Consider the following 72,089-nt stretch of genomic DNA (forward strand, 5'->3'; position numbering starts at 1 on the left):
CTGATTCACTTTGTTATAAAGCAGAAACTAACACACCATTGTAAAGCAATTATACTCCAATAAAGATGTTAAAAAAAAATTATATGAGAAAGTAAATAAAAAACAACATGTAAAAAATAATAATAATACTTAACTCGCAACTCTCACGTTGTGCATTTTTTTTTTGTCAACAGCATAATGTATTAAATCTCACTAAATATTTACCTCTCTTTTCTAGCATAGTTAATTGCGCTTTCCTTAAATATTTTAAACTACAAATTTAATATATCTACAAATTTAGTATGTGATTTTTTTTCAAACATTTCAAAAACCTGCCAGGGTGGATTAAAAAAATCTAAGGAGCAAAATATTTCTAAACACCTAAGTCATGCCTGTAACTCCAGAGAAAGCAAATAAAAAATGTAGTAAATCAGGCTCTGAAAATGCAAACGCAATCAAATTTTCTGTCCTTCAAATTAAAATCAGAAGCCTAATATCAATTGCACATTTCAAATTGGAATTACAAAGTTAATATGTCAAATTCTTTAATGTTTCAGTTTCTTTAATTGTTTCAGGCACATTAAATAACAAAGACAGATCACCAGGAGACTCTCAAAACTTATTTCTAAGCTAAACACAAAAGTGTTAAAGCTATGGGTTTCATTTACATCATCAGCTCTATGCTTTTTTTTTTTTTTTCCTTTAAATACTTTCATGGTGTTATCAAGCCACTTAACCCAGGGGCACAGATCACAGATGAACCATCTCAGTTGGCTCCTAGGTCAGAGATTCTGACCCTGAGGTTCCTGCGTCAAAGATTTAGCAACTTGATTTGGGCTATTGGCTTGAGAATCTGAGACAGGGTTAGTGACCTCTTGGATAACTCTTGACGCAAACCACAGGGTAACACCCTTAGTCAACCCTTAGTGTTGGATGCAGGCTGCTGAGTCAGAGGGAAGCCTTCAGACCGGGCTTTTAAGCTGTGAGTTGATGTCACAACTAAGTCCCATGGACGTCTTTCAAATGGCACCCTCACGCAATTTTTATCTTAACCGCTTTCAACCTTTCCCTACCTGTTGTAGATAGATAGAATCTTGCCTATTGTCTGGATTGTAGTTAATATCTCTCATTGTTTTATCAGACTCAGCTAGTTTCTTTACTACCTGATTTTTTCCCTAATGTTCACTGATGACTGCAACTCTGTACTCATTGTATTGATTAACAGGTGCTTTAAAATCTCAGCATTCTTATGCCTGCAATGGAATAAATTCTTATGCATTTATTGCCTGTGATGGCCACTGCTCGCAGCTGTCGTGTAATAATGAATAAGGGGGAGATGCCTTTCAGACTCTTCTGGAAGCCAGTAGGACCTTAAAGGGGTTGATGGTAAAGCACAGTAGCATTTAGAGTTTGGCAGAAGATGACAGTGGCTGGGGCAGCTCAGCCTGTTTGACCTGAGAAGCAGTGAGAATGGCCCTGCTCAGGAGAGGAGAACGCAGGCTGGGCAGGATTAACAACCTCAAGGACCTGGACAGCTAACATCACCGAGCATTCTGAGCTGTCTCACTCAGAAGATGGGAGCAGTCAGGAAAGAGCTGCCTCGTGTTTCTATCCCAGCAATTACTGACCTACTTGCATCTGTTCCCATGCACATCACTGCCCAGCATTACCTCCCCTACGGGATACCCAAGGCTTTGGCTCTTCTGACCCTCTTTCTCTCTCCCTCCTACTGACTATATCTAACTATAACCACTATATATATATATAACTATAACAACTCTCATCTTGAACATAAAAAATCCACTTTTGATCCCACAGTCCCCTCCAGCTACCGTGGCATTTCTCTGTCCCCCTCGCTCCCACTTTTATTTTACTGCAAAATGACTCAAAGGAGCCTTGTCTACTCACTGGCCCCACTTGCTCGCCTTTCACTGGAACCCATCGCAATCACACGTTTGTCCTCAGCTTTGTCCTCGCTTTTGTTATGGCCACATACCACCTCTTTCTCACCAAATCCAGTGGCCAGGTCCTCATGTACGCGACCTCTCAGCATCATTGGACCTGGTGGACCTCCTTCTCCTCTACTTGTTTTTTTCCCGCCATCCTCCCCCCATCCTGATTTTTCTCTTCCCTCGTTACTCACCCTCAGTCTCCTTTGACTGTTCCATTTCTTCCTTCCAACCTCTCTCCGTAGTGCCCCAGGCTCATTCTTTGACCATTCTCTCTTTTCTAGCTACACACTCTTGGTAGGTATTCTCATGTGATCCATGGTATTCTATGCCTTCTACTTGCCAGTTACTCCTGAATCTGAATCTTAAGGGAGATTCCAATTTTATATTCTCATGGATGTCTAATATATATCTCAAATGATACTTGGCCAAAACAGGACTTTTGGAGCATCTCCTCCCCCCAATAGGACACTTGTTCCTTCCCAAGTCTTCCCCATTTCTGTTAAATACCCCCATTTGCCCAGTTAATCAGCTCTCAACCTGTGAGTGCCCCTTGATGACTCTCTTTCCTTTACCTCCCACATTTACTCTGTCAGCCAGTTCTGCTGTCACAATGCCCAGAACACCTCCCTTCTCACCTTCTCTGCTATTACCCTAGTCCAAGGTACCATTGTCTCCTGTGTAGCTCATTGCCACAGCCTCCTAACTGGTCTTTCTGCTTTCGTTCTTGACACCCTCTCCTCCTGCCCCCAGGGTCCATTCTTCACACAACAGCAAGAGTGATAAAACTTCTATGAGGTCATCCTTTCCGTGTGTACGATGCTTTGCATAACACAATAAGTCCAAACTCCTTACACAGAGACCTGGCCCTTGCCTGCCCCACCCCGCATCCTCCTCTCCAGCCCTCTCTCCTTCGCTCACTCTGCTTCCACCACATCGGCCTACTTACTCTGCAACTGATGGGGTTCAAAGCAGGCTGCCTCCAAATATGCCACTTTGGTATATTGACTATTTTGAAATAAAGTTACTTTGGAAACAGCCGGTGCAAGAAGAAGGCTCTGACCCTCTTTTGTCCCCCCAAAAACAGGAAATAAATCTCCCATGGGAAGATATCCTACCTACAGCAGAAGGATAGGAGGCATCTTTATGGCCAGAAATAGGGAATTCAAGGCCAAGAAAGATGTAGAAACAAACAAATTTTATTATGTCAGTAATCTGCTGCCCCAAGCAAAAACCCCTCTGTTTTGTCAAATTTTCACACATTTTCTTTGTCTAAAAGGTATAAAAGCTGCCTACTTTGGTCACTTCTTTGAGCCTCATATCTTTGGAGTTCCTGTATGTGTGAAATTAAATTCAGTTGTTTTTCTCCAGTTGATGTTTTATGTCAATTTCATTGTTAGACCAGCCAAAAAGAACCTGGAAGGGTAGAGGAAAAATTTTTCCCTCTCCTATACCTCATACACACCAAGTCCATTTACAGCTGTATGCTCCCTCCCCTTGGCATGCTGTCTCCCCAGATCTTTGCAAGATCTGCACCCTCTCTACATCTCTGCTCAAGCCACCTTCCCTGACCATCTCACATAAAACAACACCTCTCATTGCACCCACCCTTTATTAGCTATCCTAAGAAAGCTAAGCTACTTTCCTACCACTGATGATGAACTAAACCACAGATGCTAGATCTCCCTGCACCCCCATCATTTTTTTTTAATATGGCCATAGACCACCCCCATCATTACAGATGAAGAAAAGAAGCCAGAGGTCAGAGTGGTCCCAGGCCTCCACTTCAGCCTTCTCCCCCTCACTGTGCAGCAGAACTTGATTAGGTGTTGTCACTGCCATCACCTGACACCCTGACATGAGGCTGTCACTCTTGGCATCGTTCAACCAGTCCAGTGAACACAGCACCAGGGCAGCAGCCCCATGAGAAGTAGAAAGGAGGCTGGAGTGACCTACAATGCCCTTCGTAGATTTTTTTAAATCGAAGTATAGTTGATTTACAATGTTGTGTTAGTTTCAGGTGTACAGCAGAGTGATTCAGTTATGTATATGTGTGTATATATGTATGTATACATATATATATTCTTTTATCAGATTCTTTTCCCTTATAGGTTATTACAAGATATTGAATATAGTTTCCTGTGATATACAGTAGATCCTTGTCGTTTATCTATTTTATATATAGTAGTGTGTTTGCCCATCTCCTGGGCTCCAAAAGATGAGAACAGCAGGCTTCCTGTAAATTTCTTTTTCTTTTTTTAAATTTTGTGCACCCCCCTACCTTTTTAGGTTTTGATTTTCTCTCTCTTTTTTTAAAAAAAATATTTATTTATTTGGTTGCACCGGGCCTTAGTTGCAGCAGGCAGGCTCCTTAGTTGCTACTCGCCATCTCCTTAGTCACGGCAGGCGGGTTCCTTAGTTGTAGCATGCAAACTCTGAGTTGTGGCATGCATGTGGGATCTAGTCCCTTGACCAGGGATCGAACCTGGGCCCCCTGCATTGGGAGCATGGAGTCTTAACCACTGTGCCACCAAAGAAGTCCCTTCCTGCTAATTTCTTATCTTAGGAAGTTGCATTGCTCTGGGGTATCAGAGCCCCTGAAGCACCAAACAAAGGGAAGCTCTCTCTCAGTGTCCAGTGAAGGACCCTAAGGACTCCTGCAGCTCTGGTGGTTTCTATTTCTCTATTTCCTACAAAACTGAAAAAGCACCTAAATAAGTTGTTGGTTAATAAATCATTAAACATAGTTTTTGATGATAGATGACTATGTGACTTTGGCAAGTAACTTAGAAGGATTTCAAAGAATTGAGTGGCATAAGGTCAATGTTGAGCCTTCATTCTAATTATGAGTAATATATAAATATATGAAATAACTTTAAAAAGCTTTATCTCATCAAGATATATTGCTAATAAAAATCAACATTTGTAGTATGTTTATATATTTATGTTATTTTCATCAATTGTGTACTAACAATAATTGTAATGATGACTCAATCTAGACCAATTTTTAAAAAATTTAGCATCCTGTGGTTACTAAAAATATAAGAAAAAGTTTTGATCAATATATATTTTTGTTGATGCAAAGCAGTATCATAGGGTGATGAGAAAAATGCTTTTAAGTGTAACATATATTACATTAGTATAAAATTTCATTGAGGATATGATTGGAAATATCCAGTTCAAGGAGAAAAAAGAATATTCTAAATTTTTAGAATTTGTTGAAGAATTTGAAGAATTTTTGAAGAATTTGAAGACTGTTGAAGAATTTGTTAGTGTAATTTTTAGATGGATGATAGTAGGAAAGAGTCATTCTGGTATTGGGATTTTATTGGATATATTTACAAAATGATGTCATATTTAAAAATGTCTAATTTACAATATTCCAGAAATGAGAACATCTGCAATTAACTATTTAAAATTATGATGAAAAATGTTAGATTTTGACATAAAACATGTAAGTTGGCAGAGGGTGAGGTCACAATTTTTCAAAATTCTTTTAGGTGTCATTGATCCTGAAAACTTGGCCTCTGTGCACTGGTGCCAAATTGGATCTTGGAAACAGAGTTTTGGGTGAAAAAGAAAAGAATAATTTTATTGCTTTGCCAGGCAAAGGGGGACACAGCAGGCTTGTTTCCCTCAAAACTGTGTATCGCTACCCAGGGGAATTTGTTGAGGAGTTTTATAGCAATGGTTCAAGGCTGGGGTTGCTGATAAGATTAGGGTGTGTGCAGGGCCTGCACTCCTTTAATCTGGTCTCAGGTAATCTCTTGATGAGCTTCTCTGGTTCCTTTAATCTGGCCTCAGGTGGTCTTCTCTGGAATGAAGAATGCTGACATCTTCCATTTGTTGGGAGTTTTAGTTCTGTAACGACCTCAAAGATATTGTTATGTGTATCCCTTGAGGTGATCTGGGACCCTGCCCTAAGGCTGCACTCTTATTTCTTGACTGTTCCTCCCTTGTCTCTGCATCCCCTCCCTTCCCTGATTAGCAAGAGTTTGAATCTGCCCTTTGGAACTCAGGGAAGGTCATGGAGGCTGGAGCCCCTACATAAAAGAAATGGGGGACATGGAAAGGCTTTGTGACCTGGAGCCCCAAAAGGTTCTGCTTGGTTTCAGCATGTAAGCTAAAATATTAGAAGACTAACATTCCACAAGGATTACGGCCCTGGAAGGCCCTTTGGGAAGGGAACTGGACTTGCTGCTCTGGCAGTGAGGCTCACAGTGGACAGTGCAGCAGGAGGACATTACCTACTTGGGACAAAGGTCTCACCCCCAAGGGTGGGAGGACAGTGAGACTCACCTTCCAAGTTTGACATCTCTTCCAGGTGTTCCTGATATATTTTACTTTAAAGCCAAACCATAGCATGTGTAGATGCTCCTGGATTCCACACATCCTTCTGGTCCAAGGACTGATCCAAACCCAACCTTCACACGTAAGCACTGTGACCCCTTCTGGCCAGTGCTTCTTCAGGTTGACTTACAGCCTCAGGAACCTCAGGCAGTGGCTGGGACTCCCTCGGCCCACCTGATCCCTGGCCGATGAAGGATTTCATACCTTTTGTCTCCGAGGGCTGGTGGGATTGGGGTGCAAGTACTGGAGGTGAGGGGCTGGAGAGAAAGAGAAGCGTTGGCCCTTTCAAACAGCCTGTGGGGGAACTCAAGACTTGGAAGGGAGTGGCCGAATAACTGTCACAACTCACACCTTAGTTCCCAGAGGGTCCCACCTGCCCAGGACAACCTGGACCTCTCTGTCTCTAGCTGCCCCATCTGCCAGAAGGGAAAATATTCTCAGAGATGGTGATGTCCCTGATTACAGAAGGTGGCCCAGGTCCCTGGCACCCTCCTTGCCCCTTCCAGCCCTACTTTTCCTGATACACTTGCTGCATTTCATGGTTTTATGACCTGCTTTCAGAGAGGGATGTGAATTTTCATGATTCTTGTGTAAGCAAACAGTCATGCTTATACAAATAAGCAAAGCAGTGCTTCTGGACTTCCCAGGTAGAAAATTGAATCACTTGGCTTGCTTCCAAACTGCCAAATTAGGAGGCAAGATGTGGGTGAGATGTGATAGGAACCGGGAAGAGGCTCCAACTGTGGTCCCACCACACCCTTGGGCGGGCATCTTACCAGTTTTTTAGGTCATCCTCACCCCGGCGTCCAGTTGAATCAGATGGTTGCAGGTGGTTCAGCAAGGCTGTACTGGGGAGTGAGGAATGGGGTGGGGAGGAGGTCTGCACAGAAGGCACACAGCCTTACCCTTGACCCTCTCACCAGGACGCTGTAGCAGCCAGCGACTCCTAACCTGTCCTTCAGACAAGGTATGCTCCCACCCACCACTGCATCACTTACCTTCCCCCACCTGCTTACTGCAGTCCGAGCTTATGGGATGAGCCACACCCTAATCCTACTGTCTGCCTGACACAGAATCCAAGACATCAAGTCAAATTCAAAAGCGCTGACCTCTTCCTCTCCAAGTACGTGGATGGGATCTCCTTGAAAGCTGGTCAGAGCTGTGCTGGTGTGGTGCAGACGAACTGACTTCCCAGCCCACTGGAGAGACTTCATACTTCTGGTTGTGTTTCCTGGGCTGGGTCAAGTGTGGGCATGAGGAGGGCACTGCCTCTCCTCACTTCAACCATCTGACCCCTTCCATTTAGAAACAGGCCATTTTTCTTTTCCAGGATAAGGCTACCCAGTGCAGAGAAAGGAGAGCTGTTCCCAGGGAAATAATCTGGCCCCAAACCAGGAATAGAACAGCCCTTGGAGGATCTATTTTAGTCTTTGGCTCAGGTCCAGGAATTGAAACACATTTCAAATTGAATATTTTAATGCAAAAGCTTAAAATGTATATATATGTAATTCACGAATATAGTCCTCTCGTAAAAAAATTCAAACTTTATAAATAAAGCTAAAGTTCCTCTTGACGATCCCCTCCCAGCCCCATCCCACCTCAAGTAACCACTGTTTTCAGTCCAGTCCATACTCTTCCAGAGCTCTCTGCTTTCCATGCTCTTAGAAGCACGTGGCTATGCATTTTGGATGGGCAGTGTTTTTTTCTTTTATGTAAATGGTATCATTTCGTACTTATTGTTCTGCAACTTGACTTTTTCTCACAGTGATTTGCCTGGATCTCTTTCCATTTCAGAGCTCTCTTTTTCTTTTTAATTTGCCGTTTTATTTAAACTTTTTCCTACCAAAGGACATTTAGGCTGTTTCCAGTTTATTTTGTTAAACTTTTCCTAAACAATTCTAAAGTAAACCTCCTGAAATTTGTTTCTTTAGGGAAGACACCAAATAGTGGAACAGTAAGTCATGTTAGAAATAAATTAGACACTGTCAATTTTTTCTCCAAAATGGAGATACGAATTTTCTCTTACATGGATGATTCGGAATCTGGCTTCCTCATGAGGTGAGATGCCTTCACAGTTTGTCATTTTGGCTGGTGTGTCTTCCTTTTTGGGCCTGGGAGAGGTGGGTGGAATTGTATCACTGAACCAAGGAAAGGGGATAGTATCACTGCTGGCGCTCCCAGGGGCACCTCTGCTTTCTCCCCAAAGCAGCTCCCTGCCTCCCAGGAATCTTATTACATGTGAAGGATGGGTACCACTTGGATGCTTGCTCCTAACAGCCATTCCATCCTTTTGTACTGCAGTTAGGAAGCAGACCGAGCTGGGGGAGCGGCCCTGCTGGCTTTAAAAAAAATTAGTACTATTTTATTTGAATACGTAATATAGTCACATGATTCAAGAATCAAACAATATAAAAAGTATTAAGAGAAATGTCTTGCTCCCACCCTTATCCCCTTGTATCTTATTCCCCAACCCCTCACGGCTACTTTTTAAATTTCTTAGGTATCTTCCAGAATTTTCGAAATCAGATAAAAGACATTGGAAAGGACTGCCTTATTTTCTTCTGCTGTTTGTTACATAAAAGCTAGCACCCTATAAACACTGCCTCTTGTTCTTATTTATTTATTCATTTATTTGTTTGGCTGCACCGTGCAGCATGTGAGATCTTAGTTCCCCGACCAGGGATTGAACCCATACCCCCTGCAGTGGAAGGGCGAGTCTTAACCACTGGACCACCAGGGAAGGCCCTCCTGTTCTTTTTGAGTTATCACAATACCTTGGAGAGGATTCCACTGCATGGATTTCCCATAATTCATTTAGCCGGTCTCCCGTTGATAGACATTTGGGTTTTTCCCCATCTTTTGCTATTACAAGTGATACACAATGAATAATTTTGATCATGTGTCATTATTTCATATGGGTGTATGTCCACTTGTAGGATAAATCCCCAGAAGTGAAATTGCTGGGCCTTAGGAGATATGCATTTGTAATTTTCATAGTTATTATCAAATTTTCCTCTATAGGAGTTGTATCCATTTATACTCCTGCCTGTAATGTTCAAGAGTGGGCATTTCCATAATTCAAAAAGAGTCATGTACCACAGTGTTCATTGCAGCTCTATTTACAATAGCCAGGACATGGAAGCAACCTAAGTGTCCATCGACACATGAATGGATAAAGAAGATGCGGCGCATATATACAGTGAAATATTACTCAACCATAAAAAGAAATGAAATTGAGTTATTTGTAGTGAGGTGGATGGACCTAGAGTCTGTCATACAGGGTGAAGTAAGTCAGAAAGGGAAAAACAAATACCGCATGCTAACACATATATATGGAATCTAAAAAAAAAAAAAGTTTCTGAAGAACCTAGGGGCAGGACAGAAATAAAGTCGCAGACGTAGAGAATGGACTTGAGGACACGGGGAGGGGGAAGGGTAAGCTGGGACGAAGTGAGAGAGTAGCATGGACATATATACACTACCAAACGTAAAATCGATAGCTAGTGGGAAGCAGCCGCATAGCACAGGGAGATCAGCTCCTTGCTTTGTGACCACCTAGAGGGGTGGGATAGGGAGAGTGGGAGGGAGACTCAAGAGGGAGGAGATATGGGGTTATATGTATAGCTGATTCACTTTGTTATAAAGCAGAAACTAACACACCATTGTAAAGCAATTATACTCCAATAAAGATGTTAAAAAAAAATAAAAGAGTGGAGGCTTCCCCACAGTCTTCCCAACAGGGCCTGATATTAAACTTTTGATTTTTGCTAATTTGATAGGAGAACGTTGGTATCTCAAGGTGCTGGTAATTCAACTTTCTTATTATAAGTAATATCGAACATATTGTACGCTGTCCAAGATCAGATAGTATTTCCTTTTTCTGTGGACAGCCTGTTAATACACTGTTTTGTTAAATTTCTGCCTGTTGTTTTGGTGGATTTTTGTTCTTGTTTTTCTCTAATGTTTTGAGGGAACTCTTTATATAGTAAGCAAATTATCTCTTTGTCTGAGAACACAATTCTTTTTTTCCCTGGCTTGTTTTTGTGTTTTGACTTGGCTTCTGGTGACTTCTGCAATCCTGAGAATTTACTCCTGGCCTCATTCCTTCTACACCCTCCATGCCTGTGTTCATACTGGTCCCTCTACCTAGAGTACCCTTTCCTTTCCTTTGTGTGGGGAACTCCTGCTCATCCTTTTAGGCCTGATTGAAACGTCACCTTACTTGGCCCTCCATCCCCCAGAGCAGATCTTGCCACCCCTCTTAGCTGCTCCTTTCATACTTTGTCTTGTCTACTTGTTATGTTGCCTTTTTTTTTGTTTGTATATGTCTGCCTCTCCTATCTAACTAGGAACGCCTTACCTTTCCGGTTTCTGTACTCCCAGCCCCTAATACATAGCATTTGCTTACTACATGTTTGTTGGATAAATGAATAGAGAAATACTTGGCAGCTGTTACCACCAATGCTTACTCCCCATAACGTTTTAGCTGATCCTGTTTATCAGAGGAAGCTTGTGCACCAGATATACTTTTGATGAACAATAGAAACGAAGGGGAGAGGTATCAAGGCTGGTCTTTTCTGGCCAGTGATGTTCCTAAGTATTTTGCATTCAGTGATGAGGAATGGGCTTCTAACTCCCCAAGGAGAACGCTCATGGCCCCATTTACCTTGACCCTTCTATGTCAGATCCAAGACAAGTCAATGACCACGTGGCAAAAAATTTGTTTTCAGTGAAATTTATTTCAAAATCATTGAACAATCTGATCATCCTTCCTCATTCATAAATATTCCTGTTTAAATGATCTGAGCTTAAATGTTTTCAGGCTTAGTGAAAGGACTTGATATAAAGATGGCACACTAGCCCAAATGAAATTGGTTCCATAGATATCGAAGACTAGGATTTGTCACAGACTCTGCTGCTTCTTGGCCCCCTTGAATTAAATTAAATAGATTAACCCATCAATAAATAAATAAATAAATAGTTAAATGGTCGCTCATCAGAAGCTGTGTGCAAAGGACAGAGGATTTCTTTGAATCTAGTGTGCCATGGTTTCCGGCAGGCTGGCTTTGAGTGAGTGGAAGAGGTGAGAGAGGGCTGGCTCGGTGGATGGGGTCTGAGGACGGGCAGGGGGAAGAGTGGGGTTATTCCTGCTGGCTGGTGGGCAGGAGATCTCCTAGCATGAATACGGAGGGCAGTTGGGCATTGATTAGACAACAGTGAAGTTCGGGCTGCAGCCATGTTCTTCGATTCCCCTTCTGCCAGCCCTCGGGGTCATTCAGCCCATATGGACTCTGGGTACAGCTTCCTTTAGGGAGAGATGATTTCCATGGTGAAGTCAGTTATATCATGGCCGCCTTTGGAACGTCCTAGGAAGATGGGCTTTTCTTCTGCTTGAGAGGTGCTGATGTACCAGTTGGGGTACAGGGCAGACTCAAATTCAACTGTATTCTTGACTTCTGTCTTGTTGAAGACAAATCGCTTTTCCATATTCCACTTTGGGTAAGTTTTGGGGTCTACCTCCTGCAGCAAAACAGAAATACACATTTTCATGAGGGCAGGGACCAAGACGCTCTACTCTGATCTGGACAAAGATGTTCTCTGGGTCGGCTAGAGAGAAAATGGATACGCAGGTCACAGGCCCGGGAGCCAGACTCCTGAGTTATCTTTGAGACCCCAGGTTTCTGTGTGGTGACTGAAGGTGCCCCTTATCCTTTTCTGAAACTTAGCATCAAATGCTAGAGAGCATAACATAGGCGGGAATGTTTTCCAAAAGTGAAAATTAGGTTAAAGCTCCTAGGCGTATCTGTTTCCAGGGACTTCGCTGTATATTTCCTCATGGCCCTGGCTAGAATGACTTCAGCTTGGAAATGAAGTTTTTGCTGGGAAAGCGGGTGAGGGGAGGTGTGATTTTGGGAGAGGGTTGGAAATGATGACAGGTGACAGGTCCCCTGAACAGATTAAGTTCCCAAAGCATCATCTATCAAGTGGAGCAACCCTAACAATGTATAATCTCTTGGGTGGTAACAATGGCAAGACACAAGAACGTCTACATAATGATTTAATTTTCTGTGGTGGGAGTGAAAGTTGCATGCATTTAACACTTACATTAAACTTATTTACATCTATGCAAAATTATCAAGTAGCTCTGCTCCCAGAGTTTCTAAGGGGAAGAGATAGTTGTCTTGGAAGAAAGTGATGGCTAGGGGTCCTTCAGAGGAGACTGAGAAGGGCCTTCAGCCCCTGGTACCCACTCACCTCCAGCTGCAGGGTGGGCCTATCGCCTTTCATCACACAAGACAGGTATAGATTCTTTTCCTTGAGGCCTAAGGCCACAGGTATCTTGTCGTCACTTTCATCTCCTTGCACGAAGCTCATGCAGAAAACCACTGGGGAGAGGAAAGGGGTCTTATGGTTAGGGACACACAGCACTGCAGAGAGTCTTACAATTTAGCATCCTCTGTGGAAACCCACACTGAGGTTCCTATGGCTTAACAGACAGGGTAATCTGGCTTCTCACAGATCATAGCAGGTTCAGTTGGTTGAATCAGGTTTTTCCCCAAAGAAGGTCTAGGGGCTTCTCAGAGCCTCACCACAGTGGCAATGAAGAATCAGGGGGTCTGATTTTTAGAAACTGCAGAAAGTCATCTTGTCCCTGACGGGTGATGTGTCCATCCACAAGAGCAGAACCATTTGATCAATGTGAGAAAGCGAGAAAAGAGAGAAAGCTGGGTCCCGGAAAAACATCGGGTGCGGATCTGTTTCAGGAACGTAGAGAAGGAAGTGGGAAGGACTTGGGAAAGGAGCTTAGCTGGGAGAAGTGACTCCAAAGAGAGACATGCATTTTAATCTTCCTCGGTCATAGCTGTCTCACTTGGAGGCCCCAAGGTCACGCTCACAGTGCAATTCTAAAGAAACAGGGCTGTCTTGGCTTGGCTGACACCAGGAAGCTTTCCCCCAGTGATGTCTCTCTCCAAGGTCAGCAGCCTTGGAAGAGAACAGCCTGCTTCTCTCAGCTGCCCCCTTGACCGCACCCCTGCATACAGGATTCAGCCATGGTGGCAAAGTGCCAGGCAGATTCCCACAACCCACGGGCCCCCCGGACTTGAGACAATTGCCAGTGACAGTAGAGAGATATAAGTTCCTGCTTGTCAGTAAGGTTTCCCTCTAAGGAACCATCTGGTTGGTATTGGGCGGGAAAGATGTTAGGGGCGAGGGGGGCGGGGCTGGGAATGAGGCGGGGGAACAAATTATCTCCTCACCATTCTAGTTTCAACTCCAACAACAGGAAGAAAGAACCCACAGGCAGTTAGGTCTTGTCCATCAAATGACTCCTTTCTAATAGGAGCACTGACATGGCACTACCATTCAATGACTTGACCGAACAGTGGTCCTGAGCGTGCTTGAGCCCCCTAATTTCTCAGAGTCACCTCTCTTGCTGAAAAATAAATGTGCTGAGGGACTCGATCTGGTGTCATCGCTAGGACCCAAACAAAAACATATCCTTTATTGTATGTTATTTCACTGCTGTTGGTCATTTGCCTTAATCATCTGCTCTGTGGAAAGTGTAGAGAATTAGCAAGCTACCAGAGGGCCAAGAAAAGAAGCAGGATGTCCCCAGGTACCTTCTCGGTTCATGTCCCGCGCGAGGAGGTGGAGGGCCTTCAGCACACATGGGCCAGCCAGCACCAGGGATTTTTGCTCTTTGTCTTGGAGTTTGCAGTTCAGCGACTGCACACCCGCGTCGCACAGAAAATCATCAGCGTACGTTTCAAAGATGACAGGCTCTAAAATGTGGAGCACAGACGTCGTTTAGGTAGAAGCTCAGAAGGGCAGGCCTGACGCTGTGAAGCAGCAGAATTTGGTTCCTCGGAGGATATCTGAGCATGCACAGCCGAAGTTTGATTATAACATTGGTGGGGAGGAAGCCGGGGTGGGTCAGAACACTGGGCCTGGCACCCTGAGATTTGGGTTCAAGCCTCAGCTCTATTGCTGGCTGTGGGTGAGCCATGGAGCGACTTATGTAAGATGGCAGTGGCAATGGAACTGGCTCAACAGGGATATTCTGAGACTTGCAGGAGATACATAAGTGAAAGCCCTCAGAATGATTGGGTGCTTTGCAAATATCAGTAGTTATCAAGGTCCTATGTTAAGAATAGTTTCAACAACTAAAAATGAGACTAAAACCATCACCAAATTGGATTTTATACAGTCGTGTCTTGAGATGTAACATTTTGGGTACCATTTTATGCATGACTATAAATATATTCTGGAAAAGCTTCCATTCTTAAGATTAATAGCACTATTAGCCAGTTACACCATCATTTCATTAAAGAAGAATTCCTTAAAAAATCTTTTACGTGAACAAAGCAATCTGATGGAAGACAAAAAAAAAAAAAAAAAAGAATAGTTTCAACTAAAGAGAAGATGAATTGGGTTTCTAGGTGTCTCTGTTTGCCTCTCATTGCTGGGCCTTCTACTTTTAAAGGGTTTCAGCTTTAGGGAAGTTTAGTTGACTGTTGGGTTACAGCCTCTGAGAAGGAAATGACCAGCAATCTTGTGTCTGCCCTCAGCTCTCATTAGGTACCTTCTTCAAAGATGAGTGAAAAGATGCTCCTCAGGTCGTCATCTTGGAAGGCCTGTGAGCAGGGAATCCTCTTCAGCTTCTCCATGGCCACGATGACCGACACCACCTGCCTGAAGCTCTTGTTGTAGAGCTGGTGGGAGATTTGCAGTTGGATGCTCCCATCTCCCACGGAGCTGAGGTCCAGGTGTTGGACGCAGCACTGTGGAGAGAATAAGGAGGTCAGCGTGGGAAGGTGCTTGTGCCAGAAAACTCCGGTTTTGACATGAGAGAGGACGAAGGAGGGGGTAACAGAGCTTCTAAGGATAAACGTTCATCTCTCCGCAGCCCAGAGAGGTTAAGTGGTTTACCCAAGGGCACGTGGCAAGAGAGAGGCAGACCCAAAACTAAAATGTTGGCTTTCTGATGCCCTATATGGTATCCTTCTAGAATAAATCCCATTTCTACCTTATCTCTTTTACACAGCCTCCATCTAACCATAGACTTATACCTTCTTACACTTTTGATATTTTTATAAATCTAATGCACTAACACTATGTAGTTAATCTTTCATGGCAATGATGATCATAATATTTTCAGTACATCTATGCTCAATCAACAATTATTCTATACAAGTTTTTTTTTTTTTCTCAAATGCTCTCTCATAAATAACCTGCCAATACTTTAAAAGTGGTTACTATTCGTGAAATAGGTTCCCATTTCCACCTTATTCAGAGAACCTGTATAACTAACTGCATTAAGGCTTAACTGAGTTTGCCCCCAAGGCATGATAATGGTTTAAAAGCTTGAAGGACAGCTAAAGAGACATGTAACAGTGCAGAGGAAAGCTGAGTGCGAGATAAGTTCCTGCCCAGAGCAGAGGCCCCAGATGAGGGAGAGCCAGGCTCCTGGAAGGACAGTGGAGGAGGGCCGGGCACAGAAGCCGCACCCCACCCAGGGCTGGAGAAAACCAGTTACGCTGGTTTTAAAACCTTTAAAGAAATGTGCTTTTAACAAGACTGAGACTGGATGAGGAGGCTGGAGGAGGCTGTCATGAACTTAAAAAGTAAGAGAGAAGTAGCTGCCTGCTAATCTGTACAACTGCATTAGCTGGGCTGATGGCTGGACACCCTGGGAAAGTTATCAGGCCTCTTACAGAAGAGAAGAGCCAGCTGGAACATCAACAAGGCTCTCTGTAAAGATAAGAGTCAGAGAAATACTCCTCTGCTGGGATAGACTTAGCTCCTGTTGACAATATTTCAGAACTGAAGGTTGCGGGATGCTAGGGTCTCTGACATCATCCAGCTCATGAGCCTTATTTTTCAGATGAGGATCAGAGGGGTAAAATGACTTGATCAAGATCCACTGGCAAGTGAATAATTTTCTTGCCACTCCCAACTAAACTTTTTCTGTACATCATCTATGCCCTGTTATCATAAGCTCCACCCCAGGGAGCAAAAAACAACTCCACCCTTAAAGGATGCAGACATATTCATTCTCAAGGTCATCTTCTCTGGGTCTCAGAGTGTGACTTAAGTGATTAACGTAGTTTCATCACTCTTAGGGCTACAAGCCTCCTCTAAAAGGAGAATCAAATTTGCATTGGAGCCTGGACCGTCTTCCTAACATGAGACAGCAAACACTATCTCCTCTGTAATTCCCCCTCACCCTGTGCAAGCATGGCCACCATCACCGGGCCTCAGTGAACCACTGTGGTGGCGTGGGAGCTGTGTAGTGGCCAGCCTGCGTCTGTCTCACTGGAAGAGGAGAAAATCATTCGAACACAAAATTCCATAGGAACAAGGTGGACCCCTTTCCTTGAGTCTTTCCCACGTCAGAGCCCCTTCACGTGTTGGGAGCTAAGCCCACGGACTCACCTTCATCTGTTTGGGGCCGTCAGCCTCAAATAACAGGTCATTCTCGTCACTGTAATAAAAACAGAGAGATTGTTCAATTACGTCTCCCGGACAAGATTATTTTTCCTTCCCTGCAAACACTCTTCACCGTTAACAGGAAACTGCAGACAGCGTGTTCCTTAGGGCTGCCTGAAGTTTCCAGGTTCCGTGGTGATACGCAATGGAAAAGCAAATGAGGCAGGGCAGGTACCCCCGTTGCTGTCTGTTGGATGCTGAGACCTAACTTCCAGCCCAGTTAAAATCTGAGCTTTCCTTCTCACTTAAGCCAAATGTGGCAAGGGATCCCCTGTATTGTCCACTTGGCATCTTTCCTTCCTGTTTGCCCTCTGCAGGCAGTCCTTGCAGCAACATCTAGATGGCCTATGGGTGCCAAGGCTGGACTTAGAGTGGGAAATCAGTCTTTAAACCAGGTTGCCTAGGAACCCCGCTTGCCACTGAAAGAGGCAGTTTGGGGGGGCAAATCTGGTCTTCAAGCACAGATGACACGTTCCACTCTTGAGAGGGGAGCCCTGTTCACATTACTGGTATCAATTTTCCCACTGACCTGTAGTAAGCCATCACTTCGTTGGTGGGTTCGGGTACTGTTGCCATGGCTGCTTCAGAAACCTGTGTAAAGAGGAGAAAATGAGTGACCATTTGCCGCGCCAGTCCCCACGAGGGCTGCCTTTACACGTGAATTGCCCTCAGCATCTAGCACCTGGCAGACATGCAAAGAAGCAATCTTTGAATGCATAAGTGAATGCAAGAAAGAGTCATCCTTTGGGTCCAGAGTAAAGCATTTGCTAAATCAAGCCCAAACCAGGAGTGGATTTATTAGGAGACCTGTGGCAGAGGTTTGATGCTGAGCTCTCAGACACCAGCTGCGAGATAAGCAGTATTAATCCGCAATATTTTGCAAGTTATGGCATTATAGTACACATGGCATTTGTGCAAAAAGCCCAGCCCTCAGGCCGAGAGAGAAGGAGGGAGGGAGAGGGGGAGGGAGGGAGAGAGGGAGAGAGGGGGAGAGAGAGAGAGAGAGAGAGAGAGAGAGAGAGAGAGAGAGAGAGAGAGAGACTCCCTTAGGACCTAGTCATAAGGAAGAATTAAAGTGGTACCTGGGCAATGAAGGCTGCCTGGAGAGAATAGAATCCCTGAGTGGCTTGTTGTGCCTCCAAGAGGTATGCTGTCTGCCAATTTCTCCCTGACTATTTTATGGCCTTCAAAAGCAGAAGTCGGGAGCTGAGAAATTTCCCGTTTGGTTAACTGATTTCACAACAAAGTTAAAAAAAAAAAAAAAAAGAGGATGGATGGGAACTTCTGGGAGAGGGTAAACTGAAATAATTCTCTAATCCTTGGAAGGGCAAGTGGTAGCAAACTGTGACACATTTTTGCAAATGTGTCATCATGCAAATATATGTTGTTTTTTCTGACAACTATTGTGCAGATGATGTCAATCAAAAATACTGGGTTTTCCTAAGTTAGAAGGACATTTTAATTTAGGATCTCTGGGGTAAAGTGGAGGACACGCAGAGAGACACACACACAAATGCTCCCTCACTCTTTGCACATAAGTTTAGGAACCTTCCCACTTGGAGATGGATAAATGGGCCTAATGAAGTAACAGTAACCCTGCCAGTTCTGCACCCAGCGTGCTGTTTTCTCCCTTGGGGGCTCCGGGTCAATTACCGGAGCCTCTGGGGAGACACTTGATCTTGCTAGGATGAAGCAGAGAAAACACAGTTGTGCAGGGGGTTCAGGCTCCAGATGGGGCTGGGGAAACCTTGGAGACAAGCTCATTCAACCCATTCAGACCAGGTGCTGGTACCCTAGCCAATTGCATATGGAATCTACATCAATGTTTGGTGAACAGTGAAACGAGCCTGGATTGAGAACATATTTGAAAAGATTGTGAATAAGTCAGGCTTCGTGATCACATCCTCTTTTTAAGATGCAGAGATGTTTTTTGCCTAAAAGAATTTTTTTCTGTTAACTCTGAAAAGTGAAAATTTTTACAAATAAGAATATTCAGCTGAGGCTATATCCCTTGGTAACTCCAAGAGTTATTAGACTTTGTTTTTTTCTCTAGCTTTATTGCAATGCAATTCACATATAATGTTGTATAAGTTTAAGGTGTACAACATGATGATTTGGTATATATATATATATATATATATGGCAAAAAGATTACCACAATGCAGTTAGTTAACACATCCATAACCTCACACATATATATACATATACATACATATATATATATATATGGTGGTGAGAACATTTAAGATCTACTCTTTTAGCAACTTTCAGCCATATGATACAGTGATACAATATAGTTAATAATAATCACCATACTGTACATTAGATTCCCAGAACTTATTCATCTTATAACTGAAAGTATGCACCCTTTGACCAACATCTCCCCATTTCTCCCAACCCCTAGCCCTTGGCAACCACTATTCTTTTCTCTGTTCCTGTGAGTTTTGCTTTTTTTTTTTTAAGATCCCACTTATAGGTGAGATCATATAGCATTTGTATTTCTCTCACTTATTTTACTTAGCATAACACCCTCAAGATTCATCCACGTTGTGACAAACAGCAGGAGTTTCTTCTTTTTTATGGCTAAATAATATTCTTTTATATACATATTGTATATCTCTACATAGAGATATATATCTCTGTAATATAGTCTGAAATCAGGAAGTGTGATGTCTCCAGCTTTGCTGTTCTTAAGATTGCTTTGGCTCTTCAAGGTCTTTGGTGATTCCATACAAATTTTTGGATTGCTTGTTATATTTCTGTGAAATATGCAATTGGAATTTTGATAGGGATTGCAATGAATCTATAGACGGCTTTAGGTAGTATGGACAGTTTAACAATATTAGTTACTCTAGTCCCAAACATGGGATATCCTTCCATTTATTTGCGTCTTTGCTTTCTTTCATCAATGTCTTATAATTTTCAGTGTACAGATCTTTCACCTTCTTGGTTAAATTTATTTGTATTTCGATGTTATTGTAATGGCATTGTTTTCTTTATTTCTCTTTTAGGTATTTTGCCGTTAGTGTACAGAAATGCACCAGACTTTAACTCAGACACCAGAAGAGTGCCTGCCCAGGGTACTGCCCCAGGGTAGCCCTAGAAGAAGGAATGAATGACCGGGTCAAAAATGGGGCATGGAGTCTGGGAACGGTGCCTTCTCTACCCCCTTTGTCACGTCAATATTATAACACTTATTATAACACCGAATCGAAACCTGGCTCACAGACTTGGTTCCCTTAGGAGGCTGTGAACTCTTTTAGAGCTGGGTCTAGCACAGTGTGTGACATGCAAGTTCAGGCAGTAAAGCTTTGCTGCCTGAAAGAGTGAGCAGGAATTTGACAGTGTTTTTACTCAAATAAGGATGTGCTTACTCTGTGCCAAGTCCTGAGCTTGCACCACATGGTTCACGGGAGAGAGTTCCTGACTTTCACAGGCAGGAGGGAAATAAGACTCTCCTGTGGGCAAGGATGATGCAGTGCCTTCACCAACCAGCCCTCTGATTGTGTTCCCAGTATCTTGATATCAGGAAGGCAGACACAAGAATCCCATCTTTGGAAAGTTATATGTTTCAGAGGGAATCTGAAAGCTGCATCCTGTTCAATGCATCCATTTCTTGGGAGTTTGGGGAGCAATAGTCCCTAAGTCCTCATAAAGTTGGGTGTCTGTGCAGACTCCCCGGAGGCCCTGCCTAGGGAGCCTGGTGGATTACTCTGCTTTGCCTTCATAAGATCCACCCTGGAAAGCAACCCCTGGTCCTCAAGTCTCGCTGAAGGAACTACCGCCTTCCTCGGACTCTTTATGCTGGGGGTCCACAGGACCCGGTGGTCTGGTAACTCTGTGAGTTCTCCTGACAGAGAACACAGAGAGGCACTCAATCACGCTGATGTGATTACAAGCTGAGTGAAGGAGAATGAAAACCAGTGACAGGAGGGCAGGTATGCAAGGGACTCATGTGTCATTTCTGAATGAATCCCTTCTGTTTCTGGGAGTCGAGATAGAGGTCAGGAATGAATCTACTTCTTCATCCTCTTCATGCACCAGTATCCAGGGTGCATGAGTCCTCATTGTTTCTCCTCGAGGGAAATTTTGGAGCCATGGGGCAATGTCCTTTGACGTAGTAGTCTCTACAGTTCTGCCATGTCTCATCCTGACCCTGTAGCCCAGACCCAAAACCTGGCAGCATCCTGTCTGTCTCAGGAAGTGAAACCTCTTATTGTGTCAAGCCGGCCGGTTGCACAATGCATGTATTAAACCCTGTCTTTCCAAGGAGACCACTCAGGCCCCAGCACTTCTTTCCGGTGCCCAATAAACAGAAAACATCTCACTACAGATGTAGTTGCATGGAGGGAGGGCCTGGAAGAGGGACGACGGTGGAGATGGAGATGCAGACACCCAGGGAAATGGACCAAGCAGAAGTTGGGGGGGGTGGTGGTTGGCAATGCCAGCACGTCACAGGGAGCTCCAGCTTTTGGGGAATTCTTCAGCTACTGAGTCACCCAAGCCCTTCTCAGCGGCAAGTTGCCCTCTACCCTGGTAGGTCATTCCTCTGAGACAGGATCCTGGCACTGATTCAGAGCAGCAAGCGCCTTGGTACCATCTTATGCCTGATCTTGGGCGTTGAACCTCTCGTATCAAGGTTGGCCTCACTCAAATGGTCTTCAATCACTTTGAACAAGAAGACCAGCAAAATAATCATGGGTTACCTCTTATATCATCATGATACATGTAGTGATGACTGCTCTCTGCTGTGGGCTATTCCTTCCTTGTTCACTCCCTTGCTCAGAACAGAACTAAGGCCCAACCATCCCTCCCATTTTCCCCACGTCCCTTCTCATCCTTGGCATTGACTTCCTAACATTGTTCATAAGAGTCTGCCTTTTCCTTCCATTATTTCCACGGGCCTTTTTGGTATCTGAAAGTATGAACAACGTCCTGTGTAGCCACGCCTGTCTCCATGAATACCTGACTCCTTTTCCTCCTGCTTTGGGGATTATTTGGAAATGGGCAGCCTGATTTTGAGACCTCTGCTCTTGCTCTCACAGCATCATCTCAACTGGGCCTGCTTCCTACCCCCCCTGGACCCAGGTACTCAGAGAGGCGACAGACAGACTCCAGGAAGGCTCCATTCTTCCTCTAGGTCTAGAACAAGGAGGGCTTAGATATATAGGCAGGAGGCTTGGTCCAGTGAGGTATATGGTCCCCAGTGACCTCTCCCCTTAGGCTCAATCGTTATTTCACCTCTGAGAGCCCAGTGAAAACTTGCCCTTCCTTTGGATCCAACAGAAAAGCCCTGGGTGGGTGAGGTGTATATCAAGGGCTTTGTGCTCTATATCTTTTCGCGCACATCAAGTGTATAGGAGAGTCGGCCACAGACATAGTACTCTGATACAGCTTGTACCAGGGGCCTGGAAACATTATGTATAAAAGAGCCAGATAGCAAATAATTTAGGCTTTGTTGCAACCACTCAACTTTACCACTGTTGCGAGAAAGCAGCCATGGGTAATACGTAAATGGATGGGCTTAACTGGGTATGGCCTGCAGGTTGAAGGAGTCAAGTGCCTGTCATACCCCATTATATTACACCATTTTTTTTTTAAGATTTTTTTGGGATATGGACCATTTTTTAAAGTCTTTTAATGACTTTGTTACAATGTTACTTCTGTTTTATGTTTTGGTTATTTGGCCCCGAGGCATGTGGGATCTTAGCTCCCCGACCAGGGATTGAACCTGCACCCCCTACATTGGAAGGCAAAGTCTCAACCACTGAACCCCGAGGGAAGTCCCATCACACCATTTTTATTGGATAGAAATTTAGAAACAGTATTTTTAAAAAAGCTGTCCTTGCTCATAGAATTCAACATCAAAAAAACAAGCAACCAGATGAAAAAGATGGCAGAAGATCTGAACATTTTTCCAAAGACGGAATGCAGATGGCCAACAGGCACTTGACCAGATGCTCAACATCGCTAATCATCAGAGAAATGCAAATCAAAACCACAATGAGATATCACCTCACACCTGTCAGAATGGTATCATCAAAAAGAACACATATAACAAATGTTGGCAAGGATGTGGAGAAGAGGGAAACCTCCTACACTGTTGGTGGGAATGTAAACTGGTGCAGCCACTGTGGAAGTTTCTCAAAAAACTAAAAATAGAACTGCCATACGACTCAGCAATTCCACTCCTGGGTATATATCCAAAAAAACAAAACAAAAACAAAAACACTAATTCAAAAAGATGCATGCAGCCTCAATGTTCGTAGCAGAATTATTTACAATTGCCAAGATATGGAAGCAACCTAAGTGTCCATCAACAGATGAATGGATACAGAAGATATGGTATATATGTACAATGGGATACTACTCAGCCATAAAAAGAATGAAATGATGCCATTGCAGCAACATGGATAGACTTGGAGGGTATTATGATTAGTGAAATAAGTCAGACAGAGAAAGACAATACTGTATGCAATTACTTATATGTGGAATCTAAAAAATACAACGAACTAGTGAATATAGCAAAAAGGGAACAGACTCACAGATATAGAGGACAAACTAGTGGTTACCAGTGGGGAGAGGGGATGGGAGAGGGGTAACATAGGGGTAGGAGATTAAGAGATATAAACTATTATGTATAAAGTAAGCTACAAGGATATATTGTACAACACAGGGAACATAACCAATATTTCATAATAGTCATAAATGGAGTATAACCTTTAAAAACTGTGAATCACTATATTGTACACCCATAACTTACATAATATTGTACATCAACTATAACTCAAAGAAAAGTCAATGTGAAAAAAAAAGTTTTTTTAAAAAAGGCTGTCCTTTATTGAGCGCCTGTTAAGTACTAGGCAGCTTTTTCTCATTATCTTATTTAGTCTTCACAGTAAACTTTGAGGTAAATAGCACCCATTTCACCAATGAGGAAACTGAGGCCAACAGAAGTAACGTACCTGAGACCACGCAACTAGTAAATGTTGGAATCATGACTCAGATATGGGTTCGCTGAACCTAAACCAGAACCTTTTTTTTTTTAACCACTTTTGATTGTTACGAACGTTTCTTGCCCCCCTCCTGTGCAGTCCACAGTGCCCATCTGTAGACTCCTTCCTCAGTGATGCGGTTATATTCTAAAGGACATTGGCCTGGCGGATCATGTATCTGTCCCCAAACGTTTCTACGTTGTCTCCCTTGCCTGCCTTCCTTTTCCCACCTGGCTGTGACAAGCTGTGTGAGTTTGCTTCTTTCTCCTTCTTTCAGGGAAGCACGGGGACTTTCCAACTCGGTTCTTAGTTCTCTCTCTTCCCTTTTCTGAGTTTCTTTCTTATTCCTCTTCACTTTCTCACCTGCTCCTGGTGGCTCTGTTGCCTGAGTTCCTTTGCCCTTTCCTTTTTCCTTAAGACTTTGTTATAGCACTGTCAAAGGAATCCCTTTAGGGAGTCTGTCTCTGGAATCTTATGCTTTTTAAAATGATGCTAAAAAATACTTCTCTCCTAGAATCTCTGATAAAACGCTTTTCTCCTAAACTGTCTGTTGTGTCTGCATTCTACTCCCTGGTTGTTACATAATCGAAGGTGATTTGGCCATTTCCTTCCATGGCTTGGTTAATTTCACTTCTTTACTCACTTCCTCCTTATTGGCTGGAACTGAGTTTTCTATTTTCTGGGAGAGGAAGTTCTCACCAAGGCCACTCAGGATTTGTTGGGTGCACTGGTCAAGTCTGGTACCCAGACTCTGGGTGGTTATCTCCCCCAGTTACTGAATGAGGACGCCTGAGTGTGTAAAGGTGTTAGGAAAATTCTGCCAAAACTTCAATACAATGGGTAGATATTACAGAATTCACTAACCTCTGACTTGGAGTTTCTTTCTCTCCCTGATATTAGAGGGTTAGAAAATCTTCCAACATCTCATGAAGTTAACTTATGATGTGCACAAGCAGAAAGTTATATGTTAGAACTAGTAGCGATTTAAACAACACCCTTCTTAGGCTTTTTGTTAATATAATGCTCATTTTCAAAGTATCAAATAACACAAAAGTATTTAGAATAAAAGCCCTCCACTCCCCCTTCCCCACTCCCTCTCTCACTGGTTAAGGCATTCAACCAGAAAGTATCACAGTCTCTACCACCCAAGGACTCACCCCTCCATCCATTCATGACCCACCATCAGTTCGTGGAAAGGTCTTTCTTGAGTGTTTCCTAAATGCCTGGGATCTGTATATTTCTTTTCATCCCCATACTTCATTGCAGTTCAAGCCTTCCTGCCTTGTCACCTAGGTTATTTCAGTCATGTCCTAATTGGTTCACTTGCTGCCATGGAAACTCCATCCATCCATTCCCCACACACCAGCCACAGAGATCTCTCCACAAAGTAAATCTGGTGACACCAAGCCCTTGCTCCAATCCCATCACTGGCTTTCCATCCCCTTTGTGGGTGAGTCCAAGCTCCTGAGCTTGGCAGGCAAATCTCACCATGGAATCTTCTGCTTTCCTCTCCTAGCCCACGATCTTTCTGTGCTTTTGCGCAACCTGTTGTTTCTGGCCTGGAACCTACTTCTCTTTGTACCTTGGCCAACCCCTAGTCCTTCAAGACTCAGCTCATGCTTTGCCTCCTCCATGACAAGCCCTTTCCCAAGCTGGGTGGTAGGTACCCTTCCTCTCTGTGGTGTGCCTCTAACACCCTCTGCAAACCTCCTTCATTGTGTTTTATTTGCTTGTCTCCCTTACTGTTGATGTACCTGTTGCAGGCTTCGGATTATAGCTCTGATCTCCGTACCTGGCACATAACGGTGCTCCGCAAATGTTGGTTGACCTCATGCACGAAAGCCAGGAGTGATCACGCCACGCCACTCTCACCGCTTCCATCTTGAGCTAACTTCCTCTGACAGGGAAATGTTTCCTTAGAAAAGAATATCTTTGCATGAAAAGCAGAGACTCACCAGAAGTACAAGGTCCAGCTCAGAACAAACTCCTGGGCAGCAAATAGGCTCCCCAGACTCTTAGAGCAGGAGGGTAGTTCTGGCCCGGTCAGCGGTCTTATCCTCTTGGAGAAGCGCAGCTCCTGCCACGAAGGCACTGGCTTGAGTCAGTGCAGTGTCCACCTGCTTGTCTGGGGAATTCTGAGCCTTTTATGAAGTTTTTTTTGGGACAGGGAGGTGATAGGGGCTCCCACTATAACCAGGAAGGGGTGGTGTTCTCCTGACCTGGGTCTCACCAGAAATACCCTGGAGGCAAATTCCTGGAAAGATGCTCCCGTCTCTCCAGTATGGCAATTTTGAAGTGTTTCTTGAGGGCTTTCCAAATTCCTCTGAAAATGCAGGAATTCTAGAAAGACAAAGTCAGAGGGGATGGCATGTCATGGTAAGTAAGGTTAGCTGGGCAGGTCAGGTAAGGTAATGTCCATCCTTCATTCAACACGGGCACCCAGTTTGAGGTGTGTGTGTGTGTGTGTGTGTGTGTGTGTGTGTGTGTGTATGTACAAGCAGGGGAAGGGTAACAAAACTACACAAGACATGGTAGCTGTCCTCAGGGAGTTTCTGCAAACGTCCACAATTTAAGATGGAATATGGCAAGTGCTGGGGCAGATGTAAACTGCCGCCAAGGGGCCGTCTCCCTTTCCTGTCCACACTTGGAGACGCGGCCAGGCCAGAAGAGGGAGAGCAGCGCTGTCCAGCTCTCTGGAGACTTCGAGTGCTCTAGGCTGCATGCTGGGCTGCTTTGGGGGAAATCGTGGGCTCTGGCGGGAAGGCTTGTTTACTGCAGGGCAGAGCTGAGGACCTGAGAGCGCCAGGAAAGGCATGGGCTGAGCATCTCCTCACTCTGGACAAGGGATTGTGAGGAAGAGCGGGGCTGGCCTTGGTGCCCTGGTGTCCCCACATGGCCACAGTCACTGGCTTGGGACCCTGAAGGGGATGGAGAGGGACCCTGAAGGGGATGGAGAGGTACCATCAAACATGCCGGGGAGAGGGCGCGCCGGGGCAGGAGGAGGGCCCTGGTGGGCACAGGGGAAACTTCTTTCTCGGTTAGCCTCATGGTGGCTTGGGACCTGCCTGGAGCCCACCTGGGGGGTGAGCAGGTGGGGCGGGGTGGGGGGGCGGTGAGCTGGTTCCTTTCATACTGGGAACCCCCCTGGGAGGAGAAGAGAAGGAGGGCCTGGACCGCGGACCTGGGAGGGGCCTCGCCTCATCCTCACACCTTCCGAAGAGCTCTGTTGAAGGCAGGAAAATGGCCTCAGAGATTTAGGGGCGGGTAAGGTCCCCTCTCCAGGGCTGATGTGGCAGAAGCAGCTGCGGTCATCCTATGCCCGGCAGAGCAGCCATCTCATGCAGGGTCCCCGAGACCAGGGACTTGGGTGCCTTTGCAGTTTCCCCAGACGCCAGAGCAGTGTCCCACCGTCGCCGGTGCTCAGGACAGTTTGATGGACTTGAATGAATGGATGAAGGTCACCTGCAGCCGGTGCAGCTGTGGCAGCCTGACCTGGAGGCCAGGGGGAGGCTGCTGAGACCGTGTCCTGGGGACTCTCAGAAGTCCCTGGTGACACGTTTCTGTCCTCATTACTAGACGTCAGGCAAATTTACCGTCAACTGAAACCCCGAGCGTGTGCATGCATTTAATGAATTGAAGGGCGGCAGAACTTGCCACTTCAGCATGTGGATTATTTTGAGCTGAAGGCAATCGAGGCCCAGCTGATTCAGGAGAAGGTTTTACCGCCTCCTTAACTACGTAAAGGAATTCAGACAGGGGACATCTATCAGAAGGAGAGATATTGCCAGAAATAACTTTTTTATCTGACAGGTTTATCTGCATGGCAGGGCAAACATGTTGACCAGTCATGTGCTCTTCTTATCTTCCTGTGAATTTCCCCTACCCCCTTTGAAGCCCCAGGCCCCTCTCCCATCCCTTAGCTCAGGACGTCATAGAAGCCTCAACTGCCTGACTGCCTTTGAGTCTCGTATTTTTATTTAATTTACGTGCAAAATTAAACGTGCTTTTCTCCTGTTCATCTGTCTGATGTCAATTTTATTATTAGACCAAAAAACCTAGAAGGGAAGAAGGGAGACATTTTCTGCCCCTACAGAATCCTCACTGCCGGGGTTTTTCCCTGTCGAGGAACCCAACTTTAAATTCCCTGCTTCTGGAAGTCTGCCTTAGTTGGGCACCTGGAAGGTATTGTACATGCAGAGGGAGGCATAAAGAACTGGGTGTTGGGGCCCCTGCATCGAGACAGGATTTGAAGGGGAGAGACGGTTTCTGCATCAGGGGATCACGGAAGGGCCCTGAGTGCCTTGTGGCTCATCCCAGGCCGGTCTAGGTGGCTGATATCATTTGCCTCCAGCTGGGGATCTGTCCGTGTCTGTGGGTGCAGGATGCTTGTGACCTGGGGAGCATGGGTTCAGAGCCGGGCTTGGGAGGCACCCTCAGTAGAAGTCCACGAGCTCAGCTCGCTCCACTGCAATGTCGCGGGTTAGTTTAGGCGGGCTCTCGGCGCTCAGCCCTCTTCTTGCTCAGTACATGCAGCACACAGGTCTCCTGTCTGATCCTTGCCTATGTCAGTCTTGCTCTGAACTGAGGGCCAAGTTGGTTTATCTGTTTCTCATTAAGGTCTCCCTGACCTCCCATCTCTCACCCCCCTCCCTCTAGTTCCAGCCACTCTTTAGCCCATTACTCCTATGGATTTTCTTCTCATCGTCTGCAGTGATCTCTCTCTCTTTTTTTTTGTTTATTTATTTATTTTTGGCTGTGTTGGGTCTTCGTTTCTGTACGAGGGCTTTCTCTAGTCGTGGCAAGCGGGGGCCACTCTTCATCGTGGTGCGCGGGCCTCTCACCCTTGCGGCCTCTCTTGTTGCGGAGCACAGGCTCCAGACGCGCAGGCTCAGTAATTGTGTCTCACGGGCCTAGTTGCTCCGCGGCATGTGGGATCTTCCCAGACCAGGGCTCGAACCCGTGTCCCCTGCATTGGCAGGCAGATTCTCAACCACTGCGCCACCAGGGAAGCCCTGCAGTGATCTCTTATCTGCTCTTTACAGACGATCGAAACAGGTTGTATTCACATGTGTCCCCGGACCAGAGTGTGTGATGAACAATGGTTGCTCAATTGGAGACTGATCAGACTGTCCCTTGCAAGTCCCTGATGTCTGACTCTTTCTGGCTCTCGTCTTAGGTCTCACTCCACGTTCTCCAGAGGATGCAGGCCCTGGAGAGTTAGAGTCATTCAGTTCAGGGCCTTGGGGTGGGTGGCTCACGTCCCTGCGTCCTGCCTGGGAGATTGTGCTGCTCTGGCTGACGGGGCAAGTTTCCCTGCCTCTCTCACTTCCTCATGGGTGTTCCTTCTGAAATTGCTTTCTCGGTCCAGAGAGTGATCTTACCCAAGAGGGTCCTACATCACAGGGGCTTAAGGAACTGAGACCTCCTGCTCAGATGTCTCCTCCTGAGCTACCCAGGGCAGCCAATGGACGAGGGACCAGCTTGGCCCAGGGTCCAGCTGCAGATCCAGCAGGGCACAGGCTCCCACACAGGTACCCAACTTTCAGCTCGAGTTCCTCCCACCTATTCTGGGTGTTCAGATGGAGAGATAGTGGGGCGCTCCACTGTGCCCCCGGGAAACCCCAGGACTCTGAAATCTCAGCATCAGCCGGGGGCCATGTTCTACACACAGTTCCTGCCACTGAGAGTTGGGCCCCTGCCTGTTGTCTTTTTACGAATGGCTTCATTGACAAGGGGACTAGCCCAGTGTGAGTGGAGATGGAGGGAAAAGGGAATAAGTTCTCAACATTTCCTCTGAACCCACGGCAGCCTTGCTGGCTGAGCACAGATGGTTCGATTGTCACACCGCTTAGCTCTTACATTATCCTACAGACAACCGGCTCTCAGGAGTGAGTTGGCCTCTGTGAACTCCAGCAAGTTCCTTAACTCTTTCTTTCCAGAGGTTGATTTCCTAAGAGACATTATTTTAAAGTATCAAGAGTACGATCGGATTCGCCCCGGGCTCCCTTTGTCACTGGAGAGGGAAATTTGTTCTTACTTCTTTTAAGTTCTAGTCACGAAGAAAGCAGCCCTACAAACAAGCAAACAAACTCACCACATTGATACCCAGAACAGAACCTTTCACCTTAGTCTCCCCAGGTGACAAGCCTCCTCGTTGGTTAGTAGGGAGCTGCTTTGCGTGTGGCGGTTTGGGGGCATGTGTGACCTTCCCCACCAACCTGTAAGCTCCTAGGGGGCTGTGACAAAATTGTCCACCTCACCTTCTCCTGTGACACCTTGCTTAGGGTGGTCACTTGATGAATGGGTCGAATTATCACTGAATAAAGGATTCCAGGAGGCACTCAGTGGGTGAGTCAGAAAGACCAAAGAGGGGATCAGATGAAGTTCTGCCCTCCTTGCCCTGTCTCTGGAAGTCACCCCCTTCCTAATGAGAGTGACCTCATTTCCACTGCTGCCATTGAATCTCCGATGGAAGAGATAATCCAACAGGGATCACTGGTCGTGGGCAAGTATGTATGAGTTTAAGACTGGAAAGTGTTAACTGGCAACATTTACTTCTAAAGAGCTCATTTGGCCTCTGGGGCCGCAGTGAACTTGGGGAATCCTGCTCTCCAGTGTGCCTTGCTGCCCTTTTGTCTCATTGGTTCCCTGAGGTTCACCGCACAGGGGCTTCCTGAGTTTTCCTGCATCCTTCACAATTTAACATCCTCCCTTCCCAAAGGGTATCATTACCTTCCATGTAGTATTTTCAGTACTGCTAGGAATACAAAGATGGATTAAACATGGTACCTCTCTTCAGGGAACTTATCTTGAATACAAGGAATTAATACTCCAGTTGGAAGAGGCATGCCCCTGGCCACCCCCGAGGCCGGGTGCCTCTTGGAAAGGCTCCATTTCAGCAATCGTGCCTGCAGACTTCCCCTTCTCTGACCACAGCCTTGCTGCTTTCTCACTCCCATACTCTCAAAGCACCAGTTCTTCACCATTATCAGGACCTCTAGCCCATGGACATCCTCCCTCTCTATCTGCCCCTCTGCTTTTGCTTCCTTATCCATCCAGTTTAATTTCTATGCTCTGTCTTTTCAGCCATTTTCTTGCTGGTCTTCTCACAGGCTTTCTCTGTTTTCTTCCCTAGCGCTCATTAGACAAAACCCCAGGCCTCGTTGTATTGATGGTCTGTGTCTCCATAGGGGCTGCTAGGGGCTATTGGAGAAAACCACCTAGCCTTATAGATGGCTGCCACCTGGATGCACGGGCACCACCACCACTGAGCTCTCACGCTGCCCAGCAGTCCTCTGACGCTTTCCTAGGCGTTTGTGCACAGCCACAATATCCTGACCCCATCGCTCCCATGCTCCGTCGTTGAAAATAGAACTCATGTATGAAAGCCTGCTCAGCGCCTCCCACCACACTTCCAACTACACCTCACTAGCCCCGCCATTCTCTTATTGCTGGAGTGGTAGAGGCTCTTCCTTTCCTCCAGGTCCTGAACCTCCTGACTCGTTGTTATATAATTTAAAAATTTATCTCACCTTTTTCCCAGATTTCTGGCTGGGAGCTTCTGAAACCCTTGGAATTTCCTCAGTGACAGATAACGATCTCACTCAAGGTAGGGTGTCTAGATAGCTTCATGCTGGTGCCTGGTCATCAGAAAGATCAACTAAATGAAGGGTTGGGGCTTGGAGACACACGATATCAGCTCTTCCTCCCGGCCACCTGGGAGGGGAGGGGGGCTGGAGACTGTGTTCAATCATGTGGCCAGTGTTTAATCCATCACACTTGTGTATTAAATCCCCCAAAACTCTGGACACTGGAGCTTGGAGAAGCTTCTTGGTTGGAAGCACACAGTGATGTGCTGGGCAGGTGAGGCACCCTGCCTCCACAGGGAGGGGGCATCGAGGCTCTGTGGTCCCTCCTAGACCTTACCTTAAATGTTTTGTCATTTGGCTTATCCTCCTGATGCGTGTCCTATATAATAAAATTATAATAATTTATATAATAATATAAAATTATAATATAATAGCACTTTCCTGAGTTCTGTGAATCTTTCTCGTGAATTATCAAAACTGAGGGGGTCATGGGAACTTCTGAATTGATAGCCAGTCGGAAGTGTGGGTGGTCGGGGGACCCCTGAAGTGTGGCTGGCGTCTGAGGTAAGGGTTGCTGCCTTTTAACGTGTGGGGTCTGCACTGACTTTGGGTGGTTATTGCTAGAGTTGAATTGAAGTACACCCGGTTGGGGTTGAAATGGAATACGCATCTTCTCAAAGACTTCGCCGTTTTGATTTCTCCCTGTCATCTTCAACCATTTGCTCTCTGCTGCCTCCTTCTCACCAGACCCACCCATGTCTTGCTTTCCTAGAACAAAATAAAACAAAATGAAGACAACATCTTCCCTCTCTACTTCTTTGCTTCTCTTGAAAGAGTGCCTTCCCTTGCTTCCCCTCCCACTCCTCCGCCCTCAACAGTTTGCTTCGCCCCACCCCTTGATGGAAACTTTTCTCATAAAGGCCATCCTTGGCCTCACAGGTAATGGACCATTTTTGGCACCCCCCTGCCCTTTTAAACTTGACTTCTCAGCAGCATTTCCCACGATTGACCATTTTCTTTTCTTCTTCAGCTACAACCCCTTTCTGCCCCTCTTTCTGTAATACCGCACCGATTTTCCTTTGGCCATCCCTTTCCTGGTCTCCCGTACAGTCTTCTTCTGTCCATCCCACTGGAATTCCCTGGGGAGCATTAAAAAGTATTTACTGTGGAGGGCTCCATCACTAGAGATCATTTTGTAATTGGTTAGAGGCATGACCTGGGCACCAGATGGTCCCAGTGAAGTGTCAGGGCTGAGAGCCACTGGATTTGGTGGTAAAATAATGCTGTGGTCAAGTGAACAGATGTAGGGCTTTAACAGACTTGGTCTTGAATTTCAGCCTGTCACTAAGTGTGTGCTTTTACACTCTGAGCCTGTTTCCTCACCTACAGAATGGGCATAATAACACCTGCCTGCCATGGTGATCGTGACAGTTAGAGGAGATAAACATGCTCCCGGAATGAAGGGTGTCCTTCATACTTTGTAGTTTCTGTTTGCTTGTTTGTTTATTCTTTTTCAAGGCGGAGGTGGCATTTGAGCTAGCCCCTGATGGCTGGGTGTAAACATGTGGTGGTTGGGAGAGAAGGGCAGTTCAGGTGGAGGAAACATGACATTTAAAGGGGAAGGGGAGGGAAGACATGCTGGGGAGAGGGGCCAGTTAGCACCGGTAGAGAGTGCAAGGAAGAGAGTAGTGGGGAATCTGTCAGCGGGGACACGTGGGCAACCAGGTGCCAAGGGCATGGCTTCTCAGGGGCTCCCATGGACGCAGCGCTCCTCCCAAATCCTCAGCTCAGCCATAAGTGAGCAAGGGTTCTGGGTTTTCTCTTTCTCTTCCTTGTTTCAGGAACAGAACAGAACAGAACTGGAATATAGAAGAAGAGTTGAGGCAGTGTTGGGGGGAGTCAGGGGAGAAGAATGCAAGGATGGAAGCAGAGGATGAAGTTTTGGTCCCAAGAGGAGGGATACTGGGGCTCAGGAGGGGCTCGGGAGTGATGCCGGACTCTACCTTAGGTCAGGTAGGAAGTACTTCTGTGAAGAATGGCGTGGAGGGTGGTGGAACCAGGCAGCTGTACTCAGCCTCCTGAAGTGGCAAGCCTTTTAGATGGTCTTTAAAAGTCATGTAGTGCGCATTATATCTGGTGTTCAAGTTCACAGGTTATTGATATAATAACAATGGAAACTATTTGGGAAGACTCAAGCGAGTGGCCTGGAAGTTCTGTGTTGGTATAGGAAGTGGCTTAGGATGAGCTCCAGGCCTGGATCTTTGCACACCTGGCACAGTCAACTGGCTGTCTCAGAGCATCTTCAATTTACCATGTCCTAAATAGAACCTTGGTATTCCTGCTCCACCCATCTCTACCCCAGTCTCCCAGTTCTCACTAAATGGTACTCCAACGACCCAATTGATTAAGTCAAAGTCTTAGTACTCGTCCTGGATTCTTCCCTATCCCTGTTCTGTGACCCCACCCACTCCATCAGAGCTTTTGGCGGGCTCTGCCTCTGACATAGATCCTGCCTGTGTGTTACCAGTTCATTCCAACCACCTCTCATGGGACTCTACCCTCCTTCCTCCAAGTCTCTCCAAGGACCTGTGCTGCCTGTCAAGACAGGTATGCACCTAAATGCAACCAGGAGATTTAAAATGTAACCAGTATAGCTGGGTGGAGTTATACTTACACATTATACTTCCTTAAACATTTTATATTTATATCTGAAAATATGCCATCTTTCTTCTCTTGCCAACTAACAGACATTATTAGTTGACAAAATCTGCTGATAGCCCTGGTAGTGAGTTATTGTTTTTGAACACTCAGCTTGAATTACTCTCTCTATCATATAAGGGAGTTAATCTTGGTGAAAGGATATTGAGTTTTCCAAAACAAAGAGAACTTCAGGGTGTGCCCACAGAGCATGACTCATGGAATCATTTTCTTAGAGGGAGCTCAGCATGCCTCCAGGTTTCTGTTAAGGAGGTTTGGTGGCTGCCTTGGGGAAAGTCTGCCCTTTGGTGGAGTCACCAAGGTTCAAATGCTTGGCTGCAGCATTGCCTGCCCAAGAGTTCCTTGATTGTTAACAATTAACAAGAATCAGATTCACAGGGGTTGATTAATAAGCTTGAACACCAATGTATTATATTTATTTATTTGGCTGCGTTGGGTCTTCATTGCTGGGCGCGGGCTTTCTCTAGTTGCAGCGAGCAAGGGATACTCTTCGTCGTGGTACGTGGGCTTCTCATTGCAGTGGCTTCTCTTGTTGTGGAGCACAGGCTCTAGGTACACGGGCTTCAGTAGTTGCAGCACGCAGGCTCAGTAGTTGCAGCACACGGGCACTAGAGTGCTTGGGCTTCAGTAGTTGCGGCTCAAGAGCTCTAGAGAGCAGGCTCAGTAGTTGTGTTGCACTGGGCTTAGTTGCTCTGCGGCAGGTGGGATCTTCCCGGACCAGGAATCGAACCCGTGACCCCTGCATTGGCAGGCGGATTCTTAACCACTGCGCCACCAGGGAAGTCCTGACGCCAATGTATTATTGATACATTTATGGTGAAGGCCATATTTATGGTGATTGCATGTAGTCAAGTTCATGTGAGGATTAGAGTTCTGACAAATACACAACATATGAGAGAACTCTTGGGCTGAATATTTGAAATTTGGATTTTCCTAGAAAATCCAAATTTGTGATTGCCGTTGACATACATTTCTGGGGACAATGATTCTCTTGCCCCTAATATTAGAAGACATGTTCCCATCAGATTACTTTATTGCCAGTTTTCTTTCGAAAACCTCAATTCCCTGGCCTCCATTCCTTAAAGGCTCCCCGTTTTCTACTGAATGAAATACAGATTTCTGCTTTTGGCAATATGACTGAGTATAGACTCTGCAGGGTCTTCCTGCCTCAAAACAAATGTCTTAGATAAAACAGAGTTAAACACATTTTTTGGACTCCTAGAAAGGAAAGGAAATCTCTAAATTCCTCCTTCTGTGTTCCCCCCCACCCCCCAAAGTGAGCTTAAGGGGCAGTGGTTCCGTTCACCACCACTCTTGGTGGTGAACAGCAGCAGGTAAACATGCTTCAAAGTCAGGCTTCCTCTCAGAGGGAAAACACCTATATTAGCATTGCAACTGATGGGAGCCTCTGAACCAGAACTCAGGGCCAGTAGCAAGGTGCAGGGGGGTGGGGGTGGGGGCAGGGGTACTCCCAAGGGTCCTGTCTCAACCTGGGACCTTCAAAGCATGCTAGAGTGGATTCCAGGTCCTTTACACTTCCTCGGCCTCCCAGCAGAGGGAAAGAAACACAAATCCTCTCTGGAAACAGCACTCCATTTTACCATAGATTACAATCCCCACAAGCTAATATCAACTGTGAATGAGCTCACAATCAAAGGTCAACAAATACACAGAGCCACAAACCGTGAGTGACATGAATGAGAGTCAACAGAAACAACACACAACAGTTGGGACTCTCCCAGACTTCAGCTCTTGGAATTATGGAATATTTAGAATATATTCAATAACAGCCACCAGAGTGAACATTTAATTCACTACTTACCATGCAGCCGGCCCTGTTATAAGCACTATACACATTGTGCCAGGTACTGTGACTCAACTCCAGGCTCACCCTCCAACATCCTGCTAATTTGCACGGGATTAAAAGATGGTAAGAAGATGGCAGCTATTCTGCTCTTGGCCTCTGGCAGCCACAGCAAAATGGGCAGTAGCAGTGGTAGTCACAGATAAGTGCCAGCTCTTGTAGTGGCTCCTGGCAGTGTGGGGCTTAGACTGAGGCAAGGACTTAGATGCGCAAGGTCCTTGAAAGGACAGTGGTAAGCAGATGGGCAGGGGCTGCACGGCTCTGTGGAAGCCGTGCAGTGTGGGCTCAGAGGAGCCTTGGCATAGCAGTAGTGATTTTCTATAGTTCCTGCTCTCTGGGTCACACCAACTTCTCCCTTTTATTCCTCCAGCCATTCCAATAATTTTGAAACTGACTTCCCTGTATTTAAATCCCTCTCTGATTGAAATACCTAGTCTGATTTTTAGTTCCTGATGGGACATTGACAGGTATGCATATAGTAACTCATTTAATCTTCACAGCTCTATGAGGGAGGTACAGCAATCACCCCCATTTTACAGATGAGGAAACTGAGATGCAAAGAAAGTGAGCCACTTGCCTATACTTAGTCAGGGGAGGAGTTGATAGAATGTGGAAATGTTTAAAGAAAAAAAAGATGGAATTTAAAAATAAAACAAGGCTGATCTGTAAATGAACCAAATAATCTTCTATAAGTAAAAAACGTAATTGTCAAAATATGTGTCTTGGTGAATGGTTAACCAATGGTTAACAGCAGAAGAAAGAATTAATGAACTGGAAAGTAGGTCTGAAGAAATTTTCCAGAATTCAGAATAGATAGAAAGTAAATGAGAATTATAAAAGAGAGGTTAGTGATAGGGAAGGTAGAATGAGAACTAACATTTGTTGGCTAATTGGAGTTTTGGAAGAAGAGAATAGAGAGAAGAGAAAAAGCAATATTGAAGGAGATGCCCGAGAATTTTCCAGAACTAATGTAAGCTATGACTCCCCAGATAAAGGAAACCCAATGTACATGGGGGAGGATAAATAAACACCACAAATTGTAGTGGAACTCCTGAACAAAGACAACGAGAAGATCTTAAAATCAATCAGAGGAAAAAAAGGGCAGATTTCTTACAAAGAAATGGCAATTGGAATGGCAGACTTCTCAATAGCAACAACAGAAGAAAAATTAATGGAATAATATCTTCAAAATGCTGAGAGCATCAATCTATCTTTGAAGAATGAGGGTGAAAGTGATGCTTTGGTAAGAGACCCATTCTGCCTTACTGAAAATAACCACAACACAAAGAAATGTAAGTAATATAAAAACGTTTTTATATAAACAAAATCTCAGAGTTTACCCCCAACAAGCGTTCACTGAAGGGACTTGTAAAGGAACTTTTCAGGAAAAAGGAAAATAATCTCACATACAAGGTCTGAGATACAAAAAGGAATGATGAACAAAAAAGTTGTTAAAATTGTAGGTAAATTAAAAAAAAAAACCATTACCTGTAGAAATACTATTATTACTGCTACTACTACTATTACTACTACTACTGACAATGATGCTATTAATAGTTTGTGGGATTAAAGAAAAAGACAGAGTTAAAATACTAGACAATTAAAGCATGTAAAATATTCAGGAGTTATTTGGAAGTTAAAGATCTAGGATCCTTCTCTTCTTCTCCAGGGAGTAAAGATAACAATTTCTGACTCTGTTAATTATATAGTGTAAAATTTTAAGGATAATCATAAAATAATAGAAGTAGAGGGTGTAAATTCTGAAACAGTCAAGGGAAAAACATGGAACAAGAAAAATAACCAATAAGCATCTCATTTAATTAAAAAAAAAAAGAAAAGAAAGGGTTTGGAGGGAGAGAATCAAAACAGAAAAATCAGGACAAATAGAAAGTGAGAAAGAAATAGAAACAAATTCAGGAACATCAGCAATGTACTAAACTCACCATTAAAAGACAGAGAAATAACAACAACAACAACTCTAGGGGTGCTAGTCAGGATGTGTTCTAAGATAAGAATTGTTGTGAGGGTCACTACTTAATGATGAAAGGTTTTAGTCACCAGAAAGACACAATAATTCTAAACTTGTATGCACCTAATAAAACAGCTTTAAAACAAATATGAAAAACTAGTATGACAACAGTGAAAATTTTACAAGTCCATCACCACAGTGGGAGATTTCAACTTATCTATTTCGATTATTTAAAGGTCAAACAGACTGAGAAAAAAATTGGTAAAACAAACAATGCAGTTTACAAGTTTGATTTGGTGAACATATGTAGAGTACTCTACCCAAGAATTAGAGAATACATACTAATCTCAAGTTCACGTGGAACATTTACAAAAATGGACCAGGTGCCTACACCATAAAGAATTGCCATGATGCAGCATAAAACACAACTCCTAGGCCAGGAATCCAAAGCCCTCTACCTTTCCAGCTTTATCCACCACCAAACCCCAATGTGTACCCTCTACTGACTGCTAATCTTGATACAAATTCCATGCTCTCTCAGCCTAAATCATTTTCGCTGCCTGGGATAACTGCTTTGTACACATTCACCTATTGAATTCTGACCTTAGTATCCCATCTACGCCAAGACATTGTCCATTGGGGGTCATTCTCTCTCCTTCTCCCATATTCCTAGATTATCTTTTTACACCTCCATTATGTTATTTATCACATTTGATTTGTGCCAGTTTTTTACTTTGTGTCTGCCTTTCTTCTTTTCTGATCCCGAGAGCTCCTGGAGGTTTGAATCAACTTTTTGTTGTTGTTGTTGTTTACTTGTTTCCCACAGCACAGTGAGCGCTTAATAAATGGTTATGGACTTCAACCGAGTTTTATTTAAATGGGTATGTTCCACATCTAATTGTCTCTTGGACCACTGCATAGTTTTTTTCTAGCATAACCAGGGGATTGGGAACCACATAAAGGCAGGGCTGTGCCAGGTAGAAATGCATGAATCCTCCCTGGATCTTGAAAAAGAGCATGGGAAGATGCAAAAACAAAACTTTCCACTTTTAGAGCAATGTAAGGATGTGGCACTCATCACACTCAGGTGGTATTTTATCATGTAGTTATCACTGGCGTTTTATGACAGTGTTTACCCAGATATGGATTTATCTCCTGTGTAGGGAACTGAGGACAGGAATAGGGTTGATGCAGACTCTTGATAGTGAAGCCAATATTCAAAGAATTTCTATTATGTAGTTTTCGAAGAATTTTGTTTTGCATTCCTTTAACACTTATCTAACTTGGTAGTTGTAAGCTGACCGAATGTTTGGGATGTCCTCATAAATGATGGCTTTGGTCTTAGAAAAGTTATTTTGAAGCTATTATTTCTAGTGATACTTAAACAGCATGGCCTTTTGTTTCTGGAGGCCTGCCTTAGGTTGTGAAATATCCTAGATAGTAAAATCATATCATCTTTGTGTAGAAAAAGCTTATCCTTCTGTCCTTTACAGTGGGATAGGAACCTGGCTTGTCCCCAAAATGAAATCAGATGAGTAAAGTGTACTTTACTAAGAAAATGGTTGGGACAAAGCAATCTCTGCTTCATTTAGTCTGTTGGAAATCATCTATCCATCAGGACACTGTTCCAACTGACCTAAACTCTTATGAACTGACTAAAATAAGAGTTAATATCAATTTACATTTTTAAAGAAAACTTTTCTGTGTTTTAGATGGACTGTTAATTGGATAAACTGATAGATCTATAATATAGGGAGAGTAGGCTGTTGCCCTTAGTGATTTGACTTATTGCAAAGCTATACCTAATTTTGTTGTGAAATAGTCTGCATCCTCCAAAAACGTTGTATTGTATAATACTGAGACGTACTGAATCATTCACCTGGAGGAAGTAAGTGTGAGAGATAATTTGAACTAGTTTAGAGATGGATACTATTGACGTCTACCTCTTTCCTGACTGGCAGCTGAGGTATAGAGAGAAGGGGAAGAGGGGAGTTAAGGGTTCAAAAGTAGGTGCTGAGCTATGCATGATCTGGTTGATATACAACATAGGGGAGGTTGGACCAAGGAACTTCAAGGAAGAGGCGTGTGCATTTATTGATCTTCCTCCAGGAACGGCACTATGATAAGCATTGGAAAAATGAGGTTGAGTAAGAAGTGGTCTCTGGTTGCAAGAGGCTCGCAGGTTTTGGGGGAAGACAGACCAAAATATTTGATAACTATGGTAAAGTGTTACAGATACTCTGATGGAGGTCTGTGCAAGAGACTAAGAGGAGGGCCAGTTGACTGACTCTAGGAGCATGTGAGAACATATTCATGAGCAGCTGCTACTTGCACTGAGTCTTATAGGAGGAGTAGTACTCAGGGGGTGTGGGAAGTGTCAGGCAAAGGCCTTCAGGTAGGGTCTTTGAAGGGAAGTGGTGAGAGATGAGACTGGGAAAGTAGGCAGGGACCACATTAGGAAGGACCTTGTGTACTAGGCAAAGGAGATCTGAGTGACACATCAGATTTGCATTTTAGCAAGTTTATTTTTGCACTGTAGTGTAGAAATGGCTGGAGTTGGGCCAGGTTTGAAGCAGGGAGACAGATAGTCTAGGGGGAAGTGATGAAGCCCTAAAATAAGCCAGTGGTGGTGGGGAGAGAGTGGAAGGGATAGAGTTGAGATATTCCCAAAGTAGAACCAGAATGGACTTAGTGACTTTTAGATATGAGTGGGGATTGAGGAAGCAAAGTTGAGGCTAACTCTGAGACTTCTAAGTTGATCCACTGAAGAGGCATTACTTAACACCACCAGTCAACCAAGGGGATGATCAGCTTAGTTTGTTTGTTTCCTTTAGGGAGAGTGATATAAGAGGAGTTACTTCATTAAAGCTTGGATAAATGAATTTGTTAGGCCTTTGGTATTTGTAGGTAAACGACCCCAGAAAACTGTTTGGGATAAGGACACAAAAAGAACAATTTGGCTGGTGATGCATAGTTACTAGAGGTCATTCTATTTCCCAGAACTTAGAGAGAGTAGCTGAATGGAGAGGGCAACCCTGCAGGAGCTGGGTGAGGAGCTCAGCAAATAAATGCTCTCACTTCTCACCCCTTCTGCCTTCTGATTTCATCTCCTTTCCTCTTGCAGACTGAACCCAACTGAAAGCTGGACAGCCAGGGAGCCCAGTGGATGCAGTTCATGTGGGTCAGCCTCCTAGGGACCAGAGTGGGATAGAGGAGGGTAATAGAGGATCTGGGAGTTCGAAAAAGAATATATGGGAACTGCGGTGTCGGCAGCCATTTTGTACTATGGACTCTGGCCTGAAGAGCCAGGTGTGAGGCCTCTGCCCCCAGCACCAAATGAGCGAGTGAAACTAGAAAGCACAAAGGGAAAAGAAAGGGAGAATTATTTGTAAAATATGAAGAAGGAAAACTCCTTGATCCAACAGACTGGAAAACTAACTCAAAGAACACATTGAAGAAGATTTGAAGCCGTGTGGCTGACAGGGTCTTGGTGCTCTGGCTGGGTGTCAGGCCTGAGCCTCTGAGTGGGAGAGCCCAGTTCAGGACATTGGACCACCAGAGACCTCCTAGCCCCATGTAATATCAATTGGTGAGAGCTCTCCCAGAGATCTCTGTCTCAATGCTAAGACCCAGCTCCACTCAACGACCAGCAAGCTCCAGTGCTGGACACCCCATGCCAAACAACTAGCAAGACAGGAACACAACCCCACCCATTAGCAGAGAGGCTGCCTAAAATCATACTAAGTTCACAGACAATCCAAAACACACCACCGGACATGGTCCTGCCCACCAGAAAGACAAGATCCAGTCTCATCCACCAGAAAACATGCACCAGTCCCCTCCACCAGGAAGCCTACACAACGCACTGAACCAACCTTACGCACTAGGGGCAGACACCAAAAACAACAGGAACTACGAACCTGCAGCCTGTGGAAAGGAGACCCCAAACACAGTAAGTTAAGCAAAATGAGAAGACAGAGAAACACACAGCAGATGAAGGAGCAAGGTTACAACCCATCAGACCAAACAAATGAAGAGGAAATAGGCAGTCTACCTGAAAAAGAATTCAGAGTAATGATAGTAAAGATCATCCAAAATCTTGGAAATAGAATGGAGAAAATACAAGAAACGTTTAACAAGGACCTAGAAGAACCAAAGAACAAACAAACAATGATGAACAACACAATAAATGAAATTAAAAGTTCTCTAGAAGGAATCAATAGCAGAATAACTGAGTCAGAAGAAAGGATAAGTGACCTGCAAGATAAAATAGTGGAAAAAACTACTGCAGAGCAGAATAAAGAAAAAAAGAATGAAGAGAATTGAGGACAGCAGAGACCTCTGGGACAACATTAAACACACCAACATTTGAATTATAGGGGTCCCAGAAGAAGAAGAGAAAAAGAAAGGGACTGAGAAAATATTTGAAGAGATTATAGTTGAAAACTTCCCTGATATGGGAAAGAAAATAGTCAATCAAGTCCAGGAAACACAGAGAGTCCCATACAGGATAAATCCAAGGAGAAAAACGCCAAGACACATATTAATCAAATTATCAAAAAATAATCAAAGAAAAAATAGTAAATGCAGCAAGGGAAAAGCAACAAATAACATACAAGGGAATCCCCATAAGGTTAACAGCTGATCTCTCAGCAGAAACTCTGCAAGCCAGAAGGGAGTGGCAGGACATATTTAAAGTGAAGAAAGGGAAATACCTACAACCAAGATTACTCTACCCAGCAAGGAGCTCTTCAGATTCGACAGAGAAATTAAAACCTTTACAGACAAGCAAAAGCTAAGAGAATTCAGCACCACCAAGCCAGTTTTACAACAAATGCTAAAGGATCTTCTCTAGGCAGGAGACACAAGAGAAGGAAAAGACCTACAATAACAAACCCAAAACAATTAAGAAAATGGTAAAAGGAACATACATATCAATAATTACCTTAAATATAAATGGATTAAACGCTCCAACCAAAAGACATAGACTGGCTGAATGGATACAAAAACAAGACCTGTATATATGCTGTCTACAAGAGACCCACTTCAGACCTAGGGACACATACAGACTGAAAGTGAGAGGATGGAAAAAGATATTCCATGCAAATGGAAATCAAAAGAAAGCTGGGGTAGCAATTCTCATATCAGACAAAAAAGACTGTAAAATAAAGAAGACAAAGAAGAACACTACATAATGACCAAGGGATCAATCCAAGAAGAAGCTATAACAATTGTAAATATTTATGCACCCATCATAGGAGCACCTCAATACATAAGGCAAATGCTAACAGTCATAAAAGGGGAAATCAACAGTAACACAATAATAGTAGGGGACTTTAACACCTCACTTTCACCAATGGACATATCAACCAAAACGAAAATAAATAAGAAAACACAAGCTTTAAATGACACATTAAACAAGATGGACTTAATTGATATTTATAGGACAGTCCATCCAAAAAAAACAGAATACATTTTCTTCTCAAGTGCTCATGGAACATTCTCCAGGATAGATCATATCTTGGGTCACAAATCAAGCCTTGGTAAATTTAAGGAAATTGAAATCGTATCAAGTATCTTTTCCAACCACAATGCTATGAGACTAGATATCAATCACAGGAAAAAAACTGTAAAAAATACAAACACATGGAGGCTAAACAATGTGCTACTAAATAACCAAGAGATCACTGAAGAAATCAAAGAGGAAATCAAAAAATACCTAGAAACAAATGACAATAAAAACACGACTGCCCAAAACCTATGGGATGCAGTAAAAGCAGTGCTAAGAGGGAAGTTTATAGCAATAAAATCCTACCTCAAGAAACAAAGAAAATCTCCAAATAAACAACCTAACCTTACACCTAAAGCAATTAGAGAATGAAGAACAAAAAAAACTCAAAGTTAGCAGAAGGAAAGAAATCATAAAGATCAGATCAGAAATAAATGAAAAAGAAATGAAGGAAATGATAGCAAAGATCAATAAAACCTAAAGCTGGTTGTTTGAGAAGATAAACAAAATTGGTAAACCATTAGCCAGACTCAGCAAGAAAAAATGGGAGAAGACTCAAATCAACAGAATTAGAAACGAAAAAGGAGAAGTGACAACTGACACTGCAGAAATACAAAGGATCATGACAGATTACTACAAGCAACTCTATGCCAATTAAATGGACAACCTGGAAGAAGTGGACAAATTCTTAGAAAAGCACAACCGTCCAAGACTGAACCAGGAAGAAATAGAAAATATAAACAGACCAATCACAAGCACTGAAATTGAAACTGTGATTAAAAATCTGCAACAAACAAAAGCCCAGGACCAGATGGCTTCACAGGCGAATTCTATCAAACATTTAGAGAAGAGCTAACACCTATCCTGCTCAAACTCTTCCAAAATATGGCAGAGGGAAGAACATTCCCAAACTCATTCTACGAGGCCACCATCACCCTGATACCAAAACCAGACAAAGATGTCACAAAGAAAGAAAACTACAGGCCAATATCACTGATGAACATAGATGCAAAAATCCTCAACAAAATACTAGCAAACAGAATCCAGCAGCACATTAAAAGGATCATACACCATGATCAAGTGGGGTCTATCCTAGAAATTCAAGGATTCTTCAATATACACAAATCAACCAATGTGATACACCATATTAACATACTGAAGGATAAAAACCATATGATCATCTCAATAGATGCAGAAAAAGCTTTCAACAAAATTCAGCACCCATTTATGATAAAAGCTCTCCTGAAAGTAGGCATAGAGGGAACTTACCTCAACATAATAAAGGCCATATATGACAAACCCACAGTCAACATCGTTCTCAGTGGTGAAAAACTGAAACCATTTACTAAGATCAGGACCAAGACAAGGCTGCCCACTCTCACCACTATTATTCAACATAGTTCTGGAAGTTTTAGCCACAGCAATCAGAGAAGAAAAAGAAATAAAAGGAATACAAATTGGAAAACAAGAAGTAAAACAGTCACTGTTTGCAGATGACATGATACTGTACATAGAGAATCCTAAAGATGCTACCAGAAAACTACTAGAGCTAATCAATGAATTTGGTAAAGTAGAAGGATACAAAATTAATGCATTCCTTGCATTAATTTACAGAAATCTCTTGCATTCCTATACACTACTGAAGAAAAATCTGAAGGAAAAATTAAGGAAACAATCCCATTTACCATTGCAACAAAAAGAATAAAATACCTAGGAATAAACCTACCTAAGGAGACAAAAGACCTGTATGCAGAAAACTGTAAGATACTGATGAAAGATTTTGAAGATGATACAAACAGTTGGAGAGATATACGATGTTCTTGGATTGGAAGAATCAACATTGTGAAAATGACTATACTATCCAAAGCAATCTACAGATTCAATGCAATCCCTATCAAATTACCAATGGCATTTTTCACAGAACTAGAACAAAAAATTTCACAGTTTGTATGGAAACACAGAAGACCCCGAATAACCAAAGCAAACTTGAGAAAGAAAAATGGAGCTGGAGGAATCATGTTCCCTGACTTCAGACTACACTACAAAACTACAGTGATCAAGACAGTATGGTACTGGCACAAAAACAAAAATGTAGATCAGTGGAACAGGATAGAAAGCCCAGAGATAAACCCACGCACATATGGTCACCTTATCTTTGATAAAGGAGGCAAGAATATACACTGGAGAAAAGACAGCCTCTTCCATAAGTGGTGCTGGGAAAACTGGACAGGTACCTGTAAAAGAATGAAATTAGAACACTCCCTAACACCATACACAAAAAATGAACTCAAAATGGATTAAAGACCTAAATGTAAGGCCAGACACTATAAAACTCTTAGAGGAAAACATAGGCAGAACCCTCTATGACATAAATCACAGCAAGATCCTTTTTGATCCACCTCCTAGAGAAATGGAAACAAAAACAAAAAATAAACAAGTAGGACCTAATGAAACTTAAAAGCTTTTGCACAGCAAAGGAAACCACAAAGAAGGTGAAAAGTCAACCCTCAGAATGGGAGAAAACATTTACAGATGAAGAAACTGACAAAGGATTAATCTCCAAAATATACAAGCAGCTCATGCAGCTCAATATCAAAAAAACTAACAACCCAATCCAAAAATGGGCATAAGACCTAACTAGATATTTCTCCAAAGAAGATATACAGATTGCCAGCAAACACATGAAAGGATGCTCAACATCACTAATCGTTAGAGAAATGCAAATCAAAACTACAATCACCTCACATGGATCAGAATGACCATCATCAAAAAATATACAAACAATAAATGCTGGAGAGGGTGTGGACAAAAGGGAACCCTCTTGAATTGTTGGTGGGAATATAAATGGATACAGCCACTATAGAGAAGAGTATGGAGGTTCCTTAAAAACTAAAAATAGAACTACCATACGACCCAGCAATCCTACTACTGGGCATATACCCTGAGAAAACCATAATTCAAAAACAGTCATGTACCACAATGTTCATTGCAGCACTATTTACAATAGCCAGGACATGGAAGCAACCTATGTGTCCATCAACAGATGAATGGATAAAGAAGATGCGGCACATATATACAATGGAATATTACTCACCCACAAAAAAACCCGAAATTGAGTTATTTGTAGTGAGGTGGGTGGACCTAGAGTCTGTCATACAGAGTGAAGTAAGTCAGAAAGAGAAAAATAAATACTGTATGCTAACACATATATATGGAATCTAAAAAAAAAAAGGTTCTGAAGAACCTAGGGGCAGGACAGGAATAAAGACGCAGACCTAGAGAATGGAATTGAGGACAGAGGGAGGGGGAAGGGTAAGCTGAGACGAAATGAGAGAGTGGCATTGACATATATACACTACCAAATGTAAAATAGATACCTAGTGGGAAGCAGCTGCATAGCACAGGGAGATCAACTCAGTGCTTTGTGACCACCTAGAGGGATTGGGAGGGTGGGAGGGAGATGCAAGAGGGAGGGGATATGGGGATAAATGTATAGTATAGCTGATTCACTTTGTCATACAGTGGCAACTAACACAAAAATGTAAAGCAATTATACTCCAATAAAGATGTTAAAAAAAAAAAAAGGAATATATGTAGGACAGGTACCATCTGAGAGCAGGTAGTACAAGAATTGTCAGTACAAGAGACTGAGGAGTCAGAGGTCAGAAGAAAAACCAGGTGACTCGGAGGACAAAGAGAAAAGGAAATGGAAGCAGCCAGTGGTGCCTAAGACATGGGCCGAGTCCATTTGATTTGGTGATTAGGAGACTTTCACCAAAGTAGCTTCAGTGGAGTGGTGGGACCAGAAGTCAGTCAGATGAAGTGTATAAAAAAATAGAAAGGCTTAAAAAAATTATTCTGAGCCTTCTATGGAGAAGGCCAAACCTTCCTAAGTCCTTCAACTCTTTATATGACAATGTTTTAGGTTCTTTCAACTTCCTGGCCATGTTCTGTGCTCATATTTATTTGTCTTCTTGTTTATTGAATATCTCTCCTATTGAGCTGTAAGTTCCACAGGGCAAGATCATGTCTATTTTATGCTCCAGTATACACCCAGCACCTAGTACAATGTCTCCCAATTAGAAGGTTCTCAGCAAATATTTGTTGTATGAATAAGTGAATATATAGAGAAGAAACTAAAAAAAAATAGAAAAATAAAAAGGCTTTTCATTTCTAGCCATATGGATGACTAGTTGTATAGAACAATTTTTCCCAGTAAAAGACATCTGGAAAATCAGGATAAATTAGTTTTCATTAAGATATTTTTAAAAGCATGACTTGGCTGATGAGAGAAATAATTTGAGGCCAGATGCAATAAGAAAATTATTCCATAGTTGAGGTTAAGCACAGGAGATAGCAAAGAGAAGTTGGTTAGTTACAGAGGCACAATTAGAATGATGGGAAACTCTTCAACAGTGATAGTGAAAGCCAGAAAACAGGACAAATAGTTTCATAGTATGGTAAGAATACCATACTATAATACTTCAACTTAGAATTGTGGGCCCCATAAAAACCATCTTTCAAGAACAAAAACCCATGCAAAGATGTTGGTGGTGAGAGGGTTCATACCAAGAGGCCTTTATTAAAGCAACTTCCAAGGGCTGTACTACAGGGAGGGGAAAATGACCCCACTAGGAAGGCCTGAGATGTAAGAAGGGATGGTGGGCCAATAACATGCTCAAGGTTTGAATAAAGCTAAACAAATATTAACAAATATTAATATTAATATTATTTGCGAGGGAACTATAATTCTGGGTAACAGTAGGCTTGAGGAGGAGAGAGATTGGATTTAAAGCATTCTGAGGTTCTTTTCTGTTTGAGAGGAAGGGGTAAATTCTGACAAATTTTAGATTTTATTTCATTAGATATGATGTTAAAAGTTCTTGGAGGTTAAGTGTGAGAATAATAGAGACAAAACATATAATTTCTTTAAATTAGTGAACAAACATTAATAGAATAATGAAAGGAAATGAAACAAAAACCACCTAAGAAAAGAGAAAAACAAGAAATGGAAAAAGGGAACAAATTGCCCAAAATAAGATGGTAGAAGTGAATCTACATATACGAAAAAACACCACCAAAGTAAGTGAGCTAAACTTGGTAGTTAAAAGGCAAACATTGTCAGACTAGATTAAAAAAAACAGAGCTCAGTTTTACCACAGACACACTTAATATAAGGATACAAAAAGACTGAAAACAGGGGCTTCCCTGGTGGCACAGTGGTTAAGAATCTGCCTGCCAATGCAGGGGATACAGGTTCAAGCCCTGGGCCAGGAAGACCCCATGTGCCACGGAGCAACTAAGCCTGTGAGCCACAACTACTGAAGCCCGCGTGCCACAACCACTCAAGTCCATGTGCCTAGAGCCTGTGCTCCATAACAAGAGAAGCCACCACAATGAGAAGCCTGCCCACCGCAACGAAGAGTAGCCCCCCCTCACTGCAACTAGAGAGAGCCTGCACACAACAAAGAAGACCCAACACAGCCAAAATAAATAAAATAAATAAATAAATAAAAAAGGCTGAAAACAAAATAATGGAAAGAATATATATTAGGCAAGTTTTAAACAAGATAAAGCTGTTGATTAATAACAGAAGGATAAGCATTAAGACAAATAGCATTACTAAAGATAAATAGTCACTCATGTTGATTAAAAAAAACTACAATGATAAAATTTTAAACATGTATGCACTTATAGTATACAAAAATATATAAAGCAAAAATGACAGCTCAACAAGAAGCCACTGACACAGCCACTGTTACAGTGGGAAATTTTAATGTACATCTCTTAGTAACTGATAGACAACACAGACCCACATCAGTAAGGAAATAACAAGCCTGACTGTACGGATATACCTGGAACATGGCACCCACAACTGGAGCAAGTCTCTCTCTGGGAAATGAAGGCAAGAGCCTCAGCCTCGTAAAACATGCTGTTAGAAGTAAAAGTAATAAACTACTTAAGATACTTTATACAGGAGCTGGCATATAGTAAGAACGTGGTAAGTGCTTGATAAATATTACTGTAATTTGTACCCTAAGGAAGATGCCGCTGGGGGAAACTTTGGGACCCAAATTAAAAACAAACCAACAAACCTTGTCCCCTCTGAGTCACTGACAGGTAGAACCCCAGAGGGCAGATTTGAATGCAGACTGCAGAGGGGCGGCTGAGGGCTTTGGAGGCTGGGGAGACCAACACAGCCTGGGACAGGACCAAGCAAGATCAAAGAGGGGGTGGTAATGGGATTGAACAGGGTCTAAGCCATGTGGTCATAAGGATCCACTAAGACGTAGATTGTAGTTTTTTTAAAAATGAGGATCAGGGTGCTTCTAGGAATTTCAACAGGGTTGACTAAGGAAAACAGGCTGGAGAGAATTGAGGGAAACCATCTAAGGGAGCTCTGTGAGCCCATCTTATGAACCCCTGCACTAGCACTGCTCCTCCTCTTTTCCTGGTATCTACCCTGCAGGGAACCGTACACCAAGCCACTGGCACCAAGGTCATCCCCACAGAGTCACAGCCCCTCAGGGCCTGGAGCCTGGAGTGTATGGAAGGCAGGGTCTTAAGAGACTGTAAGAAAAGTCATGCTGCTTGGCAAGCTGTCATTATCTTACCCCAAGCCTGATTTGAGGAAGAAAGTGCTCCCAGGTAGCGGTACAATCTCCTGGCCCATGATCTCCTATATGTGGCTTTCTGGGGCTCTGTCTCTCCTGATAGCCTTTGAGGTTCATAAAGATGCACATAATGATTCAATCTGGGAAGTTTTCAACATTTCTCAGTGACAAGGAGGACTGGGGGTATAAAGGAGGTCCTGGTGACAGCCTGTGTGGGAAACGTTTAAAACTCTCCTGGCTTGAATTACCCCCAATATTATTTTAAGAAAAATTGAATACTTAAGGAATTATCATTTTCAAAAACAAGGACAGGATAATGTGAAAAGTAGATATTTGAAAATAATAAGTTATTAGAAAATTTAAGAAAAAGGATCTTCTATAGAGTAAATTTTTAAGAGCACATTTCTTTGCAATTCTTCTTTTTTTTTTTTCCCTGTTAGATATATTTTGCACTAAAATCTTCTGGGTTCTTAACTCTTTTTTTTTTTTTTTTTTAATTAATTAATTAATTTATTTATTTATTTATTTTGGCTGTGTTGGGTCTTCGTTTCTGTGCGAGGGCTTTCTCCAGTTGTGGCAAGTGGGGGCCACTCTTCATCGCGGTGCACGGGCCTCTCACTATCACGGCCTCTCTTGTCGCGGAGCACAGGCTCCAGACACGCAGGCTCAGTAATTGTGGCTCACGGACCCAGCTGCTCCGCGGCATGTGGGATCTTCCCGGACCAGGGCTCGAACCCGTGTCCCCTGCATTGGCAGGCGGATTCTTAACCACTGCGCCACCAGGGAAGCCCTGGGTTCTTAACTCTTGAACCCTTTTCTTTCCACATGGAGGTGGATTTACCGATGTGGGTTTTGAGGTTAATAAAAGAGTTGATCCTTCTGAAAACAAAACAAAACAAATAAAGCTCTCCCAGCCTGGACAGAAATTCTGGGGAAAAAACTGGCACTCCCACAATTCCAGATTTATATGAAAGGATGACAGCAGTGAGTTGGGGGTGACTCACCCTGTGTCTGGGTTTCCAAATCCACCTAATCCAGACAGATCAGAAGCATTGAGCTGGCTGGACAAGGGCCTCTGGCTTCCCACCAAGGTCCTGGTGAAATGGCTCCGGCTTGTTGGGTCCCATTCTGAGGACCAGCTTGGGGGCTGCAGGTGAGGGAGAGTGATGGGTGAGCTCCCGGCTCCCACTCGATGGCTTCATTATGTGCCCTGAGTGTATGAAGGTTGGGGTGTAGCTTTTTAAAAGCTTCTTAGAGTTTTACTTTCCTTGAACAGCTGTGCTTGGGAAGAGATGGCTAGACGAGAGAACAGTTCAGCAGGTCAAAGGATCTCCCAGGTGGAGGTGAGGGTGGAAAAAAGTGAGTGCATGTAGTTTTTCTCTGAGACAAGCTGGGACTATATTCTCAGAGAAAATACCCAATTCTTAAGCCTTGAGCCCTCCAGGAAAGCTTCGACTGGTAGGATAGCCATACCCACGGGAGTCTAAGAATTTCTACTTCATGCATCCCGTTTAATTCCCTCGTCAATCCTGTGTGATATTAAGGAACTCTGGCCAGGAAACCTCCGTGTATTTGGTGGTAATGGGGTGGTGGTGTGTGTGGCATGGGGGTGTGTGGGGCTGTGAGGTGAAAAGGCAGTTGGTTCTAAACTTAAGAACTTAATTGTTGTTTCAAAATGTTCTGATGCGATTAAACTCAGTACAAAAGATTGGCGCCGTAGATGGACGGGGCCGCTCTATCTAACTGGTATGTCAGGGGTGTCCTGCACCGGGGTCCTTTCATGTTGCTAATATATCTGCCCATCTGGGGTGCTCCACTTTCTCCACTTTTCCTTCTTGGCCCTCCCTGAGAATTGGGACATAGCCATTTCAGCTTGACTGGCCTCTTGAAGGCAAAAGCATCCTACTCATATCCGTCTCAGATCTGGGCTCTAAGGTCCTTTAGGGAGAGAGGTGGATACAGGATGTGGAAGGAGATGAGGGCTAGAGATGCAGCGTTTGGTGTTTGGAGCTGCAGGGATGGATGAGGGGGAGGAGGGGACACCCTGAGGGGAGTGGATAGAAAAGGAAGTACCACATAAGAGATGAGGTGGAACAGCCCGCTGGGGGTGGGAAGCGGTGGGGTTTGTGGGTGTCTGGCCTCAGCATACTCAGTGAATTCTTTAAGGACAGGGCCCCGGGGCCCTATGCTGTTTCAAGATCTGCAGCACAGAGCTGAGTGTGTGGTGGGCAAGTGAGAAAATGCCCGTGGACCGACATCGGCTATAAGCATCATGGCTGTATTTTATAGATACGGATGTGTACACATATATATACTATATAATATATACGCATGTTACAGCATAGTTGATACAGGATTTTTGTACTGCTACTGGAATTCTAGGATATATAAGTTGGAGACTGTAATATGGAGATTTCTGGAACTTTTTATTAGTTTTTAAAAAGTATACAAACATAGGGTAAGAAATCAGACAGCGTGAAAGTGTTCACTGTGAAAAGTAAAACTGTCTCTGCTCAGAGGCGGATACTTCAGCCCAGATCTTACTGCCATCAATAGTGATTTTCTGTTTCTATTTTGGTGGGTTTATGGGTATATAGCTTCGGAAGCTTGACACTAGGGTGGATCTCAGAAAATCATTGCTGTGGATTGAGGCATGGCCGCCTCACAAAGATAGACACACACACAGTGGGGATGTTTCCCATGGGGCTCACTAGCCGCTGTCCCTTTTGCTTGTGTGCCCACGTTGGGCTCAATATGCCCTGCAGTTGGGGTCAGCCGTGGGGAGAAGGCTGGCATGGAGTTCTCCGGAGCCCACTTATCATCCTAGGTTATCTGCAAAGTCTGTCGAAGAAACGAGGTCCCCTGAGGCTCTTAGGAAGGAAGGACTGTTGGCCATTTGGGGTTTTCTAGCCCCAGAGGTTAGGGAGGAACAAGTTTTTGGCTTTGGGCCACATGCTCCTTTGCCCAGTAGATGCGATGCACCCAGGAGCTGTTGGGTTGGCTCCCAGGCAAGAGAGCAAGGCAGGGACCAGAGGCCAGGAAGTTGATGGGTTGTAGGAAACCCCATCGGGGGGCTGGGCAGTGAAAGCTAAATTAGGGGGTCCTGGTGGCAACTGTAGGTGCAGAGATGGGGGGAAATGCAGGACTGCAATCCCGCGGGGCTGCTGGTGACCTGACCGTGCTACTCTGCTTTCTGGACATGCATTTTGGGCTCTCACAGCAGATGGTTGGCAGCTGGTGCCTCAGCCAGCAGCAGCAGACAGACAGACAGACTGGCTGAAGGACTGACATGCAGACTGCTACTGAATCAGATTTGTTTTTTTGGACTCCCAGCCAGGGAGCCCTCGATGACTGATCAAATGAGAGAGGAAATGAGGCCACCTGTGAGTCAGGCCACCACCGATGCTGAGGGTGTTAGGGCCAGGTCCCATCCAGTGCCTGGATCTTTGCAGCTGGATCTGAGCACAGCGGGTTAAGAGCGAACCAGTCGGAGAGGCTGTGCAGAGCTCACCATGCAATCTTGCCGGAATGCAAGCACACAAGCACGCACCGACAGGCATGCTGTTGCTTCCCCGCTTTGGCACCAGGACCCTGTCCAGGCTGACTTGGCTCTGTCATGTGGGAAAACAGGCTATCCTTGGGGAGCCCATCCATCCTGTGTCTGGCCGCAGATGTCAACAAATGTCTGCTCTTCTAAGTGTGGGCCTCCAGGCAAGCTTGTGGTCTTTTACCCACACGTGACACCCTCCAGCTAACGAAGGGCTCCCTGTGGTCTCCATCCTCTCTGCCTCTAGCAAGTGGAGGCCCCAGGTCTTCACAAGGAGCAGTGACTGTTGGAAAAAGTGGACAACAACAGCAAAAAGTTATCTAAATGGCATTTCCCTTGGGACATGGGAAGGGTCTACATGTCATCTGACCCCCAACGCCATTTTCTGACTTTGCCCCCAAAGCTGGACACTCCATGGAAGAAGGGAGGCTGAATGGAAGATTCAAGAAGGAGCCCTTGGGACTTCCCTGGTGGTCCAGTGGCTAAGAGTCTGCACTCCCAATGCAGGGGGCCTGGGTTTGATCCCTGGTCAGGGAACTAGATCCCACATGCCACGACTAAAGATTCCTCGTGCCGCAACTAAAGATCCCACGCATGGCAACGAGGATCCCGCGTGGTGCAACTAAGACCCGATGCAGCCAAATAAATAAATAACTATTAGAAAAAAAAAGAAGAAGAAGGGGCCCTTCCGACCTACTACAGAGCACAGGGAACTCTACTCAGTACTCTGTAACGGTATATATGGGAAAAGAATCTAAAAAAGAGTGGATATAGGTATATGTATAACTGATTCACTTTGCTGTACTGCAGAAACTAACATAACATTGTAAGTCAACTATACTCCAATAAAAATTAAAAAAAAAAAAAAAAAGAAGGAGTCCTTCCAAAGGGCCCCAAACACCCGACAAGAGAAACACCAGCCTTGACTCATGGCCCATGTGTTAGATCCTTGTTGTGTTGACTCATCTCTGTTGAATCCTAAAAAACCCCGTTTCCTGTGACAGGAGGAGCCTGGGGCTCGTTACTTTCAGTTTATGCAAATTGGGCAAGAGGGGTGAGGAATTTGCGCTGATGGTCCAGGAGGGGAAACAGAGGTCACAGAGCTGGGACTTCATTCCACAGCTGGGCCCGGCATCTTGCAGAAGAGCATCTGTTCTGCATCCTGTCTGTTCTAGCAATGTGAGCCAGGGGAATTCCCTGGTGGTCCAGTGGGTAGGACTCTGTGCTCTCACTGCCATGGGCCCGAGTTTGGTCCCTGGTCAGGGAAGATCCCACAAGCCACACGGGTTGTGCCCCCCCAAAAAATGTGAGCCAGACCCCAAGGCTGGGACTTCCACAGCTGAGGGCGAAGCCCCTCGTCTCTGGGGAGCGAGGGCCTGTCCTCCTGGTATCATCACCTCCCCCTTGCCTCAGCCCCTCCCATCCCACACCAGGTGTGGCTGGGAAGGCTGGGAAGGGGAGTGGAAGCACTTTGCTTGGGGTTGGGGGGGGGCGGTGGAGGTGGGGGGAGTTTGTCTTGTTAAGGGAGAGAGAGGATATGCTCACACCCACCTGAACACCAAGAATTGACAAAAATAAGCAACTTAACAAATGCCAGTGACATGTCCAAGTCAGAACTGCAAGAATGGTGGAAGTAGGGACCCAAGTAGGGACCTAGTAGGGACCACGGGTATTGGGGCGTCCACGAAGGGGCAGTACTGGCTAAAGGAAGATTCAAGGAAAACCACCGGTCTTTGTATCCAAAGCAAAGCAAACACCTGAGTCTCTCGTTTGGTTACTGGAGCAAATGTTGGGGCAGGCTCGCCTGTTGCCTGAGTCTGAAGTCCTTGGAGCTCAAAAGGTTTCTTGGGCGTCAGAGGCTGTTTTCGTCTTGCTTCGTCATTTGAGCTGCAGCGGGAATGTACCAGATACACAGGAAATCGTAAATCAAGAGGGTAACTGCAATGCCCGAGTGGCCCACCCGATCGGCTACCACTGGCAAGATGGAAATTATTTTCATTACGATTGACAAGGCCTGACAAGAAGGCTTGCTCATCCATAGGAAGATGAAGGCTTGTGGTTTGGTCATTTTTTATGTTGCTAAGATTGGAGTTTCAACAGTGGAGAAACACACAATAAATATTTTCTTGATTTGATTGATTTAGATATTTCTGGGGTTAGTTCTGCAGCTAGTTTTGAACCGTAGGAAACAGAAGACTTATTTGATTATTTTCATTACAAAAAAAAGTAATGAAGATAATCCGAACCAAGATGGCGGAGTAGAAGGATGTGCTCTCACTCCCTCTTGCGAGAGCACCAGAATCAAAACTGGCTGCTGGACAATCATTGGCAGGAAGACCCTGGACTTCACCAAGGAGGATACCCCACGTCCAAGGACAGAGGAGAAGCCACAGTGAGACGGTAGGAGGGGCGCAATCAGAGTAAAATCAAATCCCATAACTGCTGGGTGGGTGACTCACAGACTGGCAAACACTTATACCACAGAAGTCCACCCACTGGAGTGAAGGTTCTGAGCCCCACGTCAGGCTTCCCAACCTGGGGGTCCGGCTACGGGAGGAGGAATTCCTAGAGAATCAGACTTTGAAGCCTAGTGGGAATTGATTGCAGGACTTTGACAGGACTGGGGGAAACAGAGACCCCACTCTTGGAGGGCACACACAAAGTAATGTGTGCATCGGGACCCAGGGGAAGGAGCAGTGACCCTGGGGGAGACTGAACCAGACCTACCTGCTGGTGTTGGGGGGTCTCCTGCAGAGGCGAGTGGTGGCTCTGTTTCACCGTGGGGATAAGGACACTGGCAGCAGAGGTTCTGGGAAGTTCTCCTTGGCGTGAGCCCTCCCAGAGTCTGCCATTAACCCCACCAAAGAGCACGGGTAGGCTCCAGTGTTGGGTTGCCTCAGGCAAAACAACCAACAGGGAGGGAACCCAGCCCCACCCATCAACAGTCAAGTGGATTAAGGTTTTACTGAGCTCTGACGCCACAGCAACAGGGAGGGAACCCAGCCCCACCCATCAGCAGTCAAGTGGATTAAGGTTTTACTGAGCTCTGACCACCACAGCAACAGTCAGCTCTACCCACCACCAGAGCCTCCCATCAAGCCTCTTAGATAGCCTCAACCACCAGAGGGCAGACAACAGAAGCAAGAAAAACTACAATCCTGCAGCCTGTGGACCAAAAACCACAGTTACAGAAAGGTAGAGAAGATGAAAAGGCAGAGGGCTATGTACCAGATGAAGGAACAAGAAAAAACCCCAGAAAAACAACTAAATGAAGTGGAGATAGGCAACCTTCCAGAAAAAGAATTCAGAATAATGATAGTGAAGATGATCCAGGACCTCGGAATAAGAATGGAGGCAAAGATTGAGAAGATGCAAGAAATGATTAACAAAGACCTAGAAGAATTAAAGAACAAACAAACAGAGATGACTAATACAATAACTGAAATGAAAACTACACTAGAAGGAATCAATAGCAGAATAACTGAGGCAGAAGAACGGATAAGTGACCTGGAAGACAGAATGGTGGAATTCACTGCTGCGGAACAGACTAAAGAAAAAAGAATGAAAAGAAATGAAGACAGCCTAAGAGACCTCTGGGACAACATTAAACGCAACAACATTCGCATTATAGGGGTCCCAGAAGGAGAAGAGAGAGAGAAAGGACCAGAGAAAATATTTGAAGAGATTATAGTCGAAAACTTCCCTAACATGGGAAAGGAAATAGCCACCCAAGTCCAGGAAGCACAGAGAGTCCCATACAGGATAAACCCAAGGAGAAACATGCCGAGACACATAGTAATCAAAGTGGCAAAAATTAAAGACAAAGAAAAATTATTGAAAGCAGCAAGGGAAAAACAACAAATAACATACAAGGGAACTCCCATAAGGTTAACAGCTGATTTCTCAGCAGAAACTCTGCAAGCCAGAAGGGAGTGGCATGATATACTGAAAGTGATGAAAGGGAAGAACCTACAACCAAGATTACTCTACCCGGCAAGGATCACATTTAGATTTGATAGAGAAATCAAAAGCTCTACAGACAAGCAAAAGCTAAGAGAATTCAGCACCACCAAACCAGCTCTACAACAAATGCTAAAGGAACTTCTCTAAGTGGGAAACACAAGAGAAGAAAAGGACCTACAAAAACAAACCCAAAACAACTAAGAAAATGGTCATAGGAACATACATATCGATAATTACCTTAAACGTAAATGGATTAAACGCCCCAACCAAAAGACATAGACTGGCTGAATGGATACAAAAACAAGACCCATATATATGCTGTCTACAAGAGACCCACGTTAGACCTAGGGACACATACAGACTGAAAGTGAGGGGATGGAAAAAGATATTCCATGCAAATGGAAATCAAAAGAAAGCTGGAGTAGCTATACTCATATCAGATAAAATAGACTTGAAAATAAAGACTGTTACAAGAGACAAGGAAGGACACTACATAATGATCCAGGGATCAATCCAAGAAGAAGATATAACAATTATAAATATATATGCACCCAACATAGGAGCACCTCAATACATAAGGCAACTCCTAACAGCTATAAAAGAGGAAATCGACAGTAACACAATAATAGTGGGAGACTTTAACACTTCACTTACACCAGTGGACAGATCATCCAGAATGAAAATAAATAAGGAAACAGAAGCTTTAAATGATACAATAGACCAGATAGATTTAATTGATATATATAGGACATTCCATCCAAAAACAGCAGATTACACGTTCTTCTCAAGTGCGCATGGAACATTCTCCAGGATAGATCACATCTTGGGTCACAAATCAAGCCTCAGTAAATTTAAGAAAATTGAAATCATACCAAGCATCTTTTCTGACCACAACGCTATGAGATTAGAAATGAATTACAGGGAAAAAAACATAAAAAAGACAAACACATGGAGGCTAAACAATACGTTACTAAATAACCAAGAGATCACTGAAGAAATCAAAGAGGAAATCAAAAAATACCTAGAGACAAATGACAATGAAAACACGACGACCCAAAACCTATGGGATGCAGCAAAAGCGGTTCTAAGAGGGAAGTTTATAGCTATACAAGCCTACCTAAAGAAACAAGAAAAATCTCAAGTAAACAATCTAACCTTGCACCTAAAGAAACTAGAGAAAGAAGAACAAACAAAACCCAAAGTTAGCAGAAGGAAAGAAATCATAAAGATCAGAGCAGAAATAAATGAAATAGAAACAAAGAAAACAATAGCAAAGATCAATAAAACTAAAAGTTGGTTCTTTGAGAAGATAAACAAAATTGATAAGCCGTTAGCCAGACTCATCAAGAAAAAGAGGGAGAGGACTCAAATCAATAAAATCAGAAATGAAAAAGGAGAAGTTACAACAGACACCGCAGAAATACAATGCATCCTAAGAGACTACTATAAGCAACTTTATGCCAATAAAATGGACAACCTGGAAGAAATGGACAAATTCTTAGAAAGGTATAACCTTCCAAGACTGAATCAGGAAGAAACAGAAAATATGAACAGACCAATCACAAGTAATGAAATTGAAACTGTGATTAAAAATCTTCCAACAAACAAAAGTCCAGGACCAGATGGCTTCACAGGTGAATTCTATCAAACATTTAGAGAAGAGCTAACACCCATCCTTCTCAAACTCTTCCAAAAAATTGCAGAGGAAGGAACACTCCCAAACTCATTCTATGAGGCCACCATCACCCTGATACCAAAACCAGACAAAGACACTACAAAAAAAGAAAATTACAGACCAATATCACTGATGAATATAGATGCAAAAATCCTCAACAAAATACTAGCAAACAGAATCCAACAACACATTAAAAGGATCATACACCACGATCAAGTGGGATTTATCCCAGGGATGCAAGGATTCTTCAATATACGCAAATCAATCAATGTAATACACCATATTAACAAATTGAAGAATAAAAACCATATGATCATCTCAATAGATGCAGAAAAAGCTTTTGACAAAATTCAACACCCATTTCTGATAAAAACTCTCCAGAAAATGGGCATAGAGGGAACCTACCTCAACATAATAAAGGCCATATATGACAAACCCACAGCAAACATCATTCTCAATGGTGAAAAACTGAAAGCATTTCCTCTAAGATCAGGAATGAGACAAGGATGTCCACTCTCACCACTATTATTCAACATAGTTCTGGAAGTCCTAGCCACGGCAATCAGAGAAGAAAAAGAAATAAAAGGAATACAAATTGGAAAAGAGGAAGTAAAACTGTCACTGTTTGCGGATGACATGATACTATACATAGAGAATCCTAAAACTGCCACCAGAAAACTGCTAGAGCTAATTAATGAATATGGTAAAGTTGCAGGATACAAAATTAATGCACAGAAATCTCTTGCATTCCTATACACTAATGATGAAAAATCTGAAAGAGAAATTATGGAAGCACTCCCATTTACCATTGCAACAAAAAGAATAAAATACCTAGGAATAAACCTACCTAGGGAGACAAAAGACCTGTATGCAGAAAACTATAAGACACTGATGAAAGAAATTAAAGATGATACCAACAGATGGAGAGATATACCATGTTCTTGGATTGGAAGAATCAACATTGTGAAAATGAGTATACTACCCAAAGCAATCTACAGATTCAATGCAATCCCTATCAAATTACCAATGGTATTTTTTACGGAGCTAGAACAAATCATCTTAAAATTTGTATGGAGACACAAAAGACCCCGAATAGCCAAAGCAGTCTTGAGGCAAAAAAATGGAGCTGGAGGAATCAGACTCCCTGACTTCAGACTATACTACAAAGCTACAGTAATCAAGACAATATGGTACTGGCACAAAAACAGAAACATAGATCAATGGAACAAGATAGAAAGCCCAGAGATTAACCCACGCACCTATGGTCAACTAATCTATGACAAAGGAGACAAAGATATACAATGGAGAAAAGAGATGCTCTTCAAGAAGTGGTGCTGGGAAAACTGGACAGCTACATGTAAAAGAATGAAATTAGAATACTCCCTAACACCATACACAAAAATAAACTCAAAATGAATTAGAGACCTAAATATAAGACTGGACACTATAAAACTCTTAGAGGAAAACATAGGAAGAACACTCTTTGACATAAATCAGAGCAAGATCTTTTTTGATCCACCTCCTAGAGTAATGGAAATAAAAACAAAAATAAACAAGTGGGACCTAATGAAACTTCAAAGCTTTTGCACAGCAAAGGAAACCATAAACAAGACGAAAAGACAACCCTCAGAATGGGAGAAAATATTTGCAAATGAATCAACGGACAAAGGATTAATCTCCAAAATATATAAACAGCTCATTCAGCTCAATATCAAAGAAACAAACACCCCAATCCAAAAATGGGCAGAAGACCTAAATAGACATTTCTCCAAAGAAGACATACAGACGGCCACGAAGCACATGAAAAGATGCTCAACATCACTAATTATTAGAGAAATGCAAATCAAAACTACAATGAGGTATCACCTCACTCCTGTTAGAATGGGCATCATCAGAAAATCTACAAACAACAAATGCTGGAGAGGGTGTGGAGAAAAGGGAACCCTCTTGCACTGTTGGTGGGAATGTAAATTGATACAGCCACTATGGAGAACAATATGGAGGTTCCTTAAAAAACTAAAAATAGAATTACCATATGACCCAGCAATCCCACTACTGGGCATATACCCAGAGAAAACCGTAATTCAAAAAGACACATGCACCCGAATGTTCATTGCGGCACTATTTACAATAGCCAGGTCATGGAAGCAACCTAAATGCCCATCAACAGACGAATGGATAAAGAAGATGTGGTACATATATACAATGGAATATTACTCAGCCATAAAAAGGAACGAAATTGAGTCATTTGTTGAGACGTGGATGGATCTAGAGACTGTCATACAGAGTGAAGTAAGTCAGAAAGAGAAAAACAAATATCATATATTAATGCATGTATGTGGAACCTAGAAAAATGGTACAGATGAGCCAGTTTGCAGGGCAGAAGTTGAGACACAGATGTAGAGAATGGACATATGGACACCAAGGGGGGAAAACTGCGGTGAGGTGGGGATGGTGGTGTGCTGAATTGGGTGATTGGGATTGACATGTATACACTGATATGTATAAAATTGATGCCTAATAAGAACCTGCAGTATAAAAAAACAAACAAAACAACTAATACTAAACTTTCATTGGGTTATTTGTATGGAAATATGTTAATATAAATGTTTCAGACATTACATGAAATTCCTAAAAATCTTATATTTGTATTTGTATGGAAATATGTATGGAAATATGTTAATATAAATGTTTCAGACATTACATGAAATTTCTAAAAATCTTATATTTGTATTTGTATGGAAATATGTATGGAAATATGTTAATATAAATGTTTCAGACATTACATGAAATTTCTAAAAATCTTATATGTTCTGGTATAATGTTATAAGTAATAATCCTAGTTATTACTTTAAAATGTATATCTCAGAAATAACTAATTTTCTTGTCAACTGCATTATTATGAACTTTCATCAAATCTTTTACCGTGGTCATTTTTAAGTCTTTTGTCATTTACAGATAGTTCTGGGTGTACTCTGATGATTTTGCAAATATGTTCCTGTAAAAGGGTTTCATCTTCAAGAAATTCATGGAAAAGACTCTGACAAGTACAGGTTTCTGGTAACTGACTGTACTGCTGAACTGAATGAATAAGCATTTTCAGAACTCTGATGAAAAACTGATGAACTCATAAAAGTGCTAACAAAAGATCAAGATGAAAAAAAAAACAATTAATTACATGGGACTGAGTGAACTGATGAGGATGAGTATAATTTTTGTGACTTTCTGTCTGAATTAAAAAAAAAAAATCCCACAAGGACTCAGAGGCAAAGAATATACAAATCAAATTTCACTGCAAAGTAAAGGAGATGTTACAGTGGAGGATTACTGGACTGAATGTCAATATTATGACATAGTATGAGTGTGTTTCATGTTTGGTAATGGCAATCATTGTTGCTTTTGTTGTGGTCATCCATGTACAATGCTTGGTGTCAGTATATTTATCTCTTGTAAAAATAAAATACAGTGTGTGTGTGAAAAAAAAAAAAAAAGAAAAAAAAAAATCTATCCTTTTACCATTGTTTATTTTTGGTGCCCTTGTTGAAGATTCGATGACTGTATATGTGGGGGTTTATTTCTAGGCTCTAGATTCTGTTTCATTGTTCTATGTATCTGTTTTTATGCTGGTACTATGCTATTTTGATTACTATGGTTAATTTGAAAAAAAAAAAAAAAGTAATGAAGTGTCAGAAAGAAAGGATTTTGGTATTGGACGGGGCCTGGGGTGTCCAATCCCAGTGAGGAGGACGGGCATCTGAGATGGAGCGGCCTGCCTGGAACGACTCATCTGGGAACAGAAGGACACTGGGCTCCAGACTCACCACCACCACCAGCTGTATCACCTCAGTTTGCGGGATGCTTTCCTGCTTAAGTCTTTCACATGCCTGTGTCATTTGTTACTTCTCATGTGAACCGGACAACAGCAGTTATCATGGATTGAACATCTTCTGTGTGACAGATGGGGGTGCCAGCTGCGTGCATCCTGGGCACCCAAGGGCTGGAGCCTGTTCCTGCAGAAACCGAAAAGGAATGGAAAGCAATGGGAGAAACCCACGTGAAAGTGACCGCCACGTCACGGACCCAGTCCCCATCAGAGCCCAGTGATGTCCCTTTGCTGTGTCCACTCCCGCCCACCTCTGCTGGGCCTTCAGTGGGCGAGGCAGGATCACCCTGGAGACCTCCTCCAAGCCCACAGCCCGCCCCACCTTAGGGCCTCCAAATGTTACCGCCATATAACCTTCTCCCTTTTTAATGGATGGGGAAACTGAGGCACCCCAAACAAATTACCGTGCTTTCCCAAACCAGGTAGAAGTTCACTTCTGTAAGCACAGTTCCCCACCCCCGCTTTTTTTTTTTTTTTTTTTACAGCGTTTTTACATTTCAAATTTCTTCACATGCATCGATTGCTTTTACAAAGTGAATTTTCAACACAGCTTAAGGAGTGAACACAAAATGAGGATGAGGACAGTCAGGGAGTCTGGCATAGCTGTATTAAAAAAAAAGGGGGTTATCAGCGACTTCATATTTATTATTTCATTTTATCCTTATACCATTATTAAGCATCTGTTATTCTTCTCCTTCCCTCCTTGCAGGGTATAAACCAGGCTTAGAGGAGTTAAGTAACTGGCCCAAGTTCCCGTAAATAGTAAGTAGCAGAGCCAGGACATGAACCAGGGTCTCCCGTCTTCAAAACTTCTGCACTTTCTCAAGTTTTGTCTTCTGGCTCTCCTAATCGCCACTGGAACACAGCAACATGAAAGCATAAGGAAAAAACACCACCAGCAAAAATAAACTCAGACAAAACCTTGGTCTCAGGAACCTTTTGTCTTTCTGTTGAATCACTGACCCTGGAAACTTTGGAAAATAATCAATGAAGGATCACATAAAAATAGACATCAAATTCATTTCATTGAGCAGAGCCATCTGATAGAAATTTAATCGTAAGCTGCAAGTGTGAGCCACATACAGAATTTAAAATTTTGTAGTATCCACATTAAAAAAGTAAAAAGAATGTGGTAAAATTAATTTTAATGAATTTTATTTAACCCACTATATCCAATATATTATTATTTGAACACATAATCAATATAAAAATAACCAGTGAGATATTTTATGTTCTTTATTTCATAATAAAGAATGTAAACTATTTCATTTGTGATATTTGGGGTGTGTTTTTTTTTTTTAACATCTTTATTGGAGTATAATTGCTTTACAATGGTGTGTTAGTTTCTGCTTTATAACAAAGTGAATCAGTTATACATATACATATGTCCCCATATCTCTTCCCTCTTGCGTCTCCCTCCCTCCCACCCTCCCTATCCCACCCCTCTAGGTGGTCACAAAGCACCGAGCTGATCTCCCTGTGCTATGCGGCTGCTTCCCACTAGCTATCTATTTTATATTTGGTAGTGTATATATGTCCATGCCACTCTCTCACTTTGTCCCAGCTTACCCTTCCCCCTCCCCATATCCTCAAGTCCATTCTCTAGTAGGTCTGTGTCTTTAGGGGTGTGTTTTATACTTTATGTTCTAGGGGCTCAAGAGCCATGTGTGGGGAGTGAACAGTGCAGGTCTACAAAAAAAGAAATGGGAAAATATTCCTGGAAGGATGGTTGTTGGATGTCAAGGCCATGGTTAACACTTAAGGGCTTGAAATTTACCCTGGCATGGAGTGTTGAAAATATCAGCAAGAAGTAAGATGAGATAGGGGTTGTTATGCCTAATAATAATAATAATTAGTATTATTACTATTATTATTATTATTAGTAGTATTATTACTATTATTATTATTACTATTGAAACCTTGTACAAGGCCCTGTGTCCTTGTCTTTTGAAGTAAAAGGATGTCTCAAAAGTTAATGATTGGGGGAGATTGGTTCAAGATGGCAGAGTAGAAGGACATGCGCTCTCTTGCAAGAGCACCGGAATCACAACTAACTGCTGAACAATCATTGACAGGAAGACACTGGAACTCACCAGAAAAGATACCCCACATCCAAAGACAAAGGAGAAGTTGCAATGAGATGGTAGGAGGGGCGCAATCACAATAATATCAAATCCTATAACCACTGGGTGGGTGACTCACAAACTGGAGAACACTTATACCACAGAAGTCCACCCACTGGAGTGAAGGTTCTGAGCCCCACGTCAGGCTTCCCAACCTGGGGGTCTGACAACGGGAGGAGGAATTCCCAGAGAATCAGACTTTGAAGGCTAGTGGGATTTGACTGCAGGACTTCGACAGGACTGGGGGAAACAGAGACTCCACTCTTTGAGGGCACACACAAAGTAGTGTGTGCATGAGGACCCAGGGGGAAGGAGCAGTGACCCCATAGGAGACTGAACCAGACCTATCTGCTAGTGTTGGAGGGTCTCCTATAGCGTGGCTGTGGCTCACCTTGGGGACAAGGATACTGGCAGCAGAAGTTCTGGGAAGTACTCCTTGGCATGAGCCCTCCCAGAGTCTGTCGTTAACCCCACCAAAGAGCCTGCAGCCTCCAGTGCTGGGTCGCCTCAGGCCAAACAACCAACAGGGAAGAAGCTCAGCCCCACCCATCAGCAGACAAGCAGATTAAAGTTTTACTGAGCTCTGCCCACCAGAGCAACACCTAGCTATACCCACCACTGGTCCCTCCCATCAGGAAGCTTGAAGAAGACTCTTAGCCTCATCCACTAGAAGGCAGAGAGCAGAAGCAAGAAGAACTACAATCCTGCAGCCCATGGAACAAAAACCACATTCACGGAAAAGTAGACAAGATGAAAAGGCAGAGGGCTATGTACCGCATGAAGGAACAAGATAAAACCCCAGAAAACAACTAAATGAATGAAAATAGGCAACCTTCCAGAAAAAGAATTCAGAATAATGATAGTGAAGATGATCCAAGACCTCATGAAAAGAATGGAGGCAAAGATCGAGACGATGCAAGAAATGTTTAACAAAGACCTAGAAGAATTAAAGAACAAACACCTAGAAGAATTAAAGAACAAACAAACAAAGATGAACAATACACTAATTGAAATGAAAAATACACTGGAAGGAATCAATAGCAGAATAACTGAGGCAGAAGAACTGATAAGTGACCCAGAAGACAGAATGGTGGAATTCACTGCCACAGAACAGAATAAAGAAAAAAGAATGAAAAGAAATGAAGACAGCCTAAGAGATTTCTGGGACAATATTAAATGCACCAACATTCACATTATAGGGGTCCCAGAAGGAGAAGAGAGAGAGAAAGGACCAGAGAAAATATTTGAAGAGATTATAGTCGAAAAATTCCCTAACATGGGAAAGGAAATAGCCACCCAAGTCCAGGAAGTGCAGAGAGTCCCAGGCAGGGTAAACCCAAGGAGGAACATGCTGAGGCACATAGTAATCAAATTGGCAAGAATTAAAGACAAAGAAAAATTATTAAAAACAACAAGGGAAAAATGACAACATACAAGGGAACTCCCATAAGGTTAACACCTGATTTCTCAGCAGAAACTCTACAAGCCAGAAGGGAGTGGCACGATATATTTAAAGTGATGAAAGGGAAGAAACTACAACCAGGATTACTCTACCCAGCAAGAATCTCATTCAGATTTGATGGAGAAATCAAAAGCTTTACAGACAAGCAAAAGCTAAGAGAATTCAGCACCACCAAACCAGCTCTACAACAAATGCTAAAGGAACTTCTCAAAGTGGGAAACACAAGAGAAGAAAAGCACCTACAAAAACAAACCCAAAACAATTAAGAAAATGGTAATAGAGACATACATTTTAATAATTACCTTAAATGTAAATGGATTAAATGCTCCAACCAAAAGACACAGGCTTGCTGAATGGATACAAAAACAAGACCCATATACACAGTGTTTACAAGAGACCCACTTGAGACCTAGGGACACATACAGACTGAAAGTGAGGGGATGGAAAAAGATACTCCATGCAAATGGAAATCAAAAGAAAGCTGGAGTAGTAATACTCATACCAGATAAAATAGACTTGAAAATAAAGAATGTTACAAGAGACAAGGAAGGACACTACATAATGATCAAGGGATCAATCCAAGAAGAAGATATAACAATTATAAATATATATGCAACATAGGGGCACCTCAATACAAAAGGCAAATTCTAACAGCTATAAAAGAGGAAATTGACAGTAACACAATAATAGTGGGGGGCTTTAACACCTTGCTTACACCAATGGACAGATCATCCAGACAGAAAATTAACAAGGAAACACAAGCTTTAAATGACACAAGAGACTAGATAGATTTAACTGATATTTATAGGACATTCCATCTGAAAACAGCAGATTATACTTTCTTCTCAAGTGCACATGAACATTCTCCAGGATAGATCACATCTTGGGTCACAAATTAAGCCTCGGTAAATATAAGAAAACTGAAATCATATCAAGCACCTTTTTTGACCACAATGCTCTGTGATTAGAAATAAATTACAGGGGAAAAAACCCCCATAAAAAACACCAACACATGGAAGCTAAACTAAATAACCAAGAGATCACTGAAGAAATCAAAGAGGAAATCAAAAAATACCTAGAGACAAATGACAATGAAAACACGATGGCCCAAAACCTATGGGATGCAGCAAAAGCAGGTCTAAAAGGAAAGTTTATAGCAATACAATCCTACCTCAAGAAACAAGAAAAATCTCAAATAAACAATTTAACCTTACACCTAAAGGAACTAGAGAAAGAAGAACAAACAAAACCCAAAGTTAGCAGAAGGAAAGAAATCATAAAGATCAGAGCAGAAATAAATGAAATAGAAACAAAGAAAACAATAGCAAAGATCAATAAAACTAAAAGCTGGTTCTTTCAGAAGATAAACAAAACTGATAAAACTTTAGCCAGACTCATCAAGAAAAAGAGGGAGAGGACTCAAAGCAATAAAATTAAAAATGAAAAAGGAGAAGTTACAACAGACACCGCAGAAATACAATGCATCCTAAGAGACTACCACCAGCAACTCTGTGCCAATAAAATGGACAACCTGGAAGAAATGGACAAATTCTTAGAAAGGTATAACCTTCTAAGACTGAACCAGGAAGAAATAGAAAATATGAACAGACCAATCACAAGTAATGAAATTGAAAGTGTGATTAAAAATCTTCCAACAAACAAAAGTCCAGGACCAGACAGCTTCACAGGTGAATTCTACCAAACATTTAGAGAAGAGCTAACACCCATCCTTCTCAAACTCTTCCAAAAAATTGCAGAGGAAGGAACACTCCCAAACTCATTCTATGAGGCCACCATCACCCTGATACCAAAACCAGACAAAGATACTACAAAAAAAGAAAATTACAGAGCAATATCACTGATGAATATAGATGCAAAAATCCTCAACAAAATACTAGCAAACAGAATCCAACAACACATTAAAAGGATCATACATCATGATCAAGTGGGATTTATCCCAGGGATGCAAGGATTCTTCAATAGATACAAACCAATCAATGTGATACACCATATTAACAAAATTGAAGAATATAAACCATATGATCATCTCAATAGATGCAGGAAAGGTTTTACAAAATTCAACACTCATTTATGATAAAAACTTTCCAGAAAGTGAGCATAGAGGGAACCTACCTCAACATAATAAAGGCTATATACAATAAACCCACAGCAAACATCATTCTCAATGGTGAAAAACTGAAAGCATTTCCTCTATGATCAGGAAAAAGACAAAGATGTCCACTCTCGCCACTATTATTCAACATAGTAATGGAAGTCCTAGCCACGGCAATCAGAGAAGAAAAAGAAATAAAAGGAATACAAACTGGAAAAGAAGAAGTAAAACTGTCACTGTTTGCAGATGACATGATACTATATATAGAAAATCCTAGTGATGTCACCAGAAAACTACTAGAGCTAATCAATGAATTTGGTAAAGTTGCAGGATACAAAATTAATGCACAGAAATCTCTTGCATCCCTATACACTAACAAGGAAAGATCAGAAAGAGAAATTAAGGAAACAATCCCATTCACCATTGCAACAAAAAGAATAAAACACCTAGGAATAAACCTACCTAAGAAGGAAAAAGACCTGTACTCAGAAAACTATAAGACACTGATGAAAGAAATCAAAGATGACACAAACAGCTGGAGAGATATACCATGTTCTTGGATTGGAAGAATCAATATTGTGAAAATGACTATACTACCCAAAGCAATCTACAGATTCAATGCAATCCCTATTGAACTACCAATGGCATTTTTCACAGAACTAGAACAAAAAATTTCACAATTTGTATGGAAACACAAAAGACCCCGAATAGCCAAAGCAATCTTGAGAAAGAAATATGGAGCTGGAGGAATCAGGCTCCCTGACTTTAGACTATACTACAAAGCTACAGTAATCAAGACAGTATGGTACTGGCACAAAAACAGAAATATAGATCAATGGAACAGGATAGAAAGCCCAGAGATAAACCCACGCACATATGATCACCTTATCTTTGATAAAAGAGGCAAGAATATACACTGGAGAAAAGACAGCCTCTTCAATAAGTGGTGCTGGGAAAACTCGACAGCTACATGTAAAAGAATGAAATTAGAACACTCCCTAACACCATACACAAAAATAAACTCAAAATGGATTAAAGACCTAAATGTAAAGCCAGACACCATAAAACTCTTAGAGGAAAACTTAGGCAGAACACTCTATGACATAAATCACAGCAAGATCCTTTTTGACCCACCTCCTAGAGAAATGGAAACAAAACCAAAAATAAACAAATGGGACCTAATGAAATTTAAAATCTTTTGCACTGCAAAGGAAACCATAAAGAAGATGAAAAGTCAACCCCCAGAATGGGAGAAAATATTTGCAAATGAAGCAACTGACAAAGGATTAATCTCCAAAGTATACAAGCAGCTCATGAAGCTCAATATCAAAAAAAACCACAACCCAATCCAAAACTGGGCAGAAAACCTAAATAGATATTTCTCCAAAGAAGACATACAGCTGGCCAAGAGAGACATGAAAAGCTGCTCAACATCACTAATTATTAGAGAAATACAAATCAAAACTACAATGAGGTATCGCTTCACACTGGTTAGAATGGGCATCATCAGAAAATCTACAAACAACAAATGCTGGAGAGGGTGTGGAGAAAAGGGAACCTTCTTGCTCTGTTGGTGGGAATGTAAATTGATACAGCCACTATGGAGAACATACGGAAGTTAAAAAACGAAAAATAGAACTACCATATGACCCAGCATTCCCACTACTGGGCATATATCCAGAGAAAAGCATAATTCAAAAAGACAGATGCACCCCAGTGTTCATTGCAGCAATATTTACAATAGCCAGGACATGGAAGCAACCTAAGTGTCCATCAACAGATGAATGGATAAAGAAGATGTGATACATATAAACAGTTTAATGTTACTCAGCCATAAAAAGGAACAAAATTGGGTCATTTGTAGAGACGTGGTTGGGCCTAGAGACTGTCATCAGAGTGAAATTAGTCAGAAAGAGAAAACCAAATATCGTATATTAATGCATATATATGGAATCTAGAAAAATGGTACAGATGAACCAGTTTGCAAGGCAGAAACAGAGACACAGATGTAGAGTACAAACTTATGGACGACACCAAGGGGGGAAAGTGGCGGGGGCAGTGGTGGTGGTGGGATGAATTGGGAGATTGTGATTGACATATATACACTAATATGTATAAAATAGATAACTAATAAGAACCTGCTGTATAAAAAATTATATTAAATTAAATTAAAAAAAAGAGTTAATGGGGCTTCCCTGGTGGCGCAGTGGTTGAGAATCTGCCTGCCAATGCAGGGGACATGGGTTCGAGCCCTGGTCTGGGAGGATCCCACATACCGCGGAGCAACTGGGCCCGTGAGCCACAATTACTGAGCCTGCGCGTCTGGAGCCTGTGCTCCGCAACAAGAGAGGCCGCGATAGTGAGAGCCCGCACACTGCGATGAAGAGTGGCCCCCACTCGCCGCAACTAGAGAAAGCCCTCACACAGAAACGAAGACCCAACACAGCCATAAATAAGTAAATAAAATAAATAAATAAAAAATTAAAAAAAAAAGAGTTAATGATTGGGGACTTCCCAGGTGGTGCAGTGGTTGAGACTCGGAGCTCGCAATGCAGGGGTCCCAGGTTTGATCCCTGGTCAGGGAACTAGATCACATATGCATGCCACAACTAAGAGTTCGCATGCCACAACTATGGAGCTGGTAAGCTGCAACTAAGGAGCCCATGAGCTGCAACTAAGGAGCCTGCCGACCTCAAATAAGACCTGACACAACCAGAGGAAAAAAAAGAGTTAATGATTGGTAAATGTGAAGATGTAGAAACAAAGAAAAGCTGTGGGGCTGGGGAACTGGTAACAATTTAGACTAGAAATCTGCCAGATGGCAGAATCACTGAACTCAGAGTTCCCTGAAAGATATAAAGGCCTGACACACATTCCTGAGTTGTTTTTAACAGGACGCAGACCTCCACTAGATGAAAACTACTGACCACAAGAACACAGACCTTAGACTGGTTGGAACCAGGAGGTTGATGATGCTGACTCCCACTTACCTCACCATCAGCCAATCAGAAGCTTGTCCACTATGTGATCACGCCCTCTTTGAACCATCACTGTAAAACTCTCACTACCCCCTCCAGGTTGGGACACACAGTTTTGAGGGCATTAGCCCTCTGTGGCCCCCCTTTGCCTGTCAAAGCAATAAAGCTATTTCTTTGTACTTCACCCAAAACTCCTGTCTCCAAGATTTAATCTGGCACCGGTGTATAGAGGCCAAATCTCGGCAACATTACTATTATTTTTGATTTAAGAAAGCTAGGCATTTCACACACTGAAGTAGGAGAGAGATGGGATGAAAA

General features: G+C 43.0%; 1 protein-coding gene across 1 annotated transcript; it reads right to left on the reverse strand.

The window, feature by feature from the left end:
- Window positions 1-9,870: 9,870 nt before the first annotated feature.
- IL1B (interleukin 1 beta) lies at window positions 9,871-26,595 on the reverse strand. The gene is made up of 7 exons (XM_082426908.1): window positions 17,852-26,595; window positions 17,299-17,360; window positions 16,716-16,764; window positions 14,863-15,061; window positions 13,901-14,062; window positions 12,534-12,664; window positions 9,871-11,798 (listed from the first exon to the last, which is right to left on the reverse strand). Exons 2-7 carry the CDS (start codon window positions 17,343-17,345, stop codon window positions 11,586-11,588), a joined length of 801 nt encoding a protein of 266 aa, XP_082283034.1. The 5' UTR covers window positions 17,346-17,360; window positions 17,852-26,595; the 3' UTR covers window positions 9,871-11,585.
- Between the last annotated feature and the right edge of the window lie 45,494 nt (window positions 26,596-72,089).

The sequence above is a fragment of the Balaenoptera physalus genome, assembly GCF_965194825.1.
Source record: "Balaenoptera physalus genome assembly, chromosome: 15".
NCBI classification, from domain to species: domain Eukaryota; kingdom Metazoa; phylum Chordata; class Mammalia; order Artiodactyla; family Balaenopteridae; genus Balaenoptera; species Balaenoptera physalus.

Coding starts and splice junctions, on each gene's coding strand:
- IL1B (XM_082426908.1), bottom strand. CDS start 17,345: ATGGCAACAGTACCCGAACCCACCAACGAAGTGATGGCTTACTACAG. Junction 15,062..16,715: donor ACGGCCCCAAACAGATGAAG/GTGAGTCCGTGG, acceptor TTCTCTCCACAG/TGCTGCGTCCAACACCTGGA. Junction 11,799..12,533: donor GGCCCACCCTGCAGCTGGAG/GTGAGTGGGTAC, acceptor GTTTTGCTGCAG/GAGGTAGACCCCAAAACTTA.